This window comes from Triticum aestivum, chromosome 2A (assembly GCF_018294505.1).
Source record: "Triticum aestivum cultivar Chinese Spring chromosome 2A, IWGSC CS RefSeq v2.1, whole genome shotgun sequence".
NCBI lineage: Eukaryota > Viridiplantae > Streptophyta > Magnoliopsida > Poales > Poaceae > Triticum > Triticum aestivum.
In genome coordinates this window covers 770,466,511-770,537,982 of record NC_057797.1, presented here as the reverse complement: position 1 = coordinate 770,537,982, position 71,472 = coordinate 770,466,511, and the positions used below count along the sequence as shown (strand labels likewise).

General features: G+C 44.1%; 4 protein-coding genes across 6 annotated transcripts; 2 read left to right on the top strand and 2 right to left on the bottom strand.

Annotated features, from left to right (window-relative positions):
- Positions 1-32,177: 32,177 nt before the first annotated feature.
- Positions 32,178-36,932, top strand: LOC100682423 (4-hydroxy-7-methoxy-3-oxo-3,4-dihydro-2H-1,4-benzoxazin-2-yl glucoside beta-D-glucosidase 1d, chloroplastic-like). The gene is made up of 12 exons (NM_001425159.1): positions 32,178-32,614; positions 32,905-32,974; positions 33,138-33,196; positions 33,699-33,774; positions 33,918-33,989; positions 34,082-34,169; positions 34,525-34,783; positions 34,887-35,220; positions 35,324-35,358; positions 35,598-35,700; positions 36,054-36,159; positions 36,377-36,932. Exons 1-12 carry the CDS (start codon positions 32,339-32,341, stop codon positions 36,591-36,593), a joined length of 1,695 nt encoding a protein of 564 aa, NP_001412088.1. The 5' UTR covers positions 32,178-32,338; the 3' UTR covers positions 36,594-36,932.
- Positions 36,933-38,839: 1,907 nt separating this feature from the next.
- LOC123191097 (SART-1 family protein DOT2-like) lies at positions 38,840-44,530 on the bottom strand. 2 transcript variants are annotated; one of them, NM_001425158.1, is made up of 13 exons: positions 44,188-44,530; positions 42,989-43,593; positions 42,690-42,855; positions 42,542-42,602; positions 42,282-42,395; positions 42,110-42,203; positions 41,972-42,038; positions 41,835-41,894; positions 41,105-41,711; positions 40,624-40,994; positions 40,136-40,356; positions 39,526-39,607; positions 38,840-39,339 (listed from the first exon to the last, which is right to left on the bottom strand). In NM_001425158.1, the coding sequence occupies exons 2-13, from the start codon at positions 43,549-43,551 to the stop codon at positions 39,259-39,261; spliced, it is 2,487 nt and encodes an 828-aa protein (NP_001412087.1). In that variant the 5' UTR covers positions 43,552-43,593; positions 44,188-44,530; the 3' UTR covers positions 38,840-39,258. The 2 variants fall into 2 exon arrangements, with proteins under 2 accessions (NP_001412087.1, XP_044459808.1); XM_044603873.1 differs by having other exon boundaries at positions 38,873-39,339; positions 42,989-43,588; positions 44,188-44,493.
- A 787-nt stretch (positions 44,531-45,317) lies between these two features.
- LOC123191096 (putative threonine aspartase) lies at positions 45,318-49,840 on the bottom strand. Its single transcript, XM_044603871.1, has 11 exons — positions 49,570-49,840; positions 49,096-49,146; positions 48,670-48,790; positions 48,440-48,524; positions 47,900-47,981; positions 47,684-47,813; positions 46,496-46,662; positions 46,159-46,322; positions 45,829-45,949; positions 45,642-45,743; positions 45,318-45,552 (listed from the first exon to the last, which is right to left on the bottom strand). The coding sequence occupies exons 1-11, from the start codon at positions 49,774-49,776 to the stop codon at positions 45,460-45,462; spliced, it is 1,323 nt and encodes a 440-aa protein (XP_044459806.1). The 5' UTR covers positions 49,777-49,840; the 3' UTR covers positions 45,318-45,459.
- Positions 49,841-52,015: 2,175 nt separating this feature from the next.
- LOC123191095 (mediator of RNA polymerase II transcription subunit 15a) lies at positions 52,016-56,463 on the top strand. 2 transcript variants are annotated; one of them, XM_044603870.1, is made up of 7 exons: positions 52,016-52,270; positions 52,777-52,888; positions 53,196-53,298; positions 53,417-53,597; positions 54,341-54,452; positions 55,013-55,116; positions 56,229-56,463. In XM_044603870.1, exons 1-6 carry the CDS (start codon positions 52,152-52,154, stop codon positions 55,067-55,069), a joined length of 684 nt encoding a protein of 227 aa, XP_044459805.1. In that variant the 5' UTR covers positions 52,016-52,151; the 3' UTR covers positions 55,070-55,116; positions 56,229-56,463. The 2 variants fall into 2 exon arrangements, with proteins under 2 accessions (XP_044459805.1, XP_044459804.1); XM_044603869.1 differs by having other exon boundaries at positions 53,408-53,597.
- The last annotated feature ends 15,009 nt before the right edge of the window (positions 56,464-71,472 follow it).

Sequence of the window (71,472 nt, the reverse complement as noted above, 5' to 3'; positions counted from 1 at the left end):
GCAAAAGATTTATGAGATGATGGCATGATGACATGATGCAATGCATGACACGCAAGCAACAACGACTAACTGGACGACACCTGGCACATCGGTCTCGGGGCGTTACAACACTCCACCACTACGAGAGGATCTCGTCCCGGGATCTAGAATGGCACCGGGGGAAGACGGTAGAGAAAAGAGGAGAGGTAAAACTAAGTTGCTTCTTTGACAAACGAGTGAAACCACGAACCTTGAAGAGGTTGAACAAATTCGAGAAAAGAATACAACGAAGGTGAACAAGGTCGAAAACAGCCATTTAGAAAAGAGGAAGAAAGAACATTGCGAAAAACCTTGAGGTTGAAGGGAAGATATATATTGAAAACACTCCGGTTAAGGAAGGGGATCAAGGAAGACCAAATTCGGGCAGCACTCCGGTTGAAAAGAAAAGGAATTGAATAAGGTCTTGATAAGATGAGAAGATTCTTGATGAAATCACAACACACTGCCACCGGAACTATTGAATGAGTGGAACAAGGGGTAAGAAAGATCTCAGAAAGCACTCCAGTTGAGAAGGGAGTCAAAATTTGATAAGATGAGAGAGCTCAAATGAAAACACGACACTCTGGTTGAGAAAGGGATGCAAGACTTGATAAGGCAAAAAGAACTTGAACAGAATGGCACCACATCCCGGTTAAATGGATAAGCATGACAAGAACATGATCCTGACAAGAACAATAAGAAGGTTTGAAAAGAGCAACATCCCAAAGCCTCCGGAACAAAAGAATAGAAGATAGATAATTGAAATAAGAGAATGGAGAAGAAAATGCCAACTTCTGCCACAAAAGAGTTTGGAAAGGCATCTTTAGGAGAAGGGTTGAACGGAGTTGTTGGAAAAACCACCAACGAAAAGAATAAGGTTGATATGGTCTTATGGAATACATCTCAAATTATGAGGTGACAACCTGCCACTCACGGGAAAAGAATTGGATTGATAGGAACAAGGAGACGAGAAGCTTAATTCACCGGGAGGATAGAAGAAGAGCTTGGATCAATTATAAGCACCATAATTAACAACAATCCTTAGGGAAAGTTTTGGTGAAATATAACCCAAATAATTCCAATGACGAGATTGATGGATTTAAAATATCCCAATCTTGACAACATGTGAATCATGACAATATGAACTCAAATTATCAAGAATGACATAATACCACCTCCAATAATATGGTAGAAAGAATTGCACTCCGGATAGCAAGATGAAGAAGGCTTGAGCTCCTTTGAAAAGAATCTCAGTGAACACTTCAAGAAGGAATTAAATCTCTATATGAACCATCATGTAGAACCTTCATGAAGACTCCGGTAAACACAAGAAAGATCCAAAATAATTGAATGATGTAAAAAAATAAGATTTAAGCCTCGCAATGATTTAGATAGAGAACTCCGTGATAATATAATTGAAAGAGGTTGGGACTCCGGGAAAGAAAGATGAGCACTTGAACCCAAGAATTTAATCATCGAGAACAAACTCCGGTAAACAAAAGGATGAACAAACGGAAGGAAAAAGAAGTTGAAAACACAAGGTGAATCCTTGCAATGATTTAGATGGATCTCCGTGATGATATAATTGAGAGAACTTGGAACTCCAGAAAAGAAAAGATGAACAATTGAGATCAAGAATTTTGATGAACCTTCGGAATAAAGAATAGATCACTTGGATGAAACACGAATAAGAATTACATTATGCTTATCCTTCACCAATTTAAATTGATGACAATCAACAGATTTGGCACATTACTTATTCTCGTAGAAAAAAAATTAAGAGAGATATAACATAAACTCAATGGACCACCGATAAGATTGGAACAACGAATAAATTGATAAGGAAGAGAAATCTTGAACGAACCACCGGAAGAATTGATTATGAACAAAGTAAAGATAAGGAAACACCGGGAGGAATTAGCAAATGGACGAAGATGCTTGAGAGAATTTAGATACAAGTGAATATAATAGATCATGGACCGATTAGAGATCACTTGAACGCTACACCGGTAAGATCGGAGAATGATAAGTGAAAGCTGAGAATGAATAAACCTGACTTGATGGACTCCGGATAACAAACTGAGAAGACTCTTAAATTGCTCCGGAAGGGTGAAAAGAATATCTCACAATCGCAAATAATTATGAGAGGATGGCAACAAGTTAGAATGACGAAACTTGAAGAGAACAGATAGATATGGAGGAAAAGTCTTCTTCGGTCTTCAAATGATGAGAATGGCAACAAGAAGCACCACCAAGAATTATTTAGACACTCCGAAAGAATCAAAACGAAGAGGTAGAGTCAACGATGAAAAGAATCGACAGATCTTGGAGAAAACATTTTGACTGATGATAAATCATTCTTACGTCAAACTTCGAAAATAATTTTGATAGCTCCGGAAAATAAGAAGAGTCAGGTAAGATCCTGGGAATAGACCTGTGGGTTAGGACCCACTCAAAAGAAACACCGTTGGAATGATTAAAAAGAGGGGTTGCACCGGTTGAATTAAATGGCTTGAATGAGATAAACAATCTCGAAATATCTTGAACGAATGCAGAGTGAAAACACGAATCTCCGAGACATCTAGAGCACTCCGGAACAATAGAATAGCGAGAAGTGAATTATTATGAGGTGCACCGGCATGAGAAGGTATTGAAATGACGAAAAGGATATGATCAACAAAACTTGGCTTGAAACCACCGGAGAAGAAAAAGAACGATGAACGATGAACTAGAAGCTCTGTTAAAATCTTCATAAGAAACACCGGATACGAACATTGAAGGAAATAGAACGGAGGGACTTCCATCAATAAAATGGATAGTGAATTAGTGATTAAGAAATCTGAATCCTTGAAGAAAAAGGGTGGGTGGGAGGGAAAAACAAAGGCAACTTGGAGACGGATGAAACAAACACCGTTGAGAAGAAGTGATAATTGATCTTGCGGAAGTTGAAATGATCGGATCCACTTGAAGAGAAACACGCCGGTTTAAAAGAAATTGGCATGACAATCTCGATTATCCAGAAGGATTAGTATTCACATCGGAGTATGAGAACACCATTTAGGAAAGGTATGGGATCAACTCTTGACTTCGAAGCAACTCGAATACCACAACTCAAAATAAAAACAAAGGATTGGCTTGCGAAATAAGCCGGAACAAACATATGATAGAGATTTCGTCCGAAGTTTTCGTGGTGGGACCTACACGGGCTCGATCGTACAGCACCATCATGTACAAGGCAGTGCACATGACATATGAAGCGTCCCCGAGTCAGCATAGCCAAGGACTCTTTAAGACACAACGAGACCACTGTAAAATCGACCATGAATAGGCGAACCACTAGACGTCCCCAATTTCATATCATACATCTGTCGGAAGGATATCCTAAGAACTACTTGAATTCCCACCTATGAAACTCCCGAAACTTTCTGGTTATGCAATCAGGTGTTGGGGATACAGGGGAAGCATAATATCTCACCCAAACTAGCAAATCCTACATCCAGCTGTATCCATCCTTCAACACATAACCAAGAAACCTTCGGAAACCATCTACCTCAACCTTCGAAAAGCATCCATTATACTGTTGGAAATATGCCCTAGAGGCAATAATAAATTGATTATTATTATATTTCCTTGTTCATGATAATCGTTTATTATCCATGCTAGAATTGTATTGATAGGAAACTCAGATACATGTGTGGATACATAGACAACACCATGTCCCTAGTAAAGCCTCTAGTTGACTAGCTCGTTGATCAATAGATGGTTATGGTTTCCTGACCATGGACATTGGATGTCGTTGATAACGGGATCACATCATTAGGAGAATGATGTGATGGACAAGACCCAATCCTAAGCATAGCACTAGATCGTGTAGTTCGTATGCTAAAGCTTTTCTAATGTCAAGTATCATTTCCTTAGACCATGAGATTGTGTAACTCCCGGATACCGTAGGAGTGCTTTGGGTGTGCCAAACGTCACAACGTAACTGGGTGGCTATAAAGGTACACTACGGGTATCTCTGAAAGTGTCTGTTGGGTTGGCACGAATCGAGACTGGGATTTGTCACTCCGTGTGACGGAGAGGTATCTCTGGGCCCACTCGGTAGGACATCATCATAATGTGCACAATGTGATCAAGGAGTTGATCACGGGATGATGTGTTACGGAACGAGTAAAGAGACTTGCCGGTAACGAGATTGAACAAGGTATCGGGATACCGACGATCGAATCTCGGGCAAGTATCGTACCGATAGACAAAGGGAATTGTATACGGGATTGATTAAGTCCTTGACACCGTGGTTCATCCGATGAGATCATCGTGGAACATGTGGGAGCCAACATGGGTATCCAGATCCCGCTGTTGGTTATTGACTGGAGAACGTCTCGGTCATGTCTGCATGTCTCCCGAACCCGTAGGGTCTACACACTTAAGGTTCGATGATGCTAGGGTTATAAAGGAAGTTAGTATGTGGTCACCGAATGTTGTTCGGAGTCCCGGATGAGATCCCGGACGTCACGAGGAGTTCCGGAATGGTTCGGAGGTAAAGATTTATATATGAGAAGTCCTGTTTTGGTCACCGGAAAAGTTTCGGGGTTTATCGGTAACGTACCGGGACCACCGGGAGGGTCCCGGGGTCCACCAAGTGGGGCAACCAACCCCAGAAGGTTGCGTGGGCCAAGAGTGGTGAGGGACCAGCCCCTTAGTGGGCTGATGTGCCTCCCACCAAGGCCCAAGGCGCAGGGGAAGTGGGAAGAGGCAAACCCTAGGTCCAGATGGGCCTTAAGGCCCACCCTAGGGGCGCCTCCCCCTTCTCCCCTCCCTTGGCCGCCACCCCTTGGCCCCATCTAGGGCTGCCGCCCCCCCTAGGGGTGGGAACCCTAGAGGGGGCGCAGCCCTCCCCTTCCCCTATATATATGAGGCCTAGGGCTGCCCCAAAAGACACGCGATTCAATCTCGTTGGTGCAGCCCTGCGTCTCTTCTTCCTCCTCTTCTGTAGTGCTTGGCGAAGCCCTGCAGGATAGCCACGCTCCTCCACCACCACCACGCCGTTGTGCTGCTGTTGGATGAAGTCTTCCTCAACCTCTCCCTCTCTCCTTGCTGGATAAAGGCGTGGGAGACGTCACCGGGCTGTACGTGTGTTGAACGCGGAGGTGCCGTCCGTTCGGCACTTGGTCATCGGTGATTTGAATCACGACGAGTACGAATCCATCAACCCCGTTCACTTGAACGCTTCCGCTTAGAGATCTACAAGGGTATGTAGATGCACTCTCTTTCTACTCGTTGCTAGTCTCTCCATAGATAGATCTTGGTGATACGTAGGAAAATTTTGAATTTCTGCTACGTTCCCCAACAGTGGTATCAGAGCTAGGTCTATTGCGTAGATTCTATGCATGAGTAGAACACAAAGTAGTTGTGGGCGTTGATTATGTTCAATGTGCTTGCCGTTACTAGTCTTATCTTGATTCGGCGGCATCGTGGGATGAAGCGGCCCGGACCGACCTTACACGTACTCTTACGTGAGACTGGTTCCACCGACTGACATGCACTAGTTGCATAAGGTGGCTAGCGGGTGTCTGTCTCTCCCACTTTAGTCGGATCGGATTCGATGAAAAGGGTCCTTATGAAGGGTAAATAGCAATTGGCGTATCACGTTGTGGTCTTTGCGTAGGTAAGAAACGTTCTTGCTAGAAACCCATAGCAGCCACGTAAAACATGCAAACAACAATTAGAGGACGTCTAACTTGTTTTTGCAGGGTATGCCATGTGATGTGATATGGCCAAAGGATGTGATGAATGATATATGTGATGTATGAGATTGATCATGTTCTTGTAATAGGAATCACGACTTGCATGTCGATGAGTATGACAACCGGCAGGAGCCATAGGAGTTGTCTTAATTTATTTATGACCTGCGTGTCAACATAAACGTCATGTAATTACTTTACTTTATTGCTAACCGTTAGCTGTAGTAGTAGAAGTAATAGATGACGTGACAACTTCAAGAAGACACGATGATGGAGATCATGATGATGGAGATCATGGTGTCATGCCGGTGATGATGATGATCATGGAGCCCCGAAGATGGAGATCAAAAGGAGCAAAGTGATGATGGCCATATCATGTCACTATTTGATTGCATGTGATGTTTATCATGTTTATACATCTTATTTGCTTAGAACGACGGTAATAAATAAGATGATCCCTTACAACAATTTCAAGAAGTGTTCTCCCCTAACTGTGCACCGTTGCGACAGTTCGTGTTTCGAAGCACCACGTGATGATCGGGTGTTAGATTCTAATGTTCACATACAACGGGTGTAAGACAGATTTACACACGCGAAACACTTAGGGTTAACTTGACGAGCCTAGCATGTACAGACATGGCCTCGGAACACAGAAGACCGAAAGGTCGAGCATGAGTCGTATAGAAGATACGATCAACATGAAGATGTTCACCAACGTTGACTAGTCCGTCTCACGTGATGATAGGACACGGCCTAGTTGACTCGGATCATGTAATCACTTAGATGACTAGAGGGATGTCTATCTGAGTGGGAGTTCATAAGATGAACTTAATTATCCTGAACATAGTCAAAAGGATTTTGCAAATTATGTCGTAGCTCGCGCTTTAGTTCTACTGTTTAGATATGTTCCTAGAAAAAAAAAATTTAGTTGAAAGTTGATAGTAGCAATTATGCAGACAGTAAAAGGCTTATGTCCTTAATGCACTGCTCAGTGTGCTGAACCTCGAACGTGGTCTGTGGATGTTGCGAACATCTGACATACACATTTTGATGACTACATGATAGTTCGGTGATGTTAAATGGTTTAGAGTCGAGGCACCAAAGACGTGTTTTGAAACGTCGCGAAACATATGAGATGTTTCGAGGGCTGAAATTGGGATTTCAGGCTCGTGCCCACGTCAAGAGGTATAAGACCTCCGACGATTTTCTTAGCCTACATACTAAGGGAGAAAAGCTCAATTGTTGAGCTTGTGCTCAGATTGTCTGAGTACAACAATCATTTGAATCGAGTGGGAGTTGATCTTCCAGATGAGATAGTGATGTTTCTCCGAAGTCATTACCACCAAGCTGCTAGAGCTTCGTGATGAACTATGATATATCAGGGACACATATGATGATCCTTGAGATATTCGCGATGTTTGACACCACAAAGTAGAAATCAAGAAGGAGCATCAATTGTTGATGGTTAGTGAAACCACTAGTTTCAAGAAGGGCAAGGGCACAAAGGGATACTTCATGAAACAGCAATTCAGCTGCTGCTCTAATGAAGAAACCCAAGGTTGAACCCAAACCCGAGACTAAGTGCTTCTGTAATAAGGGGAACAGCCACTGGAGCAGAATTACCCTAGATACTTGGTAGATTAGAAGGCTGGCAAGGTCGATAGAAGTATATTGGATATACATTGTGTTGATGTGTACTTTACTAGTACTCCTAGTAGCACCAGGGTATTAGATACCGGTTCGGTTGCTAAGTGTTAGTAACTCGAAATAAAAGCTACGGAATAAACGGAGACTAGCTAAAGGTGAGCCGACGATACGTGTTGGAAGTGTTTCCAATGTTGATATGATCAAGCATCGCACGCTCCCTCTACCATCGAGATTGGTGTTTGCGTTGAGCATAGACATGATTGGATTATGTCCATCGCAATACGGTTATTCATTTAAGGAGAATAATGGTTACTCTATTTATTTGAATAATGCCTTCAATGGTCTTACACCTAAAATGAATGGTTTATTGAATCTCGATCGTAGTGATACACATGTTCATGCCAAAAGATAGTAATGATAGTACCACCTACTTGTGGCACTGCCACGTAAGTCATATCGGTATAAAACGCATGAGGAAGCTCCATGTTGATGGATCTTTGGGCTCACTCATTTTTGAAAAGTTTGAGACATGCAGACCATGTCTATTGGTGTATATGCATGAAGAAACTCCATGCAAATGGACCGTTTGGACTCACTTGTCTTTGAATCAGTTGAGACATGCAAATCATACCACATGGGCAAGATGACTGAAAGCCTCGTTTTTCTGTAAAATGGAACTAGAAAGCAACTTGTTGGAAGTAATACATTTTGATGTGTGCAGTCCAATGAGTGCTGAGGCATGTAGTGGATATCGTTATGTTCTTACTTCACAGATGATTTGAGTAGATGTTGAGTATATTTACTTGATGAATCACGAGTCTGAATTATTGAAAGGTTCAAGTAATTTCAGGGTGAAGTTGAAAGATCGTCGTGACAAGAGGATAAAAGATCTATGATATGATCATAGAGATGAATATCTGACTTACGAGTTTGGCACGGAATTAAGACATTGTGGAAATTGTTTCACAACTAATACAGCCTGGAACACCACAATGTGATGGTGTGTCCGAACGTCATAACTGCACCCTATTGGATATGATGCATACCATGATGTCTCTTATCGAATTACCACGATAGTTTATGGGTTAGGCATTAGAGACAACCACATTCACTTTAAATAGGGCACCACGTAATTCCGATGAGATGACACCGTATGAACTATGGTTTAAAGAAACCTAAGCTGTCATTTCTTAAAAGTTTGGGGCTGCGACGCTTATGTGAAAAGTTTCAGTCTGATAAGCTCGAACCCAAAGCGGATAAATGCATCTTCATAGGACACCCAAAACAGTTGGGTATACCTCCTGTCTCAGATTCGAAAGCAATAAGGGATTGTTTCTAGAATCGGGTCCTTTCTCGAGGAAAAGTTTCTCTCGAAAGAATTGAGTGGGAGGATGGTGGAGACTTGATGAGGTTATTGAACCGTTACTTCAACTAGTGTATAGTAGGGCACAAAGAGTTGTTCCTGTGGCACCTACACCAATTGAAGTGGAAGCTTATGATATTGATCACGAGACTTCGGATCAAGTCACTCCCAAACCTCGTAGGGTGACAAGGATGCGTACTGCTTCAGAGTGGTACAGTAATCCTGTCTTGGAAGTCATGTTGCTAGACAACAATGAACCTACGAGCTATGGAGAAGCGATGGTGGGCCCGGATTCCGATAAATGGCTCAAGGCCATATAATCCGAGAAAGGATCCATGTATGAAAACAAAGTGTAGACTTTGGAAGAAATACTTGATGGTCGTAAGGCTGTTGAGTACAGATGGATTTTAAAAGGAAGACGGACAATGATGATAAGTATCACCATTAAGAAAGCTCGACTTGTCGTTAAGATGTTTTCTGACAAGTTCAAGGAGTTGACTACGGTGAGACTTTCTCACTCGTAGCGATGCTAAGAGTCTGTTGGAATTATATTAGCAATTACTGCATCATTTATGAAATCTTGCAGATAGGATGTCAAAACATTGTTTCCTCGACGATTTTTGAGGAAAGGTTGTATGTGATACAACCGGAAGGTTTTGTCTATCCTGAAATATGCTAATAAGTATGAAAAGCTCCAGCAGTCCTTCTAAGGACTGGAGTAAGCATCTCGGAGTTGGAATGTATGCTTTGATGAGATGATCAAAGATTTTGGTGTATACAAAGTTTATGAGAAACTTGTATTTCCAAAGAAGTGAGTAGGAGCACTATAGAATTTCTGATGAGTATATGTTGATGACATATTGTTGATCAGAAATGACGTAGAATTTCTGGAAAGCATATAGGGTTATTTGGAAACTGTTTTTCAATGGAAAGCCTGGATTAAGCTACTTGAACATTGAGCATCAAGATCTATATGGATAGATCAAAATGCTTAATGGTACTTTCAAATGAGCACATACCTTGACATGATCTTGAAGGTGTTCAAGATGGATCAGTCAAAGAAGGAGTTCTTGCCTGAGTTGTAAGGTATGAAGTTAAGAGTCAAAGCTCGACCACGGCAGAATAGAGAGAAAGGACGAAGGTCGTCCCCTATGCTTAAGGCGTAGGCTCTACAGTACGCTATGCTGTGTACCGCACCTGAAGTGTGCCTTGCCATGAGTCATTCAAGGGGTACAAGAGTGATCCAAGAATGGATCACAGGACAGCGGTCAAAGTTATCCTTAGTAAGTAGTGGACTAAGGAATTTTTCTCGATTATGGAGGTGGTAAAAGAGTTCGTCGTAAAGGGTTACGTCGATGCAAGCTTAACACCTATCCGGATAGCTCTAAGTAGAGATACCGGATACGTATAATGGAGCAACAATTTAGAATAGCTCCAAGTAGAACAGTTATTTGGAATAGCTCCAAATAGAACATGGTAGCTACATCTAGGAGATGACATAGAGATTTGTAAAGCACACACGGATCTGAAAGGTTCAGACCCGTTGACTCAGACCTCTTTCACAAGCAACATGATCAAACCTAAAACTCTTGGGTGTTAGTCACATGACGATGTGACCTATGAATGTTAATCACATGGCGATGTGAACTAGATTATTGACTCTAGTGCAAGTGGGAGACTGTTGGAAATATGCCCTAGAGGCAATAATAAATTGATTATTATTATATTTCCTTGTTCATGATAATCGTTTATTATCCATGCTAGAATTGTATTGATAGGAAATTCAGATACATGTGTGGATACATAGACAACACCATGTCCCTAGTAAAGCCTCTAGTTGACTAGCTCGTTGATCAATAGATGGTTATGGTTTCCTGACCATGGACATTGGATGTCGTTGATAACGGGATCACATCATTAGGAGAATGATGTGATGGACAAGACCCAATCCTAAGCATAGCACTAGATCGTGTAGTTCGTATGCTAAAGCTTTTCTAATGTCAAGTATCATTTCCTTAGACCATGAGATTGTGTAACTCCCGGATACCGTAGGAGTGCTTTGGGTGTGCCAAACGTCACAACGTAACTGGGTGGCTATAAAGGTACACTACGGGTATCTCTGAAAGTGTCTGTTGGGTTGGCACGAATCCAGACTGGGATTTGTCACTCCGTGTGACGGAGAGGTATCTCTGGGCCCACTCGGTAGGACATCATCATAATGTGCACAATGTGATCAAGGAGTTGATCACGGGATGATGTGTTACGGAACGAGTAAAGAGACTTGCCGGTAACGAGATTGAACAAGGTATCGGGATACCGACGATCGAATCTCGGGCAAGTATCGTACCGATAGACAAAGGGAATTGTATACGGGATTGATTAAGTCCTTGACATCGTGGTTCATCCGATGAGATCATCGTGGAACATGTGGGAGCCAACATGGGTATCCAGATCCCGCTGTTGGTTATTGACTGGAGAACGTCTCGGTCATGTCTGCATGTCTCCCGAACCCGTAGGGTCTACACACTTAAGGTTCGATGACGCTAGGGTTATAAAGGAAGTTAGTATGTGGTCACCGAATGTTGTTCGGAGTCCCGGATGAGATCCCGGACGTCACGAGGAGTTCCGGAATGGTCCGGAGGTAAAGATTTATATATGAGAAGTCCTGTTTTGGTCACCGGAAAAGTTTCGGGGTTTATCGGTAACGTACCGGGACCACCGGGAGGGTCCCGGGGTCCACCAAGTGGGGCCACCAACCCCAGAAGGTTGCGTGGGCCAAGAGTGGTGAGGGACCAGCCCCTTAGTGGGCTGATGTGCCTCCCACCAAGGCCCAAGGCGCAGGGGAAGTGGGAAGAGGCAAACCCTAGGTCCAGATGGGCCTTAAGGCCCACCCTAGGGGCGCCTCCCCCTTCTCCCCTCCCTTGGCCGCCACCCCTTGGCCCCATCTAGGGCTGCCGCCCCCCCTAGGGGTGGGAACCCTAGAGGGGGTGCAGCCCTCCCCTTCCCCTATATATATGAGGCCTAGGGCTGCCCCAAAAGACACGCGATTCAATCTCGTTGGTGCAGCCCTGCGTCTCTTCTTCCTCCTCTTCTGTAGTGCTTGGCGAAGCCCTGCAGGATGGCCACGCTCCTCCACCACCACCACGCCATTGTGCTGCTGTTGGATGAAGTCTTCCTCAACCTCTCCCTCTCTCCTTGCTGGATCAAGGCGTGGGAGACGTCACCGGGCTGTACGTGTGTTGAACGCGGAGGTGCCGTCCGTTCGGCACTTGGTCATCGGTGATTTGAATCACGACGAGTACGACTCCATCAACCCCGTTCACTTGAACGCTTTCGCTTAGCGATCTACAAGGGTATGTAGATGCACTCTCTTTCTACTCGTTGCTAGTCTCTCCATAGATAGATCTTGGTGATACGTAGGAAAATTTTGAATTTCTGCTATGTTCCCCAACATATACAAGTTATGGCGATACTCCCGAACTCCCGCCCCAGTACTGGGTGGCGTCGAGGTTATCTCACCAACGAACTGCATAAAAGAGATTTTCGATGTCGCGAACATATCTCAAGTATACCAGAATTGCAACGATAAAATTATGATGACAACACCTCAGAGCTCAACTCCCCGGGACACTTCCACTAAACCCCTGACAGGAGGCACCAAGACAGTGTTCTCATCATAAGCCATCGGAACAAATCCAAGATACTCGCGTGATCCTAAAATTTTTTTAGTGAAATTTGAGAAGAGAAGAGTCAAAACTCTACGTCAGGATGCCTTACCAGAGCGATGAGGAGACTGGGAAATAAAAAGAATTCCTAAGCTCTCCGATATAGAATTCCTAAAGGACTCAAAACATTTTTCTAGACACAACTCGGCTGCTAAAAACGATCAAGCAATGGGGCTCCTAAGGTCGGGGAAGGCTCTGATACCAACTTGTAACACCCTCGATGCGACTATATCTCCCACGTGTCGAGGCACGACTTAGAGGCATAATCACATTGAAGGCATATGTCACAAGTGAGGTAATCTTCACACAACCCATGTAATATAATAAGGAAAAGGATACATAGTTGGCTTACACTCGCCACTTCACACAATTACATGAATAAAGCATTACAACATCCAAATACACTCAGGGCCCGACTACGGAGCCAAAATAAAAGAAGAACCCCAAATGCGACAAAGGTCCCCGATCGACCCCAATTGGGCTCCACTACTGATCAACTGGAACGAAACAACACAAAGGACAAGATCTTCATCGAGCTCCTCCTGAGCTTGGTTGCGTCATCTACACGGTCTCATCGGCACCTGCAAACTGGTTTTGGAAGTATCTGTGAGCCACGGGGACTTAGCAATCTCGCACCCTCGCGATCAAGACTATTTAAGCTTATGGGTAAGGTAAAAGGTATGAGGTGGAGCTGCAGCAAGCGACTAGCATATATGGTGGCTAACCTATTCGTAAATGAGAGCGAGAAGAGAAGGCAAAGCACAGTCGATAAAAGTATGATCAAGAAGTGATCCTGGACTACCTACGTCAAGCATAACTCCAACAACCGTGTTCACGTCCCGGACTCCGCCGGAAAGAGACCATCACGGTTACACACGCAGTTGATTCATTTTAATTAAGGTCGACTTCAGGTTTTCTACAACCGGACGTTAACAAATTCCCATCTGCCCATAACCGCGGGCACGGCTTTCGAAAGTTCAAATCCCTGCAGGGGTGTCCCAACTTAGCCCATCACAAGCTCTCACGGTCAACTAAGGAATAGACCTCCACCTGAGACATTCCGATCAGACTCGCTATCCCAGTACAACAAGACATTTCGACAGGGTAAAACTAAACCAGCAACACCGCCCGATGCGCCGACATCCTGATGGGAGCTGCACATATCTCGTTCTCAGGGCAACACCGGATTGTCCAAACTTCCGGTAGGCCAGCCCAGAGTTGCCCCTGGTAGCCACCGGCGGCTGACATTTTGGACCAACACTTAGACAAGCACTGGCCCGGGGGGGTTAAAATAAAGATGACCCTCGGGATGCGCGACTCCCAAGGGAAAAAAGGCTAGGTGGCAAATGGTAAAACCAATGTTGGGCATTGCTGGCAAAGCTTTACTTAAGGCGAACTGTCAAGGGGTTCCCATTATAACCCAACCGCGTAAGGGACGCAAAATCCGGGAACATAACACCGATATGACGGAAACTAGGGCGGCAAGAGTGGAACAAAACACCAGGCATAAGGCCGAGCCTTCCACCCTTTACCAAGTATATAGATGCATTAATTAAATAAGATATATATAGTGATATCCCAACAAGTAAACATGTTCCAACAAGGAACAACATCTCCATGTTCCAACACGGAACAAACTTCAATCTTCACCTGCAACTAACAACGCTATAAGAGGGGCTGAGCAAAGCAGTAACATAGCCAATCAACGGTTGCTAGGACATTGGTGGGTTAGAGGCTGAACATGGCAATTTGGGAGGCTGACAAGCAAGTGGTAGGCATCGTAGCAATGGCATAGCAAAAGAGCGAGCATCTAGCAAAGCAAAGATAGAAGTGATTTCGAGGGTATGATCATCTTGCCTGAAATCCCGCAAGGAAGAAGAACGAGTCCATGAAGAAGACAAGCGGACGTAGTCGAACGGATCCTCACAAACTCGACGTTACCGGAACCAACCCGAAGAAGCAATCACCAGAAAAGAAGCACACAACATAGTAAACAACCAACACATCAACATGGCATGATGCACAATCAAGTATGATGCATGTCCGGTTTAAAGAGGCATGGCATGGCAAAATGCACAAGCAATCCTACAATTTAAGTGGAGCTCAATATGCAACGAGATGCATATTGACAAAACACCACATCAATTATTTAGTTCTCTCTCGTTTATGTACCCAACAACATTAAATGTTGATTAACATGGCAAGAGGTGAAGCAAATGAAAACTACCTATCTAGTCAAGTTTAAATGAGGCCGGAAACAACGAAGAACAATTCTGGAAAATCCTCATAGCATATTTTAGATTTGGTACTGTTCTGTCCTAAAACATATTTTAGAGTTGTTAGGCATGCAAAACAATGTCACCATGTTAAACTAGGCAAAATTCTACCCCATTTACATATAAAGTTTATTAAAATCGGAGTTACGGTTATTTAGCTATGAATTAAACCGTTTTAGCATGGCATAGGGGCAAATTAATGCAAACAACATTTTAAATATTTTAATTGTTGTTATCATGATGCGGATGACATGAACAAGTTTATGCAAGTTTTAAGAAAATGTAGATAAGAGCATTATGAAGCATTTGTCACCGTGGTGGAAAGAAGAGGGGTGCCACGGCAACGAATCCGAAAAATGATGCCACGGCAACATATCGGTTCCGGTAACTCGCGGAGATACTGGCGCAAAAGGAAAAGTGACGGGAGCGTGACACGCGATAGGAGGTGGGGTGATCCCGGATACCGGGTTCCCACAAGATGGTGGCAAGGCAAAAGAGGGGCAACGTGCACTGAACAACTCCGACACGGAGCAAACACGAGCATTTCATACATCACACATGCATTCGTTCAATGACGTCGACTCGGGGTTATACCTTCGGAGCGTGCATTTTCGAAGTGAATCGGTTTGGAGGGAAGTAGTCGTTCTCGCGGCGATAGTGGTTCACGTTTCGAAGAGGAAGTAATTGTTCACGGGGTCGTCGTGGGAAGTAGGGGTACATGACGACGTAGAGGTACTCGCGACGGTAGTCGTTCACGTTCACGTTACACGGGTCTTCGGTGACGGTCGTCGTACATGTTTCGTAGTGGTACTTGCGACGGTAGTGGTACACGTTTCGTAGACGTTCGAGCCATATCGGTAGCGGTACTTGATGAATCCCGAAACAGACTTGGCGTCTTCGTGCGTAGGGGTACTTGGCGTTTCCGGAGACGACGGTAGAGGTACTTGACGCGTCGTTGTGGTACTCGGCAAAATCACAGAGAAGATGCTTGGCGGTCCTGGTATGGTCTTGGCGTCCATGTAGTCGATCTTGCAGATCTTGACGGTCCAACACAAAACATCACAAGGGGCCTCGGGGCGGCGACAGCAAGGACACGATGGTGGTGGTGAGCGGCAGAGGCTCGCCAGAGAAGCTGGTGGCGACTCGGCGCGACGCGGTGGAGCATGGGGACGGCGCTGGCCCTCTCCTCCAGCGAAGCAAGACGACGGTGAGCTGGGTTCAGCGATGCCGGGAGTCCTGTTGGCTTGGTGTCGCGATGAACGAACAAGGACGACCAGGGGCGCGATGCACTTGAGGGTGCGGGGGCGCGATGGAGCTCGGTGGGCGTGCTCCTCTGCGCGCGGACAAGGGCGAAGGCGGGCGGCCGAGGGGGACCTCCTGTCCAAGGCGCAGGGTGGAAACTCCGGCCATGCTACGATGTGGCTCCCTGCGTGAAGAAACAGAGAGAGGGATCCGGGTGAGAGAGAGAGGGAGAGCAATGAGGGAGAGGAAAAAAAATGGAGGCGAGGTCGGCCTGAAACGGCAGCACGGCGACGCGGTCCGGCGGCTCGGCAAGAGAAGAAGGCGCGGGCGGCAGGTTTGGGCTCGCCGGCCGGCAGGGCGCCATGGCGAGGAGGAGGCAGCAGGTTAGGGAGGAGGTAGCGAGCAAGAGGAGGAAGGAGCGTGGGGATCTCCTCCCCCTGGTGCGATGCGTGTGCGTGGCGGCACAGGGAGAACGAGGGAGAGGGAGATGGAGATGGGATCGGGCGATGCTGGTCTCTGGCGGCGCGAGCAGGGAGACGAGAGAGATGGGGATCGGGCCAGGGAGAGGGTTAGGTTAGGAATAGGTGGGCCGGCGCGGGAGGCCCAGTTGGGAGGAGGTCTAGCATGCCGGTGGGGATGGAGAGGCCCAGGTGGGCAGGGGCGCGGCTGGGCCTAGAGATGGCCTAAAGGCCGGCCTGCTGTTCTCTCACACTACTACAAGAAAAGAGAAAAAAACAGATATTACGAAAGAAAATAAAGAGGGGTTAGGGAAAGAAGTTGGACACGCGGATAACATACCCGGACTCGCAGAAATGTGCACGATCCAAGGAAAATGGAGTAGCCAAGATCGAATGAAAAGAATTCAAACTCATTTGAATTTAATTCAAATGGGTTTGAACTAGGATAGGTTTTTCGAAGTGCCCAAAAATGTTGAGAATTTAGGTGGAGCTCCGGAAAAATGAAGAAAAGATATATGACAAAGTTAGAGACCAAGAGTTGAGAAGGAAAAAGGCATGAGGGTTATTTTGCACGTGTGTTATGGTGAATATCAAATTAAGAAATATTGAATATAGCTCCCTACTATCGGGAGGATAGGTTATAAAGAGAAACCACCATGTGAGTTCCCTCGATTTAAATGGACCAAAGATCCATGCAATTTATTTAGTTGAGATGCAAAAGATTTATGAGATGATGGCATGATGACATGATGCAATGCATGACACGCAAGCAACAACGACTAACTGGACGACACCTGGCACATCGGTCTCGGGGCGTTACAAGCGTGTGCCAAGGAGTTAGAGGTCAGCTGCAGTGCCAGTACCAGATTCTAGAGCTACATTGTCGGCACCAACAATAGCCTCAGTACCACCTCCAGCACCTGCTCCACCAGCTCCAACATCATAAACTGATGCCTTCATCCTTGGAGTTCTCTCTACACCACCTCCCGAAGACCAAGCCTGCGAGACACATAACACTATGCATTTTTGAACTTTTTGGTAACTTTTTGCTAAAGGGGGAGAAATGTATAGATCATAGGCTTCGAGAGAGAGTGTTTTTGCTTCTTTGTCTCTCTTGCTTTTGGTTGAACTTTATTGTGTGCTTGGTTGATACTCTATGTCTATGTGAGATACTTGTTTGATCAAGTGTTTGATCATATGCTACTTTAATGCTTGACTGGATGATATTATCTCTTATATCCCATATATGATCATTCACTTTGCTTGGTGATGAGTGCATGCTTTTAATTTACATCATTTTGAGTGCTCCACCAAGATGTATGTGACATGGAAGAGTAACCCATGATCCTAATCGATTGTGCATTTGCATTCAAAAGCAAATTTTAAATAATGCACAAATTTAGGGGGAGCTCTTGCTTATCACATACTTCTCAAAGCGACGATGTATTTCAATCTTATGATCATGTGTTGAAGCTTTGATCTATATGTTGTCATCAATTACCAAAAATGGGGAGATTGAAAGTGCAACTATCCCTCGGTGATATTGGTAATTCCTAACAAAATATAGCTCATTGAGCTAATGATATCTCAAGATAAATATTTCAGGAAAGCTCAATGATTGGCATGGCATGGATTAGAAATGTGGATCCCTCAAAATGCTAAGGACAAAATATTGGCTCAAGCTCTAAAGCTCAAGACTCTACATTTTACTTTTAGTGATCCAAGATCACATTGAGTCCATAGGAAAAGCCAATACTATTAAAAGGGGATGAGGTGTTACTTAATGGGTTGCTTGCTCAAAATGCTTTGTGATATGCTCTAGAAACCCTCAACTATTTTCTCATATCCACATATGTCCCAAACCAAAAGTAAAACTCGGCCCCACCGAAATACTCTATCCGGCGCCACCGAGTTCTTTTGACATAGCCACTGCCACAAACCCTAGTCACATCGGTCTTACCGATAGGGATCTCGGTCTCACTGAGATGGGATTCCAAACTCTCTGTTTCCCTTTGTAACATTTCGGTCCAACCGAGATGAGCGATCGGTCCCACTGAGTTCGCAGTGCAAACTCTCTGTTTCCCCTTCGTAACGTTTCGGTCTCACCGAGATGAGCGAATCGGTCCCACCGAGTTTGCCTGACCAACTCTCTGGTTAGCTTATTACCAAAATCGGTCCCATCGAGTTTGTGTAATCGGTCTCACCGAGATTATGTTATGCCCTAACCCTAATGAAATCGGTCACACCGAGTTGACATATCGATCCCATCGAAAAACCTAATGTTCACATGTTGAACTAAATCGGTCTGGCCGAGTTTCATTATTCGGTCCCACCGAGTTTGGTGATTTGCGTGTAACAGTTAGATTTTGTGTGGAGGCTATATATACCCCTCCACCCACTCTTCATTCGTGGAGAGAGCCATCAAAACATGCCTACACTTTCAACATTCATTTTCTGAGAGAGAGAACTACCTACTCATGTGTTGAGACCAACATATTCCATTCCAACCATATGAATCTTGATCTCTAGCCTTCTCCAAGTTGCTTTCCACTCAAATCATCTTTCCACCAAATCCAAATTGGTGAGAGAGAGTTGAGTGTTGGGGAGACTATCATTTGAAGCACAAGAGCAAGGAGTTCATCATCAACACACCGTCTATTACCTTTTGGAGAGTGGTGTCTCCTAGATTGTTTAGGTGTCACTTGGGAGCCTCCGACAAGATTGTGGAGTTGAACCAAGGAGTTTGTACGGGCAAGGAGATCACCTACTTCGCGAAGATCTACCCTAGTGAGGCAAGTCCTTCGTGGGCGATGGACATGGTGGGAGAGACAAGGTTGCTTCTTCGTGGACCCTTCGTGGGTGGAGCCCTCCGTGGACTCGCGCAACCGTTACCCTTCGTGGGTTGAAGTCTTCACCAACGTGGATGTACGATAGCACCACCTATCGGAACCACGCCAAAAATCTCCGTGTCTACATTGCGTTTGCTCCCTCCAAACTCCTCCCTTTACCTTCATGTGCAATGTTTTACATTCCGTTGCTATACTCTTAGACTTGCATGTGTAGGTTGATTGCTTGACTAGTGCTAAGTTGCTAAAATCTGCCAAGACTTAAAATTGGGAAAATGCTAGATTTTTATTTGGTCAAGTAGTCTAATCACCCCCCTCTAGACGTACTTTCGATCCTACATCGGCAAAGAGTAGGTGTGAGACCCCTGGTGCGCCATGACAGAGCGGCAAGGGTTCAATAGCATTTGTTCTCACCCCTGCTTTAGAAGCCCAGACAGACCATCAACTACAAAAAAGAATGAAAATGGAGACAGGGGATCACCCTACTAGAGGCCACACACCAGTGTGAACGATTGTGAGAGGGTTCGATTGAATTTAATATCTCACCGTGGTGACGCATGCCATGATCTATTGCACCCATGGATGAGAAAAACCCATCTTAACCATCATTCGCTCCAAGAATCCCCAATTAACACAATCACGGGCTTTAGAAGCATCCAATTTGTAGGTTATACTAGGCTCTTTAGAAAGGAAAAAACTTTACACCACCCTAGTTTTTTTCCTTTTTTCCATATACTTTTGTTTGTATTACACAAAAAGGTCAACGTCTATTACGAAAATGTTCATCGTATATTAAGGAAATGTTCACCGTGCATTTTAAAAATGTTCATCGTACACCAAGAAAATATTCATCGTATTGTTACAAAAATGTTCAATTTATATTTCAAAAAACTTCAATGTATATTACAAAAAAACTTCTGTAAGTGCATCTAGTGCCCCTTAGTGATTTTGGTGTATTGAAGACTTATAGGTTAAGGGACTAATGCGTGTGTGAGTGTACACAGGTCTATAACTCTATGAGGAGTTTGATATTTACAGGAAAAGTCGACCCCTAAAAATGAATATCTTCGACTAAAGATTTTGGTATTTTTGAAGACTTTCATGAAGACTTTGAAAGTGAAGAAATTGGTGTGTCCGTGAAGACTTGATATTCATGCGAGAAATATGAAGCTTGAAGACTTTCGTGTTCATAGTTTTGTTTTTCTCTTTCTTGAGTCATAGGAAACACCGTACTGTTAAAGGGGGTCGAGGAAATACTAAGGAAAAATTTCCATGTGATGCTCAACTCAAAATCCTACACCTACCAATCCCTTCGAGTGAAGCCATTGGAAATCTCATACAGTTCAGTCAATTTCTTCAGTGACAGAGACGAAGTTCTTATGGTCTCTGAGGAATTTGTCCTGAGTGAGGAGTTAGGGATTCGCCAGTGCGGATTGCCTACACAGTGAGGAACATGATAGCCCTGAGGATTTTGCTACTCAAAATTCTGACAGTTGCTGTGCTATGCGCCAGCTGTCCCAAAATATCTATCCACCTAACGGTCATATCATTGAAAGGCATTTATGTCTTATCATGTCGGGCTGCTCCCTAGGCTATAAATAGCCACCCCCTACAACCACTAGCTGATTGGCTGCTCCAAGAGAAACTGACACTTGTCATTTAAGAGCAACCCATCCTCCGAGGACTTTGAGCGAAAATCATCAAGTGAGGAAAAACCAAAAACCCAAAACCCAAACACCTACAAACCCCAAGTGATTGAGCATCACTGAAGAGATTGATCCTAAGTGGATCCGACGCTTGTTACCTTTGAAGACTGTGCTTCTTCCAGACGGTTAGGCGTCATGCTCTAGAGCATCCAAGAGGAATTGTGGATCGCCGAATGACCAAGTTTGTGAAGGTTTGGAAGTCGCCTGAAGATTTACCACGAGTGATTGGACGAGGTCTGTGTGACCTTAGTTCAAGGAGAATACGGTGAGGACTGGGTGTCTTGGACTAAGTGTCCTTGACTGGGTGTCCGGGACTGTGTGTCCTCGAGTTTAAATACTCAGCCGCTCCAACCAGACATACAACTGAGACAGCAGTTGGAACTGGTCTACCAAATCATTGTCTTCATCGAGCTTACTGGTTCTATTTTCTCAACTCTTTCGTTTCCTCATAACTGTGTTGTATGTTTGTTCTTATCTGTGTTTGAAGACTTTGACTGAAGACTTTCTCAATTTCCTCAGTTTAATTTCTTCAGTCTGTTTGTCTTCATCATGTGTTATCCTGTGATTACGCTTCCTGTACTCTGTGTCTGTCTTTATTTCATCATGATGACTATGCTTGTATTCTGTTGTGTTTACTTTTGAGTACTTATTCCGCTGCTAGTAGTTCTTTGCTAAGGAATTTCCTCATCAGCAAATTCCTCAATGAAGAATTTCATAAAAATCGCCTATTCACCCCCCCCCCTCTAGTCGATATAACGCACTTTCAACTTCACTGTATTAAAAAAAGTTCACCTTATGTTCAATGTGCATTTTTGAAAATGTTCATCGTATATTAAAAAATTAAAAAGTACCCAAAAACTACATAAAAATTAGGAGGTAAAAAAGGGAAACGGGAGGGAAAATGAAAAAAAAACGCTTCACTACAGTGAAACAGTGAACTGACTTTTTATTTTGAGCAACTATGGTGAACTGACTTGAGTAGCGTTGCCGCTACAGAGAATGCTACTGGGCCGGCCTATTGCGCTACCACCCTGTGGCGTCATCTATTTGGCGCGTAGGTCACTACATAAGCTCCCCCCAGCTCTGACCGAAATTGCATTTCGGCAAACCCATTAGCTCTTTTTGGATTTGGGAAGGTTCAAACGGTTTTTTCTTTTTTCTTTTTGCTCTTTCCTGTATTTTTCATTTTATTTTTTTAATTTGTAATTTTATTTTATTTTTCATATTTATCTCTTTATCTTAAATACTGATCATTTTTCGAATACATGAACATTTTTTCAAATCGTGTAAAATTTTAAAATTGCAAACATTTTAATACAAATCCATGAACACTTTTTTAAAACCTGAAAATTCATTAAAAATTTTTATTTTTGTACTTTTTGAAATTGTGAACAGTTTTTATACCACTAAATACTAACATTTATGTTGATGAATATTTTTTGAAAATTACGGAACAATTATTTAAATTCACAAACCTGTTTTTCTTTTGATGAACAGTTTTCAAATGCATAAAATGTTTTTAATACATGAATCATTTTTTAATATATGCAGTTTTTTGTAATTCACGAACATTTTTGAAAATTTCATAAACATTTTTTGAATTCACGAACATTTTATGGGTTTCAGGAACATTTTTTGTGCACGAACATGTTTTCAAAATTATGAATATTTTAAAACTATCGTGTATTTATAGAAAAATGTTTGTGTGAACTGCCGCAGTCACCAACGAGAGCCTAGGACTTGCTCCCCAAGGTATCCCTCACATTGTGAGCCCCGCCGCCGGCGGCCTCAGACCCCTTGGTCCCTCTTCGACGGCCCCGGCGCAAGCACGACAGCCACCCTTGGGCGTGCCCACCCAGTCGCCCGTAGTCTCGCTAGCCATCAGAATGAACACCATATGAAAAAAAAATATCAAACGTGCATTAGATATATCAGCATCAATGATTTGAGTAGTATAGGGAAGTAGTTCACATAATAGAATGGGGACCAAAGGAAGCATTCATGAATGGTTATCACTGGTGCATCAAGGTCATGGTGAATTAAATGAGCAAGATGTGGTAGATTGAGAAGGATTAAGGGCACAGCCAACGCCGACCCTTAAACCGCCTGCATACGTTTGGACTATGAAAGCCATCCAACACGGGTCTGTATCTGTCCACTCGGCGGCCCGGATGTCTATTTTCTCGTAAACCAGGGACAAACATGGGGGGAGGGCTTCCGGACCGCTACATGGCCCACGTCTGACCACCCTAGCCCGCCAAAAAAAACCACCGCCTCTCCCACGCTTTCCATCCAACGCCCCGCGCCACTTGCCGCGCCACATTCATGCCAGCCTAGAGCATGCAGCAGTCGGCATTGATGCCCGTGATTTGCTGCACGGGAGGGCGGCACTGATGGATGCGATCTCTCGAGCGTCGCCGCTTCAATGCGAATGGTGCATCCCGAGAAACAACCTCCGCCGTTGCGCCGCATTGAAGCGGGCTGGCCGCCCATTCAGCTTACTTGCTGCAGCTATTTAAGCCGTGTGTCGGTGACGCACAGAGGCGCACTCCCCTGAGCACCTCCCCTTCCCTTCCCCGTCATCGTGCCGGAGCCCCTCCTCCTCTCCGATAACTGCGGTGATGCCGAAGTCATGGTGATCCGTGCCGGCAGGTGGCGTTGGTAGAAGCTCTTTGTATGGTGGTTCTTGGTGGCGCCGCCCTCGCTCTCCGGCTCCTTCGGCATCCACGCCAGCCGGCTCCTCCGCCAAGTAGGAGATAGTCATCTCCTCTGGTGACGAGGAGGACCATATGCCGCAGCAGCGGCTCCGCTTTCTCTCGGAGGCCGCTATGACGAACAAAGAGTTCGTCCGTTAGATCGATATAATGACGGAGCGTTCGCTCCGACATGAGGCCATCGCCACCATCGCCGACGCGCGTCAAGGTGGAGCCGTTGCCCTTGCCGCGCCACCGTGTGAAGCACGAGCCGCCGTCCCACGCTCTAGCCGGTCAAGGACGAGCCGGCCTCGCCGCAGCTCAACTGCGGCGTCTAGATCGGATGCCGCATGAAGGATAAGCCATCGTCGCCCCCGCACAACCGTGATGTCCAGATGGGATGCCGTGTCAAGGACGAGCCGCGTCACTGCGCAGCTCGTATACCATGCTGCCACACGTTCATCACCGCGACGCCAAAGGTGGAGCTGCCGCCAGGGATCACGAAGGCGCGGGGCCGTATCCTCCACTACCTCAGAGGAGTCGGTTACGGCGGTGCCTCCGGCTTTTGGGCCATGGTTTCCAAGGCAAAGCGTGTGACGTGGCAGCACGCGAGATATGACAGGCACAATCCTGGTCACCGCTCAGTGTTCGCCAAGTCGGACGTGGCGCCGGAATGGGCCCGTAATGACCCTGACCTCGCATCCGTGTAGGCGCTCGATCGCTTTCTCACCACCGTGGACACGGGCGCCAGGCGCCGCCACCGCCTTGACAGCGAGCTTGCCAAGATTGACGAGGAGGGCCTCTTAGCGGCTGCTCCGCCAATGCCGGTCGCAGCAAGGCCGCCGCCAGGGCTCCGAAGGCTACATCGGCAGTGGCCGCGGCAGCCCTCCGCACCACGCAACAGGAGGCGAAGCGGCTCCTCCGAGAGCGGCAAGCAGCCGTTGGACAAGCTGTCGCAACCGTCCTGCGCCGTTCCGCCACTGGAGGGACGACGACAACGGCGACATAGACGGCAATGGCGGTGCAGTAGGGAGGGCGGCCACGCATACGAGGTGGTCGCCCGGTATAGGGTTTAGGTTTTTTTTTGTTAAATGATCGAAATATCGACCTTTTTATGTAAGTTATAATCGAACTTGAATGAAATCCGTCGTGTTTGCACAAATTTCGTCTGACTGGTTTAAAAATTGTTGAAATGCATGCGGACAGTGTTGGATGGCTGCCTCCCGCATACGTGTCCTGGGACGGAGGCGGGAGCATATTTGCGGGTCGGCGTTGGAAATGCCCTAACATATCATGTAGAGTACTATACACATAGGGGATTAGGTAAGAAGAATCGATCAGCCAATGTTGAAGTGGTACGTCAACGAGCTAGCGTTTCATGCATGCAACGAAGGAGCATTGGTGTTGTTGTGGCAAATTGGCAATATAAAAGTTGGAACCACAAATCATATTAAGTATCTGTATGCAATGATCTATTTACGTGTGTGTGAAAGAAAATACAACTTGACGCAAATACCATACATGGACAAGATTAGAAGGTATACAAACTATGATTAGAGCGATGTAGATGTGCGAAAGAAAATACAACTTAACGCAAATACCATGCATGAGCATGATTAGAAGAGATACAAGCTTTGATGAGAGTGATGTAGATAAGATGATCTAGCAAATTTCTATGAGTGTGCCCCGGTGAACACCCTATATATGTTAGATGTGCGGCTATAACCCATGTTAGCTAGAGTGATGATCCTGTGTAGATACTATTATGGTCTTGGTGGCCTTTTGTACTCCTAGTGCAAGATGTTGGAAACCTTATACTCCCTCCATTTCATAATGTAGTATCTATAATTTTTTGCAAAAGTCAAACATTACAAACTTTGACCATATCTATAGAGAAAAATAGATACATCTAGAATACCAAATGCACATCATTGAATATATCGTGAGTTATATTTTCAGAATGTACATGTTTGATATTGTCGATGTAGATAGTTTTCTCTATACATTTAATTAAAGTTGGCAAAGTTTGACTTTCATAAAAATCTATAGACACTACATTATGGAATGGAGGGAGTACTACAATAAGAGAAGGATCGATCCTGCATGGATCCATGCAGAAGCTGCGGTGATTTCATCATCTTTTCGGGAAAGAAAAACAACATTTTTATTGAGGTTCCAGGGTTGATGGGGCGGTGGAGCTGTGATTTAAACAGAATCCAGCTGCTGAGGACATGGTGGTCAACTGTGGCTACTGACTGGGCGGTCGGCTCGATCTGTATCTGCATGGGGGAGCCTGAAGGATCTATCTCCCTAATAAAGGCTTGACACGTACACATCACATGGCCATTTTAAGCATACTGACAAACAGAGCAGGCCCGAGTACGATCGCACGGGGCGCCCAAAAATTTGAGGGCCCAATTTACGTCTTAAATAGTAGCATTTAATAGTGTATTGATCAAGAGAGTGATGAATACTTGATCGCCCATGCAATGTTCCAACTTCCAACACCAACCAGTTCCAAATTCCAAGGACAATCAATACAAACACACACATTTCTTTTGACCTCTCTCTATTTTGAATAACATTAATATTAATAATTAACGCTACTAGTACTTCGTTGGATTAGAAATTCCACATGCATTGAATTCATAACTAGTACTTGAAGTAAATCACTTTGCAAATTTGTTCTTCGGTTGGTCGTAATGGTAGTATCATAGTTATCATGCATGTCAATTAGGAAATTTTGATGAGGTGTCATAGCACTAAATGAAGAAAGAGATGGTGGAGTATCATATCATGATACCGTATCATAATAAATGCTATGTTGCTTTATGTCATGTATGGCAATAAATAGAGTAGTACATGATACTAATATAGAGGAGTACTATGCATTAGGGAAGTAGTATCATACACTAGTATCATATGCATGATACTAGTATATGATACTCCCCATTACAACCAGCCTTCTCCGGTTCTCCATTATCCTTGATGCAAATCCCTTCACAAATTCTTCAAAGAAATTTAAGGGTAACAATGGATTCATATGCTCTGCTCTCATCTATTGTTTTTTCTTGTCATCATATATCACTCTTGCATTCACTAAAAGAATGGCTCTCGCATTGTTATTGAACAGATTATGTTTGTACTAGCAAAAAAATAAAGAATGAATTAATTTCATAATTAATGTTTTCAATATAAAGGGTCTAGTTTCATATTTAGCACCGGGCCCCCGGATTCTCAGGTATGGCCGTGAAGAGAGTAAACTTAGTGAGTCGCGGTCCATGGTCTGTGGCATATGGTGCCATGGATCCATGTACGCATGGACCCGAATAATAGTGGTACTCGGTGCCAGGAAATATGGTAGTATTTACGTGTGGCCTGTGGCGCCATGTATGCATGGACCCGAATAATAGTGATACTTATTTCGCAAAAAGAAAAGAATACTCGGTGAGCGGCTGTTCGTCGTCTGCATGCATGTGGGACGTACGCGCGATTCTCGTCGACGTGTTTCTTATTTGGATCAGCATATTTCCTGGCACCGGCATATCCTCGAGCTGGCCAATCGCATCGCTCGACGTAGCTGCCCTGGATCTGGATGGCATTATATATTGGTGCGTGATGCACACCAGGCCGTCCGTATCAGTGGCGACAATGCGCCACATCGGCGTGCATACTGCCACGTTGCCCTTGCACCGTGCCCACCGCACTTGTATCGTGGCCAGGAGACACCCGCCACGTTCCCTCCGTGGCCAATGGATTCAAACTGCGTGTTCCTTTTTCTTTTTGTTCTTCTGAAAAAGATCCAAATCAATTACAAAAGTTCATCGAAAAGTACAAAGCACTCTAAACATGATAAAAAAAATCACCAAGGACCCTGAACCATCGAACGACTCTGTGTGAATGAGCCGCGCAATGCGCCGCGGTCGCCACTCCTATACCACTGCCAGTGCGAGCATGACCATGCCAAGAACAGTTGGAAAATGAATGGTGGCACTGAGTGAGTAGTTGTCAGTCACATGCATTGATGACACCAGCATGTAGTCAGTCCAGCTAGTGTTTCACATCGGTAAACATAGATGGCTGGACGGTGTACATACACGCTACTCTATGTTGCTCGATCCACCGTCTTGGTCTGTTGTGCCCCTCATATTTTAAGTCAAATTTTGATCATAAGACAATTTATTTGACTAACAGGAAACTTTGATCATAGACGTATAGTATACATTGTATGCCAGTCGACATCATAAAATCTTATTTCTTTTTGGCTGTTTTGGCCTTGTAGTAGCCTTGTGGCCTTTTGTAATCCCGTGTGAGATGTTGGGTTTAAACTTTGCAATAATAAACGGATGTGTGCAATAACCGCACCCTCTTTCTAACCCCAAAATAAACAAAATCACATCCTCTATTGGAAGGGGGAAAGCATCATTTATCGAGGTTCTAGGGTTGATGGGGGCAGTGGAGGTCCTGCAATATTTACAGAATGCGGTGAGAATTTGGTGATCAACAGTGGCTGCGGATTGGGCACTCGGGATGATCTGGATCTGCATGGGAAACATAAAGGATCTTCCATTGATGGTAGGCTTGAACAGATACTATATTTTTGCCAGAAACGGCAGAACACACATCATATCACATGACTATCTTACCCTATCGGTACCCTCCTAAAGACCGTAGCTGCCTGGATGTAGGAGTACATTATTGCTGCGTGATCCACGCTAGTACGTCTGTATCAGTGGTTACAATGCACGGCACTGTGCGCCACATAGTGTGCCCACCGTACTTGTATCTTAGGCTCTTAGCACTTACATGTTTCCTGCGTTGTCTCAAAAAGAAACATGTTTCCTGCGTGCCCAATGCAGATGGTCCCGAATTAACCGTGCGCATGTTCCTTGCTCTACACAATAGACGCTATGCTGATGCACAGGAGCAAGGTAGGACACGCATGCATACTCTTGATGCTCATGCGCCGCAGCTCACATCAAAGGAGACCCGTTCGGAAGCACGGTATGCAAGCAAACCGCCGGCTGCTTTTATAGAACCGAAACTCACATGCCCAGGATAGACCCCATCTGAACGTGCGGCGGCTATGGGCTGCCCTAAGGCCAATTCGTTCGTCCATAAAGCCTCGAGGATCTCTCCCCTTCATCACGAAGAACGAATGAAGAGTGGGAGAGAAAGAATAAGGAAGAGATGAAAAATTAGAGTAAAAAGTAGATGTGTTTTGCGATTGTGTGTTGTTATTTCAATCAGCCGTCAACCCTCATGTATATAAGAGGCGGTTGGACTTTCTGTACAAGAAAAAGGTTTGGATTGACCTCCAAAACCCGGAGTTTGGTTCCAACTCGGATGTTTGCTTCGAACTTTTCAAAACTGTTCAGTTTAAAAGTTGGCTGCGTCTTGCGAGTCACTTTTCAGACAGTATTCGAATTATGATGAAAATGTGCCCAAAAGAAAATTTATTTGTTTCAACGAGACAAACAACTCTCGTGTTGGACAGTTTTGATTCGAGGCCATATTGAGCGCCAAATAGCTGGTGCAAAACAGGCAATAACTCATACTATCCATCAGACATAGTCATGTGAGTGTCGGGTGTTGGACGTCACTTAATGCTCACGGTAGGGTTGTACTGCGCGAGCTCTAACTTTTGTGTACGATCTCGGATTAGGATGATCCAAATGTCAAAATCGATCGACTCGACGAGGCGAAAACAATCTGTATAGAACACTTTTTCATATGAGCTATCTTGGATGCATATTTGACCAACAATACTCTAAATACCAAATAGTATTACTTTGAGCACAACTTTGACCCTTGAGATGAGATCGGATGGCGATGACCCAAACATCAAAATTGTTCATCTCGAACACACAATGATTTTTGATATTGTACACTTTCCCATTTGAGTTCATCTTATATAAGTTTCTTGTCATGGCAAAATTTGGTGTCTACAGTAGGAAGTAATCGCTTTCGCTATAAAAACCGAGCTAACCACCAATGCAGATGGTCGCGTAATTTGCGGAGATTCCCCCTAGAGTGAAAAAGTTCATTAGTAATACAATTAATATAGCACATCTGCCTATGCTCTGATCGGGCCCAACAATATTAATGACATGGCAGATTCTTCTTTCCTAGCCATGTGATACTGACGTGACACATTGATCCTCGCCACTGATAAAGACGTAGTACTCTTTCCGTTTAGGTGTATAAATCATCTTACAAAAACCAAATAATTCCAAAACACTTAGGCGTGATCCATTAAGTCCCATTTCATTTTTTTGTTTCTTGACATAAGTAAAGGAATCAACCAATAAGAGATTGGGGGCGTGTATGCTTTCAATGGCTTGAGACTACCAAACATGACATGCAGTGGTCAGTTCATTGCATGCAATGCTATTAATTAGTAAATAAATATTAAGTTCTCTCGTTTTCCCCTGTCTTGGTCACGGTGTACAACCTAAGATGATTTAAGAGTCATAGTGGGAGTAATTTAGGTAGTAACATAGAACACTTAAAGAAAATTTTGCTTATGTGGCATGTAGTTAATGAGGAGAGAGGTGTTTAGAGTAACATAATATGTTATTGTAACATAGCGCTTTCCGAGAAAGGATGAGTCTATAAACTAATAAATGATGTCATCTATGACACTATAGTACTATGTTACTTTGCACTATGAAGATAGTAATTTAGACTAGTGTCATATGCACGACACTACTATAAGTTACTCCCCACTATGACCAGCTTTATGCACCTGGACGGAGGGAGTAGTACTATCTCCGTCTTGGGTTATTAGTCCTTTTCGTATTTTGTGTCAAATTTTAAGCATAAATTTAACTAATAAATATTAATGCATGTCACTAAAAATAATATCATTGAATTCATATTTAAACATAGTTTTTGATAATACTATTTTTACTATACAGATAACTTATATTTTATTGGTTATAATTATGATTAAAATATGACATTAAATACGAGGGGACTAATAAATTAGGATGGAGTTTTCTTTTTTGGAAAAAAAATTTGGATGGAGTTTATGTGCGGTTCAGGCAGCAATATATTACGTAAAATAAATCAAGCCAGGTACGTTTAGCGATGCGATGCGATGCGATACGCTAGCTGGACTGACAACATGCCGGTGACATCAATATGTAGATTAATAGTGTACTTATAGAGATATGGTACCTACCAATGTGCAAGATAAACCTTCTTTATAGGGATGGTGTAAGATGGCCTTGTCTTGATCTCAACTCACGGCGACGAGAAACGCGGCGAGAATCCTACGTCCCCCACATGCATGTTGAGGACGGACAGCCACTCACTGGATGTGCGGACTGTACTGAAAAATGCAAGAACCACGAGCCACGCGTTGCACGAGCAGTTTATTGTTCCGACCACCAACGGTGAGTTGCAAGAAGGTGAAAAGGCCACTGTTCGGATCCATGCATCTCACCACCGGCATCGTTAGCATCGTCGGCGTATTCCTGGTAGAGATGAGTACATGATTTAGATGCAAATTTAGGGGGCTAGACCATTCTGATGATGTAGTAGGTAGGTGATTTAGATGAGGACTTCGGGAGTTTCTTTCTTCTATAGGGTAGTATTGATGTGATACATACGATTAAGGAGTACTTACTTTAGATAATTTTGAACTGAAAAAGGTGGTTATTTTTCTAGCAAACACAAAAGATCTGATCAAGGGTGGAGCTAGCATTGGTTACGCCGCTAAGTTAAGCTAACTGGATTGACACACTAAAATTTATGAAAAACAAGTTTATGAAATCTTATATTACTTGAGTACTTGCAAGATATATGTCGAGGGACAGCTTTGCTCTAACACTTGCATGTAGAGATGGTTTTCCAGCTGAACATACCTTCCTGGCCGTATGCTCCAGCCGGGTAGACGCCATCATAAAAATATATCTGTCCTCTAGCCTCTGCGGAATATATTATGTACGGAGCCATCTCTTACATGCATAAATAACCTGCAAAGGAGATGAAGCACTTTTATTATTAAAAACCATGCCCTTCCTGATAAGCCACAATGCCTAATATAAGGCAGCTGCCCCAATAAGAATGTGTGTAGAAAATTGTTTGTCGATACCCCGCAATCAATTTCCGAACCTATTACATGCACGGCATGGGGGGTAAAGATTTGAAACTACTGTTAATTAGCTTAAGATAAGAAGAGTTTCAACATGTCGATTAGGGTAGAGAGATTGGTATTTAAAGAGCCCAGTTTGGCCATTTCTCTTTAACTTAGTGTGTTCAAATTTATATGTGTGCCATTTGAATGTCTACAGGTACAACTTTTCAATGTTCTCTTTAATTTATTTAAAAAACACATTTTTTTGTTACATTTGACCCAGAGGGATATGCTCCTCTGCCATACTTGTTTTGGGGTGAGCTGCTGGAATGCACAGTGGTAAGTTACAAAGAGCTCCCACCAGGTTATCCAATTGCCTTGTGTCTTAGCTAGGGTTCCAGCCGCAGCTTCATTCTCATCCCACCACCACCCCCACTTGACAGATTCTCCATCCGCATCTATAAATAGATGCATAAGCATACAAGGGAACTCACTCCTCAAGCTGCTCACAACACTTCAGCCAGCTGCTAGCAAGAGATGGCTCTACTTGCTGCCGCTACCCTGAATCCCACCACCCACCTTAGCCTTAGAAGCCGTGCAGGACGCAACAGTGAGAACCTATGGCTCCGGTCTGCTGCTTCATCACAGAAGAGCAAGGGAAGGTTCTGTAACCTCACCGTCAGGGCAGGCACACCGTCAAAGCCAGCAGAGCCCATTGGGCCTGTGTTCACTAAGCTCAAGCCCTGGCAAATCCCTAAAAGGGACTGGTTCGACAAGGACTTCCTCTTTGGTGCCTCCACTTCAGCGTACCAGGTATTGATTATTTTCTTTCTAGCACAAATGTATATCTGTTAACTTAAAAGAAATGATGGTGTCAACTGTTTCAATGATAACTACTCCCTCCGTTCCAAAATACTTGACTTCCATTTGTCCAAAAATGAATGTACTTATATACCAAAACATGTCTAGATACATCTATATTTTGATAAATGGAGGCATGTATGTGGAACGGAGGGATACCTAAGGGAAAACATGATGTCAAAATGCATGTTTAATGGTTTGTTCAATTGCACAAAATGTTATATATGTCGTCATCTGTGTAGATTGAAGGCGCTTGGAATGAAGATGGCAAGGGGCCAAGCACTTGGGACCACTTCTGCCACAAATATCCTGGTAACATATACCCACAGCCTCAATTTTTGCTCTATCTATGTAACATAAGTTGATATATATGATATATATAGCAACAACAAGATCTACTTTTCAGTGTTACAAACATATGATATTATTCTTTGCTGCATCCTTCTCCTTAATTTCATGTGTATATATATGACAGAGCGCATATCCGACGGGACCAATGGGGACGTTGCAGCAGACTCCTACCATCTGTATGAAGTAAGTACTGAGATGCTCTGTCATATGCACCGCATAACTCATCAGTGGGAATATCCAAGGCACAACTACAATAATCATGCTAAGGGAACAGGAAAATTTTCAACAATTTTATCACAGAAACAAGATATTAGAAAAAAGAAAATACTAAGGAAATTACAAGTGGATATATTAAAATATTGTTAATAAGAACATTAATTATTTTCTACCGCATGAATTGTGTTTTCTGGCCATGATTATACCAAAATCAAAAATTGGGAAGCTGGTCGAAAAAGGTGAGAGTGGTCCTTCCATATTTTTGGGACATGCATGAGTTTTGGGTAACAAGCTAATATATTGGTTACATATGCGAGTTAGCTCTTTACATGTAACAAATGTTATGAGAGGATTGATTTCATGTCGTTGCATTTTTTTTGGAAGGACCATTTTGAATATGCACTTCCAATTAAAATATGCATGATAATATTTTGTCATCATTATTCATGTCATCATTTATGACTGGCAGGAGGATGTCAAAGCGCTGAAGGACATGGGCATGAAAGTGTATAGGTTCTCCATCTCTTGGTCGAGAATACTGCCAAGTAAATACAAAATAACCATATATGTTTTGTACGGTGAATAAGTTACGAACAATATAGATGTCATGTACAAATTAGACGCAACTGATAAGAATTGTTATAATATTGGGGTCCTAATTTCAGCACATGTTTATTATGGCTTTCAGATGGGACGGGAGAAGTAAACCAGGCAGGCATCGACTACTACAATAAGCTGATCAACTCACTGATAAGCCACGGTGAAAACCCTTTTCTTCTTGGTTTGATTAGTGCTTAATGAGTCAGACTCACAAGGGCTTGCACAAATAATTATTTGTTTTTTCAAACTCAGACATAGTGCCATATGTTACAATTTGGCACTGGGACACCCCTCAAGCACTGGAAGACAAGTACGGCGGCTTCTTAGATCCGCAGATTGTGTAAGTATGCAGCAAACAAAAGAAAATTCATTTGTAAGAAGATGGTTCTAAAGAAAGATCAGTAATTGCAATCACGATATGTATAGAAGCTACCAACTATAATATTGTTAAATTTGATTTTAACAAGATTACTTTCTATATGATTTTGCTTATACACGATTTGGTTTCGCGTTTCATGTATAACTATTAGAGGAAGGCCATTCGTGGACCATGATTTAAAAAACGTTTCTTTTCAAATAACAAACAATGTTGTATTGTCATTCGATGATGCATCAGTAAACTAACATTAACTGCTTATTGTTAAGCTAAAAAACAATTTTGTTGAACATCCTTCGGGTTTGATTTTTTTTTTCAGAGATGATTACAAACAATTCGCCAAGTTATGCTTTGAGAGCTTCGGCGACAGGGTGAAGAACTGGTTCACCTTTAACGAGCCACATACGTATTGTTGTTTCTCCTATGGAGAGGGGATTCATGCTCCTGGGAGGTGCTCGCCGGGGATGGATTGTGCCGTCCCAGAAGGAGACTCGCTCAGAGAGCCATACACTGCTGGTCACCACATCCTCTTAGCTCACGCTGAGGCTGTTGAGATGTTCCGAACGCATTACAACATGGTACATAAACAAACAGAGAGATATACATTATCTAGGAAACAAGTAACAACTAGTGGTATGCATTTGTATATTTAATTTATTTATATTGACGAACCAACTGCAGCATGGAGATTCCAAGATAGGGATGGCTTTTGACGTAATGGGTTACGAGCCATACCAAGACTCCTTCCTCGACGATCAGGCCCGGGAAAGATCCATCGACTACAACCTCGGATGGTTCCTGGAGCCAGTGGTTCGTGGTGACTACCCCTTCTCCATGAGATCACTGATCGGAGATCGTCTACCCGTGTTCACTAAGGAGGAGCAAGAGAAGCTAGCCTCGTCATGTGACATCATGGGGCTCAATTATTACACCTCCAGGTTCTCCAAGCATGTTGACATTTCACCGGACGTTACGCCAAAGCTGAACACCGACGACGCTTACGCCAGTTCAGAAAGTAAGAAAATATGGTTGAGGACAAACCTTAGTACTTTACAGATCCTTTGAGAAATTTGATGTTCTCATACTAATCGTGCGCCTTTTTTCTTCTTTTCGAGCAGCTACAGGGAGTGACGGGAATGACATCGGTCCTATAGTATGTATCTTCCTACTACTTGATTGATTTTGCATACAACATATATGATGATAGTGATAATGTAGATTATTTTAACCAAAATCTTATGGTAGAACTAGTCAGCCAGTACTTTAGTTAAAATTTTGAACAAAACAGGTTAAGTGGCATAGACATGACAATGCTTTGTTTCTGCAATAAAGCTTAAACAAATCTGAAGTTTTTTCTCTTTGTTAATTCAAAGTTTGGACATTCATTTGCAGACTGGGACTTATTGGATTTACATGTACCCAAAAGGCCTAACGGACCTCCTTCTGATCATGAAGGAGAAATACGGAAACCCACCCATCTTCATCACTGAGAACGGTAAGTAGTGATATGTGCGTGTATATATAGCATTGGATTTTGTAGTACTCCAATGATCAATCATCGGTTCATATCGAACTTTAGTTAACTTGCAGCAATTATCTTTTCAGTTCTCATCGTGTGGGCCTTTTGTCAAGGGGTTGATTAATTAGGTAGTTTTCAGTTAATAAAAAGTTTGAAAATCTGACATCAAAAGTAACTAGTTAAATTTCCATGATCCTCAAGACTGATACACACTAATCTTTAAACAATCTTTGTGGTCGAGTGGTACTAGTTCCCTATCGATGGACATGATGATGGTTTGTGAGAGGCTTTTTTTAGTGAAGTATGATGGATTTAACTTGTGTGTGCAGGAATCGCTGACGTGGACGGCGACGAAACCATGCCAGATCCGTTGGATGACTGGAAAAGGCTGGACTACCTCCAGCGCCACATCTCAGCCGTCAAGGACGCAATAGAGTAACTACCCACTCTAAAATCCTAGTACCTTTTAATTACTTTGCACTTTGCCTACATATATAAATACAAACATACACACACATACACTAATAATACATTGATTACTCGCTCAGTGGTACTAGTAATGTTTGTACCTTACCATGCATGCATATGTATATGTATACATACACACATGGTTGAATTCAAGCTAAGCTCTTTCATATATTCGTGCCTTCAGCCAAGGCGCAGACGTACGGGGCCACTTCACCTGGGGTTTGATTGACAACTTCGAGTGGGGCAGCGGCTACAGCTCACGTTTCGGCCTCGTCTACATCGACAAAAATGACGGCTTCAAGCGCAAGCTCAAGAAGTCAGCCAAGTGGTTCTCCAAGTTCAACGCCGTTCCAAAACACTTGCTTGGTACTACCAAGCCAACTGGGCAAGCTCCCGTGTGACGGAGAAGCAATGTTATGTTCAAATAAATAATCCAATGCTCAATGCATGGTATGCAGTTTGAAGAATAAGTAATCCAATGGATGCAATAAAATGAAGGAATGTGGCCATTTACTACCGGTGATGTTGAATTAGTAGCATTGACTCCAGAGGGTGTAGCTCTTCAACATCCCGCTCTGGCTTCTGGTTTGTTTTCTTTATGTTGGGCTTACCTGTGTTGCAGCCCAGCCCAAATTATTTCCTTTTTGCTTGGTGAACCTTCGTATTCGATAACTATGTATTTGTGGAACTCGCCGACTTATCTATAAAGTGGGGCTTCATGCCTGTTTTTTTTTTATGTTGAATTAGTATGGACCATGCATGGCCGGTATATTTAAGGGGAATCTCAAGGGAAAAACTATGTGTGTTTACTGTTGGATTCTACCCTCAACAACTCAGCCATCCATAAATCTATTTTAATGATAGCATGTATTTGTAAAGATTAGAATGTTGCCCTCTTAGGGAAATGCTGAAATGGATTTGGAATCTAGAAAATGAGAAAGGAGTTTGGCAGAATATGCTGCATAAAAAATATCTTAGCAAACAAACCCTTTCTCATGCTGGCAATCAAAGAGCTTTTCTACTACTTCTGCAGAAAAGAAGTACATAATGGGAAATCACTAGATTTTGGGAGGGTCCCTAGATTGGTGATGAACCACCCCCATCCGGTTCTCTCTATGAAATTTAGTGGAGTTTACACTATTACCTTCTCCCAAAACATCACTATGTACAAGGTGATCTTGAGTCACTAATGCCTTATTTTAGAAGGCTCTTTGGGGAGAATATTTAGAGCGAATGCTTGTAATTCCAAGGGACATAAGCAAATGTCAAGCGAAAACTCTGTATGTTTGTTGTTTCATTCTGAACTCGATGGCTCACCCATCAATAAATCAATTTTTTCATGATGGGCAGCCTGAAAAAGAGAAGAAAGGGCTATTTGCCGTTGTGTATTTAAAATGGAAATATGATATAATTGATTACATCTCTCTTGATAGTTCCGCTAAAATGTGAATAATTAGGTTGTTTTATACTTCAACTACATAATTCTTTGATAGAGCAAAATCGACATCTTGAGTGCAGTGGTCTAGGCAGGCATCATAGCAATTAATAGTGTAGTCTAGGACATAGAATCCATATTATCAAAAACATATCAAAAGGGAGTTTTCAATTAAAAATCAGGATGTTCTGTTTGACGACGCAATTCTTTCATAGAGCAAATCTAAGATCGTAAGTGTCGAGCTCCGAGATGGCATCATATTTTCTGTTTTGACATTAAAACCCCTTATTATTAACTTGCGATAAGAGTTACGTCATTAAGCGCTAGGGGGGTCCACTGAGAGCTAACTGACCCCCTAGCCATTCTCATGGCGAAATTATTAGCTTTCGTACGTAGAGCATTGTTCAAAGGACTGGAAGTGATTTCACAAGCTAAACGATGGCAATCATCAAAGATCGTTGTTGCTGCTCCTGCCAATCTGCCCCCTCCTTCATCGTATTTATAGATTCAAAGTTATCTGAATTGATGACCACTCTATTGCATCCAGCAGCGAAAGCGGGAGAGAGCCCGGGGTGGAGCACGATGGCGTCTGTCATAAGAACATCTTGGCACCAATCGGTTTTCTTATTGTTGCCTGCCACAATCATTTGGTCAGTGCCTCACGCAGGATACCACTCACTAAGCCTTGGAGAAGCATCAAATACTGCACCAACATTCGATTTAACCTGACCCTATAGGTATGCGTCAAGCTTGCAGTACATATACAAGTGTTGTACTCCCTCCGTTCCTAAATATAAGTCTTTGTAGAGATTCCACTATGAACCACATACGGATGTATATAGATGCATTTTAAGTATAGATTCACTCATTTTGTTCCGTATGTGGTCCATAGTGGAATTACTCCAAAGACTTATATTTAGGAACGGAGGGAGTATATGTTTGTTCCTTTTTTTCTAGCGACATTCTGGTTGCTCCCTAAAAAAAGGCAATGCTTGCAAATATTGGTGAGTTGAGGAAAGAGAACATGAATTAATGAGCCTGTGGGTAGGCATCCTACACCGGGGGCAGAGGCAAGGATGCGGCGCCCGGCGAAGAAGGGAGTAAGTGTTGATGGGTGGACATGACTTTGGTTCACCCACTACTGGAGAAGGGAAGGCAGCTACGGATTTCAGCCAGGAAACAAGACACGGAGATGGCCCACGCAGCACAAAACCCGCTCCACACCAACTGACAGCCATAGCACCATAAAAAAAACATTAAGCATGCTATTGTAGTGTCTGTCATGGAAAAGAAATCCTAAGAACTGAGTGCGTAGCTACAACTTGCATCATTTTCCACATAAAGGTTAGCAAGCATGCTTCTCTCTGCAACTTTTAGAGCGTGCATGGATAGAAACATCGTTGCGTTACAAGTTACACCATCTCTGTGTGTGTGTCACCATCAAAACAATCGGTTTAGGGTGCAAATTTACAGGTTATTAGTACATTTCAGTGCATCTGAGGACGGGTGCTCCTGCATGTGGCAGGCGTTTGGCGCCTTCCGTCCATGTCCGTGACTCATAATCTGCTCCAAGATTGCATACTCGCTATAGAGCTGCCGCTGGTTCCTGTTCACTCCACTCCGCTGCAACCTCAGTTCTTAGGCTTCTTTGGCGGCAGAGGCGGCATGCCTCCGAACTGGGCGCTTCGTTTGATGCCCAGAAAGTGCTCCACCTGATGAAGAATTAGGTCAGTAACAAGTACGTACATCTGGATATGGCAAAACACTAAATGCCCAATTCAGTAAATGCTACTCCCTCTGATCCAAAATAACTGTAGTTCAAATTTGGTCCAAGGCTACTGCCACTTAGTTTGGATCGGAGTACAGAACAGGAGAGGCAACATCATATGCCAACCTACCTTTTTGTCGCCGAGCATGGGCGTCAGACTCCCGGGATGCGCCTTCTCCACGCTGGCAAAGCCACTAGCGTCGCCTGTCGGGCTACATCACAAACAAGAACTTGATCAACAACCTCGGCAAGAAAGGAACTTGCAGGAAGACAGAAAACTAGGAGAACATTGCAGGTTAGTTAGTATTCAAGCAGGACCAACGCATTTCAGATAGCATTTGCAATATTCAGACGAGACGTTTTATGAGATGATCGATATGTAGTTGACATTAGAGTCGTTTGGAATCTTTAACATATTCAGTTATTCACATCTCAATCAGAGTCGCAAAACAAAAATCATCAGTATGGCCCTCGAGCCCTTATAATCTCTACTAAATTTAAATCACCCAAACCTTATCCAAAGGTCTGGATCAGGAAGTCGCGTAGCACCCCAAACTCACTAGAGTAGATATCCTAGATTATAATCATTAATTAATATACATTAATTACCTGTACTCATGAGTCATGATTTATAATAAGTTAACCAAACGAAAGAAAGTTTTGTCAAGAAGAAAGCATAGTAGCATCAACAGGACCAACAAACATGGACTATACAAATTAGAAGCAAGTCATGAACATACCCTGATTTTGCATTGCCACTTAAAACAAGGTATGGTGTTTGGCCACGAGCTTGAGCGTCTCTCATCTTTTCCGCGGACATCAAAGGCGTGTCAGAAGATTTCATTTGCTTAGCTTTCATATCATCCTGGTACTTCTTCTGCCGTTTTTCCAGCTTCATTTTACCTGGTCCCTTGCCATGGAATTTGTGCGAAAGATCCCTAAATGCCTCCTTGGGTGTCATCTGGAGGAAAAACACAAAGTTATGGTAAATAGCATATCATTGTTTTGTGGCCAGTGCACATGTTCTTCGAAAGGCTAAACAAATACACATGGAAAAAGATGGTGTCAAAAATGCGTATATCAAGTGGTATGCAAAGATAAAAAATGATAACCAATGCTGCATAAATCATAGCTACCACACCAAGATGCACCTCAGTACTATAAGATTTCATAGAAAGGAGACCCGAGTATGAGGGTGGGTAGGACAGCATGCAAGATGATTACTTACCACTCGACCGAATTCATCCATTCTTTCTATGCGGATCTCTTTTTTCCCGTCCTGGGCCTCTTCCTCAATACCAACAAGCTTGCTTTTCTTCTTGTCCGTGGTTCTGCCTCCCCAATTTGTGCCCTCATTGAGGGTCCCTCGCTCCTTTAGAAACTTCAAAGCTCCACCCAAACCTTTGCCAACTGCAGCTTCATGCACAACCTCATCCGGTGTGACTTCTTGCTCCTCTACATCCTTTCTTGGGTCTTCAATGACAGCTTCCTCTTTGATCACTCCCAATCTGCTTGTGTCATCTTTTGCTGTAGTACCTGAAGGCATATCATCATCGTCTTCATCCATAAACACATCTTCTGCTTCTGGCTTGCGTGTTTCTGCAACAAGATAGTAGCAACAGTCAATATCAATACTCAATACAATTGATTCATTAGTCAGCTCTGTACAATTGTTACAAATTTATCAGAAAGTACTTCAAGTAGGTTACCTTCATTCAATTGCAGACCCCACACAAACTCTTCCATCTCAGTGATAACAACCTTATTCTGTTGTGCATCTCCCTCTGCAGCATCTACATCTCCTTGTCCCTTGTTTGCAGCAGCCATTTCTGCTACAGACAGAGGACCAGAACCTGCAGCCTCTTCCTGCTTCCTTAGAGATAGCTTCCTTGCTTGCTCCAGAGATTTCTGCAGATCTTCATAATCGTCACCAAAAACAAGTTCTTCCTCTTCAGCCGGTTTACTGGGCATTTTCTCCTGACGCAATGCTTTGGATGCCTCTTCAGCCTTTGTAATGGCTACTTGGTATGCATTGCTTCTCTTTTCAGCATCAGCCTTTTGCTCTACCTCCCTAGCAGACTGTCGTTTACCATTATTCCTGGACCCAAGATCAGCTGCTCCCAATCCAGAAGCAATTGCTTCTGCTTCAAGTGCATCCAGATCTAGCTTTTCTTTCTTCCTATGGGATTTCTTTTTCTTTGGTTTCTTAAACTGCAGCATTTCATCAGCGGTATAGTAATCTGATGCCATCTTTGCTGCGGAAGTAAGGTCTTCTGTCTTTTTCAGAACAGAGCCACCTTCAATCCTTTTGCGGAGCTGTCAACGGGAAAATGTAAATTAGTAAATCTACGCAGAGCACCGGCTTTGGCATTTCCAGGTTATCGTAGAAAACTACAGTACCAATAGCATATCAGAATTTCTAGGGAAAATATAAATTACCTCTTCCAACTTCTTCTCTGCTTCACCAGTGAAGCGCCCACCTTCATCAAGTGTCACTCCCTGTCAAGTGAAAAGCCCAAAAGATTAAAGAAATATCAATAGAGTATCTACCAATTGAAGCAGAACAGCATGTTTACCTCATCTTCCATTGGGTCATCATAATGTGAGAGCATAGGTTTCTTTGACATCGGGTCATCATTGAACCTACCAACATATTCAAGAAACAAGGATTATGATGAGAAAATTCATCTAAGAAACACAACTAGTGAACTTACTTGTCATCATATGTTCCTTTCTTCTGCGCAGCCTTGTAAGCTTCGTTTCTTTGCTTCTGCTCACCAATCTCAATGTTCTCAAGCATATCAGCCTCTATAAATTTTAATTTTTACATAAGTCAGAAAAGGTCAGAGGGAACAAGTAATAACAAGTAAAACAACAACACATTACCTTCATTGATATCCCCATCAGCCAGAATACTCTGATCTTTGAGAGTCATGACAACTGCTCCACCTTCTATGACTTTGTCAAGCCCGTGAAGAACCTTCACTCCAGATAAGTGGTCTTTTTTCAAAACAATGTGGGGAAACAAGAAACATGTTAGCCTGACTTCCATTGAAAGAAAACTACGACTAAAATAACTCATTACAGCAATAAATATAGTGGTTGACAAAATAAACTTTGATAATTCAGGATTTGTGGGTGATTACCTCCACCAAGTTTATCAGCCTCGTCATAGTCATCATCACTATTTTCTGCTAACATATCATCCTGAAAATTTTAAACCATGAAAGTTATTAGTAAATAACATGGAGTCATGCTGGATAACATATCCAAAACAAATCACTAAATCATCACCTGTTCCTCAAATACTCGTGCAAGACGTAACGCCTTCTCCTTTTCAGCTTGTCTTTTCTCATCAAGTTTGCGACTCTTGCCTACCCAGGATAGTATCTCTGAAGCATCATCTTTATCATCCAGAATTCCTCCTTCCTTTTTATCCTTCAACCTTTCTTCCTTGGCCCTAAAGCAGATAGCCTAATTAGAAATTATTTGTATTCTTAATTGTTCAACAAATTAAGAGATTGACAGTGTGCAAATTCATGACTGAAGAAAAGGCTAGTGAATCGAACAGAAACAATTACTCAAGGGCATACCTCGCAATGCGGTCCCGGAGGGCAGATGTGGAGGCCTGGTCAGGCTCTCCTGGGAGGTCACCTCCCTTCTTCTGGTCTCCCTCATCACCCTTAGGCAAATCTGCGTCTTCTCCACGGTCCTTTCCCCTCAACTTCTCCCGTTCCCTATCCTCCTTGTCCTTGTTCTTATCTCTGTTACGGCTCCTGTCCTTGTCCCTATCCCTCCGTTCCTTTTCTCTTTCCCGCTCCCTCTCTGTATCCCTTTCCCGATCCTTCCCGCGATCACGGTCACGGCCTCGGTCACGCTCTGAATCCCTATCCCTGTGCTTGCTGCTATCCCTGTCTCTGTCCCTATCTCTTTCCCTCTCCCTATCCCTGTCCCTATGCTTGGTATCATCCTTGTCCCTCCTCCTCTCATCCTTATCTTTCTCCTTCTCCTTCTCCCTCCTCCCACTGCCATGGTGATCCTTCTCCTCCCTCCTGTGTCTATCCCTCCTGTCCTTGTCCTTGCCACGGTGCCTGTCGCCACCATCAACATCCATCTCTTCCACTGCCGCATCCCTAGCATCGTCAGCCTCCCCCATTACCACAGTCCAAGATTAACCAACAAGCAGCAGCCCCCTGCCCTGGAAAATATCAGTTAAGAGCACATTAAACAGTGGGGAAATGGAATGTTTGCCTCAAATTCAGTGGCATTGTATCGCATATTCGCATGCACTTCAGTTGATTGCAATGGATGTTTTAAGTTTTTCTTGATGTGTCGCATTGCCCCACCCCTCTAATTAAACATGTTTCTATTCATAACAACAAATAGCCCATTTGAGAATTTGAGGAAACATAAATGCCCATCTCTGTTCTTTTCTGTCCTCCAAACAAATGCACTTATATCACTAGACTCAAACCTGCAATGATAGATATCTCTACCTGACACAAAACTGGACGAATTGACCCAAACACAACAAGATTATGCAGCCCATGGACAACATAACTACGAACTATTCACACATCAATCACATTCCCAGACATGGATTCCTCTTAGGGAGACCGCTGCACCAAGTCCGCAAGCCAACTAGTTCACATCTCACAGTGAGGTCCACGACTAATCGCCAGTCACAAGCAAGGCAACGCCCCGTCCCTCCCACCCTCCGTAGCAAGACCTAGCTAGGGTTTAATGGACCGCACGAATCACGCAAGGGGGGTGGAGAGCACACAGGCCATACCTCGTGGAGGCGGCGCTGGCCGCAGGAGAGGGCGGCGCCCGAGCCCGAGGGGCGCGCGGCGGGGTAGGGGCCGACGGGTCGCGCTGGGACCGAGCGCACCGCCCACCAGCTCCGCGGACGAGGTAGGGCTTCCTCCTGGCCCAGCGAAAGGGGTCGCGTCCGGGACGGGCGCCGGTGCCGGCGGAGGCTGCGGCAGATCACGGTCTGCGGGCGGGGCGCGCGGGCTCTCCGGCGGGAGGAGGCGGCGGCGGCGGAGGAAGCCGATGCGCGAGAACGAGACGAGACACCGGCCGCCAAATCCGAACCCACGCGAGCAGCGGCGGCGTAACCCAGAGCAGAGCTTTCTTTGGGCCTGATGGCGGTCGGTGGTGAACTGGTGACATCGGGCCAGGCTGGCCCGTAGTCCAGCGATAGATGGGCCGCGCAACACGTTGCATCATATTTGATTGAGCCCGGAGAGCTGATTCTCAAAAAAGAAAAAGATTGAGCCAGGAGAATGCCTGATTTTTTTTTCTTTTCAGACAAACCGTATTAAAAAAACATAAGTACTTATAGCATTCTAAAAAAAATACTCCCTCATCCATTTCTCCGACAAGTATTTCAGGTTTGACAAACTGTCAAATCATGTCCCGAAGTCGAGCTAGTTCAGGTTTGACCAAGTTCACCAGGCTTACTAAATTTCTTGCGTTGATCATATAGATTATCAACATATACAAAACCAAATACCCCCTCCGTCCAAAATTACTTGTTGCAAAAATGGATGTATCTAGACATAGTTACATCCATTTATGCGACAAGTAATTCCGGATAGAGGATGTATTATCTAGTACTAGTATTGATTTGGTAGTGTAGATATAAAATTGGTTTCTACAAATTTGGTCGAACTTAGAACGAGTTATGTAAGATTCTTCGTGCAACGTTCTTTTAATAATCCATGCAACAATCAACACTGTGCAACGTTCTTTTAATAATCCATGCAACAATTAACGTGTGCAACATTCTTTTAATAATCCATGCAACAATCAACGCTGTGCAACGTTCTTTTAATAATCCATGCAACAATCAACGTGTGCAACGTTCTTTTAATAATCCATGCAACAATCAACGCTGAATAAACCGACCACCGCGAGTGTTCAAACAAACAATTTCAGTTACGAGTACGACGTATATTCAAAGTTTGGATCTATGGCACACACAGAATCTGTTCACCCCTCAACACAACAGAAAAGTTTCCCAGGAAAAGAAAAAGGGAACCACAGGGGCAGCTGATCGTCATCCTTCGCTCGACGGTGCACCGAAATTCACACGGGTAGCGAAATGCTGGACGGAGCTGGATGGTGCTCTTGAATCCCTAAGCATTGAAACCTACAAAACATTATCCAGCGTGAGAAGACTGATCCAAACAATCAATCAGTTGAGATGAGTTTTTAGCAGAGACTACAACATATACCTACCTTTGGGCTGTTCATATTGCTCCCGAAATACCCGATGCCAAACGATGGGGATGAGTAGGCGGCAACGAGCTCGACGGCTTCGAGTAGAGGCAATTCCCCTCTCTGCGAACATGCATTGTTAGACCATGAATGGAGGAGGTCGCTCATCCAAAGTCGAAGGAAAGGAAATGGTTTTGCAGATGATAACCTTTGTAAGGTCAGACTGAACTAGCAATAGCCCAGCACCCGTGTCATGAGACATCTCGCTGCTGCTCTGCACCACCGAGCGCAGAACTTTGGTGCACGAGGAAGCAGGGCCAGACTGTGACCTGAAAAGATACATATTGAGTTGCAAATGTAATGCTGATTCTTTTTCTAAAATAGATGTGATGCAAAAGATACATGTTTTTCATGTTCGTCAGTCCGTTGAGGTTAGCAAAAGGTCTTGTGTACGAGATGATCATTTTAAACACAAGACAAATAACTGATTTTCCAATCCAAATAATATATGGAGGAAGTCGGTTGAAGAAAAACCTACAGTGATGCTGAGATACAACATTCACGGGAAGCAAATCCTCTAATTAAGTGTTCGCCAGCTCCGGTTGCACAACACCCAATTACGAATGGTGTGCCAAATGGTCCTTTGGATGAAGCCCAGCACCCAGAGCCATACATAGCAGCTAATCCAACACGGCCATCTACCTGCAAGAACATCATGCTTATCAGCGTCTATAGGCATAAAAATCATGCTTAATTTGCCCAACAGAGATCTTCTTTGAAACAAACAAAGGGCTTATATGAAGGAACGACAATTCCAAGTACACTCCTAGAGCTCAACTGCTCAAAGTGAGTGATGAATAAAATGACCAAATGACCTTTAGCGCAATGCCACCACTAGATGCCCCAGATGCTACATTTCCATATCCATCAACACATACAGCGCCAACAGTATCCATTACACAATCTTGATCATCTTCCATGATTGATCTACTGAATTCTTTCTTGATCTTTTTTGCATTGTTCAAATTCTCAGCTTGAGCTCCTAAAATAAAGTGGGACAGGTGAGGTGGACTGGTGGAATACAAATACTGTATGCCAAAAGCAGAGTTGAATCACCAGTGCACACAACAAGCACAAGCCAAATATTTGGGTGTTGAAAATTGAAATTTATTCTCTGGAAAGAGATCTATAAATACATAAAAGCAGCTACATGACCATTTATGGAGACCAAAAATAACTAAACAGATGAATCAAGATAACATGCAGCAGAAGATATTAAGCCAAAATGCATGAAGTTTAAGCAAAAAAATCAATGATCTGAGTATCTAATATAAGCACAACGAGACTTGGTCAAATCATTATTCTTGCCCTACATTGTGCAACATCGATTGATTTGACGATATATGTTGGACATTGTGCTGTTCGTGGAATAGATTTTCTCCCTTCTTTTCATTTTGTAAATTACCTATGCAGCATGCAAAACTATCGGCAGAATATAACATCAATACAAGAATAAACTGAAGCATGGTTGGGTTACAGGTGGATCTTCTAATTTTGCTCAAAATCATATTGTTAAGAGAGCATATTGGGTACTGCCTGAGACAGAATGGCATCCAGGATACTGAATGGAAGAAATACCTCCTAAAATAACATCGAGCTCTAACATAAGAGGCTGTCGCAGTGGCACATATAGCTATATAGGGTGATATGTATGTCAGACATATTAAACTAAGCATCGTACAATAGGTCACATTGTACAATTGTAACTAAATCTTCTGTACACAGGTGCAAAGCATCGTGCAACAGCTAATAGTAAACTTTTTTTCTTTCAAAAATAGGCCTGAGCCCAGCTTCTTATTGAAAGCTTAAAATAATACGTATAATCCTTAAGCTCATGGTAAACTTCCTATTCTAACTTTAATATTTGTATGTAAAGACCAATGCTAATCATACAAGTGCAGTCAAGTTTCAGAAGATAAACCAACCAAAGGAAGCATATGGATGCCAGAATCTTTGGTTACAATGAAAGCACAAGTGAGATATAAACAAGCAGAGGAAGGAACCTGATGGGTCCAACTGTATTGAAATAGATTCTGAAGCAGAAGCAGTGGAGCGATTAACAGATTCCTTGGCACTAGCAAGCAACGCACTGTATTTTACCCACTGTGCTTTGGCATTCTCAGTCACTAACCACTGTGTGAGAATGAGAGAGAGATAGTAAATTACCAGCGATTAGGATTGAAGAATTGGATGAAAGAATTCTACAGAAGATGGTTTACATTATTATCCTCCAATGTGGCATCGATTATGTCAATCCCTTTACATTTTGCCCATTGGCATGCTCCCTCGCCGACCAAAAACCTAAGAAAGATAGAATAACTCAGCAACTCAGGATTACTGGTAGGATGGATAGGTGCATGATAGATTGCCATCCTTGGATAGGTTCAATTCCTCAATGCATATCTAATATGTTCAATGAATATAAGCCGTCATTTGCATTACTTATTTCAGCATGAGCCAGGATTAATTCCAAATTACTCCCTCCGTTCCTAAATATAAGTCTTTGTAGAGATTTCACTACGGACTACATACGGAGCAAAATGAGTGAATCTACACTCTAAAATGCATCTACATACATCCGTATGTGGTCCATAGTGAAATCTCTACAAAGACTTATATTTAGGAATGGAGGGAGTAGAAGATAACACAACGGAATCGGTCATGTGGCGGAAAATGACTAAGGACAGGAAACTACTGAAAAAGAAAAGGCTACGGTAATGAAAACGTGGAGAAGAAGCTTGAATTTTGTGATTACATACATGGGGGGTATCCGACCAAGCAGTGAAGGACCTGACATTTGTTCCTTTGTCAAGTGCAATGCAACTTGGATGGGGTTCTTTACACCTGATCTACAAGAAACAGAAAGTATGGTCAGAGCTTTAAGGTTCTCTGATTGTAAACATTCATATCAGCAGTAAATTCTCTGATGTACTCTCATTTAAGCTTCTACTCTGTAGGATCAAATTTTTAGTAAATTTGTGACAACTACCTTGCACAGCTCCAACAGCTCCGTAAGAACCTGTAGTTCCATCCATGATACTCGCATCGCATTCGACCTGACCACTCTCGGTCAAACTTGAACCTCGGCCAGCGTTTGTGATGGGGTCATCCTAGTCAGGCACGGATGAGAATCAAAACTTATATTCAGCTTTTGAAAGAAGCAAGTACCAATAAGGCTATCATGCACCTGAACTAAAACACCAGAGACTTGCTTAAATCTAGGAGGGTCGTAAACCTTGATTATACAACTAATGCTTCTACTTTCCCATTTTGACATTAATAATTTGGGACTAAATCGGCTAAACACACACCAGACGATTGTTTAGTCATACAACCTGTAACTGCCGCAGATGTTAACAAAACAAACTATATAGATAGACACTACATCTGTCTGCAGGGAATGATATGTGCATACCTCCAGCACTCGAATGGCAGCTGCGGCGGCATCAAGACTCGTGCCACTGCCCTGCAGATACACAAGGAGCATTAGGGATTATCATTCACAAGAGCAGAGCTACATGGATGCTTCTCGAGCTCGCAATTGTCACATCAAAGTATGGCACACGCCATGGGAGGTAGACAGAGATACTTCTGACACCAGTAACCACAGTGGAAATGCAGGCCCCTTCCAAAATCTAGTAGTACACCAAAGTAATTAGGCCACTGTAACTTCTGAGGGTACATCAAAGTGTGGTGCTCGTCGGTTCAATCATGCCCAGTGACTCTATTGCTGTTCTAATCTAGGGGTAAAATCCTAAAATCCCCCAGGCTACATATGCTTGACGAGAGAGCACGGATGAATCCGAGCTGACACAGGCAGCACGGCGAAACCAACGCGCTACAGCATGCACGGGAGGAGGAGGGGAGTTCTGGGGTTCAAGGAACGGACCTCGCGGAGGACGGCGGCGGCGGCGAGGCAGGCGCGCCTGATGACCCGGCGGTAGGCCCGCTCGTTGGCCGGAGCGTGGAAGCCCGCGCCCACGTGCACCGCCACGAAGAGCCTGCGTCCGGGCCCACGGACAGACCCCGCCCCCGCTCCCTCGCCGCCTCCATCCGCCGCGGCCGAGCTGCCCTCCCCGCCGCCGCCGGTGGCCATGTCTGCGCCCCTGACAGGGCGAGGAGATTTCGGAAATTACGAGTCGGACCCCTGCAGAGTTGGCAATTTGCGCCGGGGTACTAAATGCAAGGTGAAAGCATGATTTTAACAGTAAAATAATGCACAGGAAATCCTGAAAATTACGGTGATGATTTGTCATTATCTCTAGGATTACTGTAATTTATTCTACTCTATTCTTTTCTAAATTTTGCGAATACCAGAATTACTTTTTATAATTATGCTTTTGTTTATTTTGATAGATTCTTGTGCAACTTGTATGCTTACTATACTACTGCATAGTTTTTGGTTTGTCCTTGATCAAGAGAGCCTATGATAGTGTTCCTTACTGTAGCTAATGTTATACTACCATGTTTTCATGATGTATACTCCCTCCGTTCCCAAATATAAATCTTTCTAAAGATTCCAACAAATGACTACATACAGAGCAAAATGAATGAACCTACGCTCTAAAATATGCCTACATATATATTCATATGTTGTAGTCCATTTTAAATGTCTAAAAGGACTTATATTTAGGAACGAAGAGAGTATACAACAAGTAGAGCTATCGGTAATTGTTTATGGACTAACCGAACTCACATCTTTGTGTTAAGTTTTGTTTGGCTTTAAATTTTGCTTCATTTGGGGTGCCATGACAATTAACTTGTTTTCAAGAAGACTCACAAAACTAAGCTTGGGAATGCCCAAGGCTTCATTTATGAAGACCTTTCTATTCCTCAATATCTAGATATTCCAAGGCGCATTGAAACCCACTCCAGTAAACAAAGGTTGATCAAGCCACTATGCACGTGCTTTTTCTTCTTGCTTTGCAGGAAGCCACGTGCCTCCCCCAAGTGAACGTGATGAGGTCGGTCGCTACCCTATTGCAAACCAGAGTCCCAATGATGCAATGCAGCCGCGTGTTGTTGTGAGTGAAGTGGAGAGATGTGTGTCGCTGCGAATGCGGGTGGCGCTGCTACAAGCAAATGTTTTTGTTGTGATGTAGCATATAGTGTTTGTCAAAGGAGTTGAGCAGCGAGAGGGACGACATAGCACAATCCAGGGGCAAGCCGATGGTTGACGCATAACACGCATCGTCCCGGTCTTTACAAATGCATGATAGATGGCCTACGAAGACTGCAACGGTCAGAGTAACCTAAAACCGAGCACAGGTAGCCTGGGCCGGGTGGCTCAGCCTGAAGCCCGGCGTCTGGGCTAGTCTCGGGCCTCGCTTTATAGCCTGCAAACTAGGCCAAAAGCCCATGGCGCGTGTATTTAGGGATTTCGTTTAAAAAATAAGTATGCTATTGTATTATTCAACCCCGAAAAAAGGTATGCATTACTTGAAAAATGCAAAAATAGATTTTTCCTAAGTTGCGGGCTTGGCATTCAAGGTCGGGCTTTTCAAAGCCCAGCCAAAAACCTGGCCCGACCCGGTCAATGCCTAGGTCATTAATAAAGCGGCCTGAGTTGGATATTTGCTATGATGAGAGTTTATCACATAAAAAACTGACGGAGTTGGTTGTCACCCTTTGGGCAATCTAAACGGCAAGGCGGAAGGCAATTCATGAAGGTGTTCTGCAGAGTCCACATGCAACCCACTCTTTCGTGATCAGCTTCATCGCTGAACTGGAATCCTTACAGAGTCCAGAGAGAGCTCAAGGGCACGTGGGTCTTGCGCCCATGGTCGGGGCTCTCTCTCGCCAAAGTTGGAGACCTCTAGGAAAAGGCTTTGTAAAGATTAATGTTGATGGCGGGTTTTTGAGGACAGCAACAATGGTCATGGAGTGTATTTGGGTTCATCGATGATGGTCTTCACAGAGAATAATGATGCGACCACACTTGAAACCTTGGCATGCAGAAAAGCTGCATCTTTTTTTTAAAGGAGGATTTTCCCTAGCCTCTGCATCAATGGTGGACATAATCGTTGTTGCTTGTGTTTCAAAAATGGTGGTAGCGGACATTAGCAGGGGGCACAGAAGGAAGATATCCAACCATTGTCAAAGAAATTGCTTTACGATTGAGGGAGTTTTCCACATGTGACATCAAATTCGAAGGCCGATCTTCGAACTGGGAAGCATATAATTTAGCTAGATTTTCTAGTTCTCTAGATGTTGTAGGCCATGTGTGGCGATCCCCTAATTAGTCCTGTAAACTTTGACACTATTTAATAAAGCGTGTTTTTTTTTAAAAAAGCGGCTGGCTTTGTGATCTTTAAAAAAAAGAGACACCACTAAGGTGGGCACCCCGCGAGCGTCTTTCCCTCCTCGTCGCCGTCGTCTCGTTTTGTATATACAAAAGGCAGAGGCGGGGCACCTCCACCTCCATCCCCTCGAGGCCTCACCAGCCAGCATACTACACACGAATCACCAGCTATGGACGCCAACTGGGGCGTCGGCGTCGGCGTTGACCTGAACGCCCCACCGCCCACCGGAGGCGACGACTGGCGCGCCCAGCTCCTGCCCGAGGCGCGCAGCAGGGTCGTCAACAAGATGTACGTAGGGACTCTGCTCGATCTGCTCTGCTCTGCTTTCCCCTCCCTCTAAAGTTCTAACCCATATTCATTCGATCCTTCCTCCGCGTTTTCTTGTCGATCTTGTCATCGATCCATCCGACAGAGCTTCGATCTAGCCATGTCCTTAGCGGCGGCGGCAGATTCGTTCGTCGTCGATCTATGCACAAGCTCCCCTCCAGTTTCTGCGCCTCTGTACTCTATACTATACTCAGGTCAAAATTGACTGACTGATCAACTTCCTAATCAGTCCAGCCTAATCACTTCATTTAACTTAACTAGGATCAAATTACATCGTCCCACCTTAATTACCAAAATTACTCCTTGCTTATAGAACTTCAGAATTGGGGATCTACCTCAGTTGGCTGCTCTGCCTACTCGTTCCACCTCACATCTCAGATGCCGCCCACATACAGTATTTTATTGCACACAACCGTTGAAAGCTATGCATCCCCTGATTTATTCACATTTTTGCAATATACGTGCAGAATGGAATGTCTGAAGAAGCATCTGCCAGTATCAGTGCCAGAGGGACTGAACGAACTTCAAATCATCGCTGTGCGGTTCGAAGACAAGATCTATGCTGCAGCGACCAGCCAGGTAATTTAATCCATCTTGGCAGCTACTCGAAGCAGAGCACAGTCTATTTTATTTTTAGTTATGGGGGTCAAACGAGGTTTATGTGCTAATAAAGTAATAATAGAGCAGAACTGTCTCCAAATGTTGTAGAGGATATTTTTGAAGTCATGTTAAGTACCATCCTCCTATAACTATGATTCAAATGTTAAAAGCTGAAGCACCTTCTCGAGCACGCTAAACTGCTGCTAATTAACCAGAACTGTTGGTTGCAAGCCACTATTAGTAATTTGGTACAAAACTTTACATTGTTTCCCTTTGTATTACCCAGTCTGATTATTTGCGCAAGATCTCTCTGAAAATGCTATCTATGGAGACGAAGACACAACCTGGGAATGCTCAAGTGATTCCAAATCAAATGAACCTCGGTCAAGGTATCATATACAGTAAACTGAGTGTTGCACATTTTATCATTTTCGCTTGGATATCGTATTGCATCAAGCGCTGAGATTGTGTGTTTTAATGCATTAAATCAACCTCCACCCTCTCCAGCATCATGTTTAAGAATGCCCGATGGAACCCCCTGGCGGCCCACCCAGGGGCCAGACCCCGCTGCAGTTGCCGCAGCCGTCGCCGCCGGCGGCGGCGTTGACCCGAACGCCTCGGCCCCCACCGGAGGCGATTGGCGCCCCCAGCTTCAGCCCGAGGCGCGCGGCAGGATCGTCAATAACATGTAGGGACTGCAATTGATTTGCTTTGCTTTACTTTCCCCTCCCTCCAATCATATTAATTTGATCCTTCTCCACTTTTTTGGTTTCTCACGTACAAAAAAGAGAAATTTCCTGTGTGTTTTCGGGTCAATGATCATCGATCCATCTGATATATCTTTGATTCAGCCATATTCATAGTGGCAGCAACAGATTTGTCGTCAATCTACACACAAGCTCCCAGTTTCTGTGCCTCTATTCTTATGTCAATAATTCATGCTGGGGGATTGACTAATGAACTCTGTATTGCACCTGCTTTGAATCCAGCCTAATTACTTCATTTAACTATAATTAAATTATATCTAAACAGTTTAACACAAGTTCATTGACAAAGAGGTGCAAATTTGTCAAGGCATACACCAATACAGTATAACACAGATATCACAACGTTTGATCTCATAGGGGAAACCATGCTATTAGTACTGTGCAGGGATGTAATTTTGTTCTGAAACTAGAGTTTCTCGTATGCTGATATTTCTCACATGATCACAAGTCATGACTCATGACTAAATCAACCCGCACAGCCCCTCCTTGGTCTTATCAAAGCGAAAATTACGCCTTACCTATAGGAATGGACGGTGTATATGATTGAGAATTGGCTGCTCTGCCTTCTCGTTCCACCTTACACAAATGCCAGATATTTCCTTGCACACAACCATTGAAAGCAATTCATCTTCCAATTTATTCACATTTTGCATTATACGTGTAGAATGGAATCTCTGAAGAAGCATCTGCCAGTATCAAGGCCAGAGGGACTGAACGAACTTGAAAAAATTGCTGTGCGATTTGAAGAGAAGATCTATAATGCAGCGACCAGCCAGGTAATTTAACCTATCTTGGTGGCTACTCGGAGCAGAGCACATTTTTGTAGTTATGGATGTCAAACAAGGTTTATGGGCTAATAATAGAGCAGAACTGTCTCCAAATGTTGTAGAAGATTCTTTACATCATGTTTAAGTACCTTTAGCAGTTTCTCTTTTTTGGGATACCTTGGGTGACTTTTTTGCTCTCCAGCTGCCAACGTTTTCTTTACCTGCTCTTGGGAACATATCCTGGTTTTTCTCATGCTTGGAAACACATACAAAATTTTCTGTGGTTGCCGGGACTTGAACTGGGGCCATGGGTGTGTCAACGCCCACACTCAACCATTTGGAGCATATCTGAGTTATTTTAGCATTTTCACACTTAGTACACATACAAATAGTAAGTTAATAAGCTACTATATTTTAAATCATTTTAATTATGTTACATAAATGATAGACCAAAACGCTGATCATGATCTTGGTTATTATCGATCACATGTTGGGTGGAACTGTTGGTTGCAAGCCACTATTAGTAATTTGGTATAAAGCTTTACATTGTTTTCTTTTGTATTACCCAGTCTGATTATTTGCGGAAGGTTTCTCTGAAAATGCTATCTATGGAGACGAAAACATAACAGGCTCCTGAAAATGCTCAAGTGATTCCAAAACAACCCCGGTCAAGGTATCATATACAGAAACTGAGTACTGCACATTTTATCATCTCCGCTTGGATGTCGATTCTTTTTATTGCATCATGTGCTGAGATTATGTGCTTTATTGCATTAAATCAACATCCACCCTGTCCAGCATCATGCATAAGAATTTTGCATCTAACTTGTGTGTCATGTGTCCATAGTTATTGAACCCGGAGCGATGATCGACATGGTAAGTGCGTCTGTTCACTGTTCAGACCGCCGGATCAGCAGTCCAACCTGTTGGTTAAATAAAATATTACTGCACGGTTTTTGTCTGTTAGTACATGGTAGAAACAATGTTTTTTTAGATGATATGGTAGAAACAATGTTAAGTACGAAGATAACAAATGAACACAGCCTAGTTAGTTATCGGCTGGTGTAGCCTACCTTCATCCTATCTTAAAGACGGTTCAATTGCTCCCACCTACAGAATATTTTACTGACCCCTGGTTCAGCGCCCAATTGGGTGGTTTAACCGGGTTTTTGCGGAAGATCACAACAGGTTGATTGGATCAACCTTCACTGCAAACCAGATTGGAACAGGGCTTGGTACCGCTTTGTTCTGGTCGGTTTTAATAACTATGCATGTGTCAGCTGAGACAAGTCCACTTTCTAGGTTGAATTATTGCAGAAGTTCACTTTTCAACTTTGAACTCGGAATCTGGTTGTTTTTAACCTTGAATTACTAAATTGTTTTACTTTACTCCCTTGGCCCTATCCAAAGTGGTTCCCTGGTGATATGGCATCAGCTTATACAAGCCAACAGCAATTTAAGTGACAAAAAAAATAGAAAACCAGAAAATATATAAATATATATCATAATGTTTTTTTTGGGGGGGGGGGGGGGGTGTTTTTAAAGGAAATTTATCACGCTACACTTTATATCATTCATCAGCTAATATTTACTTGCTTGTTCTTGCATGTTACTTGTACTCCCATTTACTGTAAGTGCGATGCCTATGGCATGTCGATGCTGAAATTTATTGTTGAGCAGATTGTATGTCATAAGCATCTAGATCAGCATGCATTCATTTTATCCTCTGATCTTGAATGTCTTGCGATCATTCAACGTGCTCACTTGACTTGTTCATTTGGCCAGATGCATAAGCTGACGATTATCATGATACTAAGTTCGCTAGCGGGTATGATGACTAGGTGTATTCTCAATTGCTTGTTCGCGTGGGGATGGCGTCTCTCCATGTTTGAGTGTGATGTATGTTTCCACTGCCAAATGAGGAAGTTGTGCTTGTGCCCTTAGTGCCATTGAGGTGCCATGTAATAAGTTAGACATTGTGTAAGACTATGTTGTTTAATGTATGGAATTTCTGTATCAACCATGCTTCCTAGCTTCATGATCCTGGGGCGTGAGCCGACTAGATAGGAAAGCGAGGCTGGATTAACAATTTGAAGCTAATAATGTTTCAGAAATGTTAACGCCCACACGCGTGGATCCGCGTCCGTTCGTGAGCGCACGAATCTTGGCATGTTTCTAGTGCCACGTAGGACTGGTCTGGTGTGTGGGCGTTCAGCCGGTCGCCCACACGGCCGTTTCACCACACAGGAGGGGCTGGTGTGTGGGCGTTCAGCAGTTCGCCCACACGCCACTTTGCACGCACACACAATGACTAGTGTGTGGGCATTTGCCATCTCACCCGCACGCCCGTCTCCTCTCCCACACCCAAACTGTTAGTTGCCATGTGTTTTGCAGTGCACATGGCAACTGCCCTTAGTGTGCTTTATAAGCAGGTGGCAACTCTCTTTTTTTACCTGAGTTTGCCATGTGTTTTGCAGGGTACACGGCAACTGCCTAGTGTGCACGTAAGCAGATGGCAACTCTCTTTTATCGAGTTGCCATATGTTTCTGCATGGTACATGGCAACTGCCCTAACGTGCATGTACATGGCAACTGCCCTAATGTGCACGCAAGCAGATGGCAACTCTTCCTTTTTACATGGCAACTGCCCTAGCATGCTTGTGAACACATGGCAACTCTCTCAATTGCCTAGTGTTAGTATGTGGCAACTCCTAAAGTTATGAAATCATGGCAACTACATTAGATCAGACCATGCATGGCAACTGCAGTTGAGCAACCATGACAACTGCAGTTGTCCGACATGGCAACTGCAGTTCAGCGACATGGCAACTGCAGTTAAACGAACATGGACGAGGGTCTGAACCATGGCAACTGCGGGCGCGTGGCGACCGTCACGCGTGGCGTGCGGGGCCAGGAGGTACGAGGCCTGACATACGGACGTGTGGGCGTTATCAACTTCGCCCACACACACGCGTGTGAGAGGGATCGGGAGGGGAAAAAAAGAGACGTGTGTGCGCTAGTTGTTTTGCTCACACGTAGGTGTGTGGGCTGTTCCTCTTATACACCACATAAAATGTGTGGACGGACTCCCTAACGCCCACACGTGTGACACTTATCGGCGTCCTAATGTTTAAACAGTGTAATGACTAGTTTTGTATATACAAACAAAGATAAGGATGTAATGTCTATGCTCAGGTCAGGGAAAGTTATTGCCCTTTGGACATGGTTGGACATCTCCGTTATTACCCTAGTTTGATTTGGAAACTTCACAGCACACATTAATATAATGACAATACAAGTGTCAAAGAAGAAAATAAGGGAATACTCCATTCATGTCCTTAGTTTTTTTTAAAAAAGAGGTCAGGCCCTCGCCTCTGCATCAGAACGATGCATACGACCATATTATTAATAATAATCAAAATGTTCAACAAAAGTCTTCAGGTCTCAAAAGTAAAGAAGCTCACAAAATTCATGCCCTTAGAGCAACTCCAATGGGGCGACCCATTTCGTCCGCGGCCGTCCATTTGGGTCGGCGCGGACAGAAAAGGTGGTTCAACGCGCCGACCCAAATGGACGCGTGTCCGTTTTTCATCAACGGGCGACCCATTTTTGAGTCTGATTTGCGTCGGCGCGGACACGCGACGGACGCGCGCGTGCTCGCCTACTCCTGTCCCCGGGTCCGCTGGTCTGTGGCACATTGACCTTCCCTCTCACCCCCCTCGGCCAACAAGCAACCCTCGCCCCGCCTCCTCCGTCACCAACGCCGCCGCCCATTTTTGCCGGCGACTCTTCCAGCTGCCGCCGCCTCCACATCCGCCCAGCACGCCGCCCCTGCCCCCAGTCGCCCGTCGCCGCCGTTTTGCCGCCGGGGTGCAAACTGGTTCCCGCCGCCGCTTCCCCCGCCGCACAGCCGCCCGCGACCAAGAAGACGCCTCGCCGCCCCTGCCACATCCGACCAGCACGCTCGTCGGACGCCGTCACACTCATCGGACGCCGGCAGGGCAGCTAGCTGGTCTGTGGGTGCCGCGTCTCCCCTCGCCGGCAGTCTCCTTCTTCGACGCCCGCAAGCTGTTCGACAGTTTGCCAAGGTACGAAAATGGACTCCGCCGACGAGTTCTTTTTCCACAATTTCCTTTGAGACTCCGACGATTCGTCGTCCGACGACGAGGAGGAGATATTGGCTGCCGTGTTGGTCCATCACCACCTCAACAACCAGCGACCGTTGTTCCGTGGCTCCATTCCAGGCCACCTTCCGGCGTTGAATCGTAACCGAGAGAGCGGGCATTTCCTTCTCTGGAAGGACTACTTTGATACAACAAACTTGTTGTTCAAACATCACAAATTCCGCCGCCGGTTCCGTATGAGTAGGCATGTTTTCAACTGTATTACAGAGGGAGTGGTCGGCTATGATGACTACTTCGAGTGCAAAGAGGATGCCGTCGGCAATATTGGTTTCTCCTCTTATCAGAAATGCACTGCCGCCATCCGAATGCTTGCATACGGAGTGCCCGGTGTTCTCATTGACGAGTACGTCCGTATGGGCGAGTCTACATGCCTAGAGTCCCTCTATAAGTTCTGCAAGGCCTTGATTGCTGTGTTTGGCCCTGAGTACTTGAGAGAGCCGACAGCTGAAGATACAGCCCGTTTGTTGGCGATGAATGTCAGCAGGGGCTTCTCGGGGATGCTTGGCAGCATAGACTGCATGCACTGGGAGTGGAAGAACTGCCCTTCTGCTTGGCAAGGGCAGTATAAGGGACATGTCAGGGCTTGCACTGTCATACTAGAGGCCGTGGCGTCTGATACGTCTCCAACGTATCTATAATTTTTGATTGTTTCATGCTATTATATTATCAACCTTGAATGTTTTATATGCATTTGTATGATATTTTATATGATTTTTGGGACTAACTTATTAACCTAGAGCCCAGTGTCAGTTCCTGTTTTTTCCTTATTTTAGAGTATCACGGAAAAGGAAAATCAAACGGAGTCCAATTGACCTGAAACTTCATGGAACTTATTTTTGAAAGGAAAGCAACCTGGGAGACTTGGAGTCCACGTAAGGGAAGCAACAAGGAAGCCACGAGGCAGGGGGCGCGCCCACCCCCTGGACGCGCCCTCCACCCTCGTGGGCCCCTCGTGGCTCCCCTGACGTACTTCTTCTTCCTCCGCTTCGTCGCGTCGCTCTTCCTATACTCTCACATCTCTGAGTACTGTTTATTCCATTACTGTCCTGTGTCCACCTTGCGCTAATACAAATGCACTAACAATCCATCTTAGTTTCCACTTGCCATTAGCTTATACACAAATCACATTTTCTGACAATAAATTGGAGCAACTTTGCCTAGCCTAAGAAACTACACAAAAAGCTAGAAACTTGTAAGAAAGTAACACCAATGGAAAAAGAAAAGGTACTCATTTGTAGTAGAAGGTGATATTACGGAACTAAGCGTGCCTTGCCGCCGGTCGGCAGATTTGCCTTGATGAGCTCAGAAGTTCCTGAATAAGATTGTTAGGAATCTGTTGGTCTGTTGACCATAATGCGAGTTCGGGTGAGGTCTGATCTTATACTGGCAGGCAGAAGTCATCTAGTGGCCGTCGTCATTAATTCAGACATAGTTCCTGATAGGTTTGCGCTCGCAGAAGAGCTAACACTTTGAGTTCCCTTCACAACAGAGCTCTCTCGAATCGCTGCAGAACCATCGGTGGGATGCCAACAATAGTTTTGGCGATCAAACAGAACTGCTGTCGCTCTTCTGGAGCCGTGCGGCCAGAAGTGTGACGCCGTCAGAGTGATGCTCCGGCGATTTAAGCCATCGTCAGAGGTCTGAGGTCTATGGATCGTCAGGATTGCCGTCCCGACAGAGTACAGACTTGCTTGCCGTCAGGGTGATGCCCCGGTATCTGCTGTTCTGCCAGGGGTCCGTTCCTTTTAATTCCAGAGCCATCAGGGGACTACGAATAGCGGGCTTGGGCCGCCCCGTGCCTGCTGGGCCTCTTCTGTCCTCCGTGGATACAACATCTGCCTGCCAGGTTGGGCTACAGGTGGATCTTCTAGTTTTGCTCAAAATAATAGTATTGCTGAGAGAGCATATTGGGTACTGCCTGAGGCAGAATGGCATCCATGATAGTAATAAATGGAAGAAATACCTACTAAAATAACATCGAGCTTTAACATAAGAGGCCGTAATATACGTTACGATTATTCTGCTCCGATGTGGCGCCAATGATGTCGATTCCTTTACATTGTGCCCATGGCATGCTCCCTCACCGACCAAAAGCCTAAGAAACATTGAGTAAGTTAGCAACTCAGGATTACATGTAAAATGGGCAGGTGACAGAAAAATGACACAAAGGCTTTACATCTGCATTACATATTTCAGCATGAGACAGGACTAGAAGATAACACAAGGCGGATCAGTTATGTGACAGAAATTGACACAAGGGCAGAGAAGTTGCTGAAAATAAAAGGTTGTGGGTAACCAAAACGTGTGGAAGATGCTTCGATTGTGTGATTACATAGATGGGGGGTATCTGACCAATGAGTGAAGAGCCTGACATTTGTTCCTTTGCCAAGTGCAATGCAACTTGGATGGGATTCTTTACGCCTGATCTACAAGAAACAGAGAGTATGGTCAGAGCTCTAAGCTTGTCTGATTGTCAATATACTACATATGAACAGTATCTCATTTAAGCTTCTACTTTGGAGGATCAAGTTTTAGTAGTAAATTTGGCACAAGTACCTTGCAAAAGACGCAAGGAGCATTAGGAATTATTCACCCAGAGCAGAGCTAGCTAAATGGATGCTTCTATCAAGTCAAGTGTGCCATCGTCGCATCACAGTATGACACACAGACACTACGGGGGGTAGACAGTCGACATACTTGAGATTCAGATAACAGTAACTCAGGCAGCGGAAATGCAGACCCACAGATAGCAAACCAGGGGCCCTTCCTAAAATCCACATCAAACTAGGCCACCAGTACAATTTTACGAAGGGATGATCTGGTTGATGGCGTAATGCTCATTGATTCATCGCCGGTAGGCTACTCTACGTCGCTGCTCTAATCTACGGGTTAAATGAAATCCCGGCGCTGGAACAGTCGGCGAGACCGCGTGGAGAAATCAAGCAGCTACTACAACATGGAAGTTTTGCGGTTTGCGCCCCGAGGAAGGCCGTATTTGCGTCCACTTTTCGCGGGAAGGAAAGAAAGAGGGGGTGTTTGTTTCTAGGAACTTTTTTGTGTAGGGACTAGAAAAAGTCCCCCTTAGAGACTTTTTTACCAAACGGGAGGGACTTTTTAAGGACTAAACTAGTCATTTGGGACTAAATGAAGAAGACTCTCAAGGAGAGTCTTTTTGGGACTTTTCCAACAATGCCCCTCCATGCATTTAATGGCCCGCCATCCCATGGTGTTGTTTGATTGATATTTTTCTATATATTAGGGACAATATGGTCATTTAATAACCTCTAGGAAGGGACTAGAGACTTTTTAGTCTCTACAAACAAACAGAGAGGGACTTTTTAGGGTAGAGACTTTTTAGTTGGGACTAGAAAAAGTCCTAGAACTTATGAATCAAGACGGGCGGCGGGATGAGATGCTTTCTATTCTCGTCCGAGCTTATCTTTATCTGCTGAGGTTGCGTGTCTTGAACCCCGCCTGCGCGTCTTCAGTGCGAGACAGACAGACAGACACACATACAGGTCTGACGGTAGACTGATTTGATCTGATCTGAATTTGACTGCACCATGCGAACCCAGGAGGCTTGTTTTGAATCTTAATTTGATTGGGCCGTGCGAGTTGATAGGAAAATCGATTGCTTAGATAGAACAAAACAAATCATTCGTTCATGCACGTTTTAATTTCCTATACCGTACCTGGACTGTATACCGTACCTTGATCCATGGCATTCATGTTGTTAGTTGTTATCGTTGTTGGTCCAAAGTGCATGTGTTTCATGGTACTCCCTCCGTAAAGAAATATAAAAGAGTTTAGATCATTAAAATAATGATATAAATGTTCTTGTATTTTTTTTTACAGAGGGAGTACTTGTATTATGTTGGTTCGTTGGTGGGTTAGTTAGTTTCATCATAATACCTCCGTCTCGGTGAATAAGTCATTCGCGTAGTTCGGGAGCAACTAGTTAACGAGCGCTTCTTCGGGAGCCTCGCAACGATCAGCGCCACTTGGCACGCTCTTAGCCATTTGCCATGTGTCGTGCTCTGGACGTTCCCTTCGGATTTTATTTTTTTTTATTTTTCCGCATGTGTTTTCGGCTTTTTAAACGGTTTTTTCCGGTTTGGTTTTCCCCCAGTCTTTCTTAGCTTTTTGATCAAAAAAAAATTTTACGTGAAAAAACGCGTTTTGTTTTTTTTCCTTTCGCGAAAGTCACGGTTTTTCTTTCACGAGAGGCACGGTTGTGCTTTAGCGAGAGTCATGGCCGTGCCTTTCAGAAACGAAAAAAAACGCGTTTTCTGTTTTTTCTTTCGCGAGAGTCACGGTTTTGCTTCCGCGAGAGGCACGGTTGTGTTTTCGCGAGAGTCACGGCCGTGCCTCTCGGAAAGGGAAAAACAAAACGTGTTTTCTGTTTTTTTTTTCTTTCGGGAGAGTCACGATTTTGCTTCCGCAAAAGACATGGTTGTGCTTTCACGAAAGTCACGGCTGTGCCTCTTGGAAAGGGAAAAAAATACGCATTTTCTGTTTTCTTTTCTTTCACGAGAGTCACGGTTTTGCTTTCGCGAGAGGCACGATTGTGCTTTCGCGAGAGTCACGGCCGTGCCTCTTGGACACGAAAAAAAAACGTGTTTTCTGTTTTTTTCCTTTCACGAGAGTCACGATTTTGCTTCCACGAGAGGCACGGACGTGCCTCTTTCGGAAAGGGAAAAATAACATGCTCCCGGTCCGGTTTTTTCGCTTATTTTTTTCGTCCGATTTTTTTCGTGAAAAAAAGTTCGTCAAAACCTATCAACATGGGATCTAGTTTTGAAGATCTCGACGCGAGGAATCCAACGGTGAAAATGGTTCGAGATTTGGACGCACGGTTTAAGAGATAAAACGTTTTGAATAAACGGATCTACGAAAAAAGGAAAAACTCCCAGGTTGCGACAAGTGGCGCGCTGCATGGGCGCCACTTGTCGCGACCTGGGAAAGTGGAGTGCTCTTTGCAACGAATACTCCTTAATTAGTAATTTCGGCCTAGTCCTAAGTCGATGATTTAACTATCTAAATATATATTATATGTGACAAAAAATATATATTTAGAAACTACATTCGTGTAGAAATCTAGTGATATATTTTTCATAATACATAATACATATTTAATTCCTTAAATCAATGACCTAAAAATACACCAGTGACTTATTCATCTAGATGAAGGTAGTAGTCTCTTTTTCTTCTTCTAATAAAAGTCGTCTCCCTCTCCACGAACCATAGCCGGCACATTTGTTTTGTGTCTTGATCCCCTAGCTCCTTCTCTAACCGGCGAGACCAACTTCGGTATGGGGAGTCTGTGAGGTTTTCTTTTGTGTGGCCGGATTAGGTGGTCTGCCATCTTCATCACGTTTTTATAGCATCCAAAGCCAGACCCTCAACCCCTCTATACATCCGGGTGGACGGCCTGGTTAGTGACTGGTCGTAAAAATGCAACCCAACCGTCCCTCTCAAACCGGCCCTATACTTATGGGCTGTTTGCCACCCCTCAAACCCAGCACATATCTGGGGCGGACATGGGGATGCCCAGGTGCACCGGGACGCATCCGCCATGTCGGATCCGACAAACCGGACCCACGTCAAATCTCTTCAAATTGACCTAGTCCACCAAATTGGACAGACCTCCTCCACGTTCATCCTCCATTTCTTGCGCCCGAACCGTCGCCACCGTCCACCTTTGATGCCCGTCCGCGCCACTGCCCGCATTCGAGCCGTCGCAGATGTCGTCGCCAAGTACACTGGCCCCCATGATGCCTCAATGGAGTTGGTGGGGTCCCGTCTATGGCGGTCAATTGCAAGGCGGAGAACGTCGCCCGAAGGGAGCGATGAAGGAAGTTGCGCCCAAGGAAGCCGCAAACAAGGAGGTGGTCGACATCAACATGGACCCCGATGCTTTGGCGGGGCCGTCCTGTCCGTCCACACTTGCCTCGCTGTCGAGAAGGAAGGTGTCACCCCCCCCCCCCCGATTGAGAGTGAGTCCGGACGATTGGACGATTCCAGATGGCTTGATGCAGCATGACGCGCCATAGACGGTGTGTGACTCATTGCAACTCCAACAGGAAGGGGTAGCACTCGGAATCGCCGGAGCCGGGTATGCCTAGTTCCTGTTCAAAAAAATGGTAGACCATGACATGGTATAATTTTCCCCCTCTTCTGTTTGTTTCGTATGCCATTCGATTAAATTAGGGATGCATGTGCCATTGAATCAATTAGGGATGCATTGTTGGGGAACATAGTAATTTAAAAAAAATTCCTACGCACACGTAAGATCATGGTGATGCATAGCAACGAGAGGGGAGAGTGTGATCTACGTACCCTTGTAAATCGACAACGGAAGCGTTTGGTTGATGTAGTCGTACGTCTCCACGACCCGACCGATCAAGCACCGAAATTACGGCACCTCCGAGTTCTAGCACATGTTCAGCTCGATGACGATCCCCGGACTCCGATCCAGCAAAGTGTCGGGGAAGAGTTCCGTCAGCACGACGGCGTGGTGACGATCTTGATGTACTACTGTCGCAGGGCTTCGCCTAAGCACCGCTACAATATTATCGAGGACTATGGTGGAAGGGGGCGCCGCACACGGCTAAGATTATGATCACGTGGATCAACTTGTGTCTCTTGGGGTGCCCCTGCCTCCGTATATAAAGGTTCAAGAGGGGGAGGCCGGCCACCATAGGGGGCGCTAGGAGGAGTCCTACTCCCTCCGGGAGTAGGACTCCTCCCCCAATCCTAGTTGGAATAGGATTCGCGAGGTGGGAACGGAGAGAGAGAGAAGGAAGGGGCGCCGGCCCCCTCTCTCCTTGTCCTATTCGGACTAGGGGGGAGGGGCGCGCGGCCCAGCCCTGGCCGCCTCTCCTCTTCTTCCACTAAGGCCCATTAAGGCCCATGTACCTCCCGGGGGCTTCCGGTAACCTCCCGGTACTCTGGTAAAATCCCGATTTCACCCGGAACACTTCCGATATCCAAATATAGGCTTCCAATCTTTATGTCTCGACCATTTCGCGACTCCTCGTCATGTCCGTGATCACATCCGGGACTTCGAACAACCTTCGGTACATCAAAATGCATAAACTCATAATATAACTGTCATCGTAACCTTAAGCGTGCGGACCCTACGGGTTCGAGAACAATGTAGACATGACCGAGACATGTCTCCGGTCAATAACCAATAGCGGGACCTGGATGCCCATATTGGCTCCTACATATTCTACGAAGATCTTTATCGGTCAGAGCGCATAACAACATACGTTGTTCCCTTTGTCATCGGTATGTTACTTGCCCGAGATTCGATCGTCGGTATCCAATACCTAGTTTAATCTCGTTACCGACAAGTCTCTTTACTCGTTCCGTAATACATCATCTTGCAACTAACTCATTAGTTGCATTGCTTGCAAGGCTTAAGTGATGTGCATTACCGAGAGGGCCCAGAGATACCTCTCCGACGATCGGAGTGACAAATCCTAATCTCGAAATACGTCAACCCAACATGTACCTTTGGAGACACCTGTAGAGCACCTTTATAATCACCCAGTTACGTTGTGACGTTTGGTAGCACACAAAGTGTTCCTCCGGCACACGGGAGTTACATAATCTCATAGTCATAGGAACATGTATAAATCATGAAGAAAGCAATAGCAACATACTAAACGATCGGGTGGTAAGCTAATGGAATGGGTCATGTCAATCGGATCATTCAACTAATGATGTGATCCCGTTTAATCAAATGACAACTCTTTGTCTATGGTTAGGAAACATAACCATCTTTGATTAACGAGCTAGTCAAGTAGAGGCATACTAGTGACACTCTGTTTGTCTATGTATTCACACATGTATTATGTTTCCGGTTAATACAATTCTAGCATGAATAATAAACCTTTATCATGATATAAGGAAATAAATAATAACTTTATTATTGCCTCTAGGGAATATTTCCTTCAGTCTCCCACTTGCACTAGAGTCAATAATATAGATTTACACAGTAATGATTCTAACACCCATGGAGCTTTGGTGCTGATCATGTTTTGCTCGTGGAAGAGGCTTAGTCAACGGGTCTGCTACATTCAGCTCCGTATGTATCTTGCAAATCTCTATGTCTCCCACATGGACTAGATCCCGGATGGAATTGAAGCGTCTCTTGATGTGTTTGGTTCTCTTGTGAAATCTGGATTCCTTTGCCAAGGCAATTGCACCAGTATTGTTAGAAAAGATTTTCATTGGACCCGATGCACTAGGTATGACACCTAGATCGGATATGAACTCCTTCATCCAGACTCCTTCGTTTGCTGCTTCCGAAGCAGCTATGTACTCTGCTTCACATGTAGATCCCGCCACGACGCTTTGTTTAGAACTGCACCAACTGACAGCTCCACCGTTTAATGTAAACACATATCCGGTTTGCGATTTAGAATCGTCCGGATCAGTGTCAAAGCTTGCATCAACGTAACCGTTTACGATGAGCTCTTTGTCACCTCCATATACGAGAAACATATCCTTCGTCCTTTTTAGGTACTTCAGGATGTTCTTGACCGCTGTTCAGTGATCCACTCCTGGATTACTTTGGTACCTCCCTGCTAGACTTATAGCAAGGCACACATCAGGTCTGGTACACAACATTGCATACATGATAGAGCCTATGGTTGAAGCATAGGGAACATCTTTCATTTTCTCTCTATCTTCTGCAGTGGTCGGGCATTGAGTCTGACTGAACTTCACACCTTGTAAGACAGGCAAGAACCCTCTCTTTGCTTGATCCATTTTGAACTTCTTCAAAATCTTGTCAAGGTATGTGCTTTGTGAAAGTCCAATTAAGCGTTTTGACCTATCTCTATAGATCTTTATGCCTAATATGTAAGCAGCTTCACCGAGGTCTTTCATTGAAAAACTCTTATTCAAGTATCCCTTTATGCTATCCAGAAATTCTATATCATTTCCAATGAGTAATATGTCATCCACATATAATATCAGAAATGCTACAGAGCTCCCACTCACTTTCTTGTAAATACAGGCTTCTCCGAAAGTCTGTATAAAACCAAATGCTTTGATCACACTATCAAAGCGTTTATTCCAACTCCGAGAGGCTTGCACCAGTCCATAAATGGATCGCTGGAGCTTGCACACTTTGTTAGCTCCCTTTGGATCGAAAAAACCTTCCGGTTGCATCATATACAACTCTTCTTCCAGAAATCCATTCAGGAATGCAGTTTTGACATCCATCTGCCAAATTTCATAATCATAAAATGCAGCAATTGCTAACATGATTCGGACAGACTTAAGCATCGCTACGGGTGAGAAGGTCTCATCGTAGTCAACCCCTTGAACTTGTCGAAAACCTTTTGCGACAAGTCGAGCTTTGTAGACAGTAACATTACCGTCAGCGTCAGTCTTCTTCTTGAAGATCCATTTATTCTCAATTGCTTGCCGATCATTGGGCAAGTCAACCAAAGTCCATACTTTGTTCTCATACATGGATCCCATCTCAGATTTCATGGCTTCAAGCCATTTTGCGGAATCTGGGCTCACCATCGCTTCTTCATAGTTCGTAGGTTCATCATGATCTAGTAGCATGATTTCCAGAACAGGATTATCGTACCACTCTGGCGCGGATCTCACTCTGGTTGATCTACGAGGTTCAGTAGTATCTTGTCCTGAAGTTTCATGACCATTATCATTAGCTTCCTCATTAATTGGTGTAGGTGTCGCAGAAACAGTTTTCTGTGATGTACTACTTTCCAATAAGGGAGCAAGTACAGTTACCTCATCAAGTTCTACTTTCCTCCCACTCACATCTTTCGTGAGAGACTCCTTCTCCAGAAAGTTTCTGAATTTAGCAACAAAAGTCTTGCCTTCGGATCTGTGATAGAAGGTGTATACAATAGTTTCCTTTGGATATCCTATGAAGACACATTTTTCCGATTTGGGTTCGAGCTTATCCGGTTGAAGCTTTTTCACATAAGCATCGCAGCCCCAAACTTTCAGAAACGACAACTTTGGTTTCTTGCCAAACCATAGTTCATAAGGCGTCGTCTCAACGGATTTCAATGGTGCCCTATTTAACGTGAATGCGGCCGTCTCTAAGGCATAAGCCCAAAACGATAGCGGTAAATCAGTAAGAGACATCATAGATCGCACCATATCTAGTAAAGTACGATTACGACGTTCGGACACACCATTATGCTGTGGTGTTCCGGGTGGCGTAAGTTGCGAAACTATTCCACATTGTTTCAAATGTACACCAAACTCATAACTGAAATATTCTCCTCCACGATCAGATCGTAGAAACTTTATTTTCTTGTTACGATGATTTTCAACTTCACTCTGAAATTCCTTGAATTTTTCAAATGTTTTAGACTTATGTTTCATTAAGTAGATATACCCATATCTGCTTAAGTCATCTGTGAAGGTGAGAAAATAACGATATCCGCCACGAGCCTCAATATTCATCGGACCACATACATCTGTATGTATGATTTCCAACAAATCTGTTGCTCTCTCCATAGTACCGGAGAACGGTGTTTTAGTCATCTTGCCCACGAGGCATGGTTCGCAAGTACCAAGTGATTCATAATCAAGTGGTTCCAAAAGTCCATCAGTATGGAGTTTCTTCATGCGCGTTACACCGATATGACCTAAACGGCAGTGCCACAAATAAGTTACACCATCATTATCAACTCTGCATCTTTTGGCTTCAACATTATGAATATGTGTGTCACTACTATCGAGATTCAATAAGAATAGACCATTCTTCAAGGGTGCATGACCATAAAAGATATTACTCATATAAATAGAACAACCATTATTCTCTGATTTAAATGAATAACCGTCTCGCATCAAACAAGATCCAGATATAATGTTCATGCTCAACGTTGGCACCAAATAACAATTATTTAGGTCTAATACTAATCCCGAAGGTAGATGTAGAGGTAGCGTGCCGACCACGATCACATCGACTTTGGAACCGTTTCTCACGCGCATCGTCACCTCGTCCTTAGCTAATCCGTAGTCCCTGTTTCGAGTTGCAAATATTAGCTACAGAACTAGTATCAAATACCCAGGTGCTACTGCGAGCATTAGTAAGGTACACATCAATAACATGTATATCACATATACCTTTGTTCACCTTGCCATCCTTCTTATCCGCCAAATACTTGGGGCAGTTCCGCTTCTAGTGACCAGTCTACTTGTAGTAGAAGCATTCAGTTTCAGGCTTAGGTCCATACTTGGGTTTCTTCTCTTGAGCAACAACTTGCTTGCTGTTCTTCTTGAAGTTCCCCTTCTTTTTCCCTTTGCCCTTTCTCTTGAAACTAGTGGTCTTGTTGACCATCAACACTTGATGCTCCTTTTTGATTTCTACCTCCGCAACTTTCAGCATTGCGAAGAGCTCGGGAATAATCTTATTCATCCCTTGCATATTATAGTTCATCACGAAGCTCTTGTAGCTTGGTGGCAGTGATTGGAGAATTCTATCAATGACGCAATCATCTGGAAGATTAACTCCCATCTGAATCAAGTGATTATTATACCCAGACATTTTGAGTATATGCTCACTGACAGAACTGTTCTCCTCCATCTTGCAGCTATAGAACTTATTGGAGACTTCATATCTCTCAATCCGGGCATTTGCTTGAAATATTAACTTCAACTCCTAGAACATCTCATGTGCTCCATGATGTTCAAAACGTCGTTGAAGTCCCGATTCTAAGCCGTAAAGCATGGCACACTGAACTATCGAGTAGTCACCAGCTTTGCTCTGCCAGACGTTCATAACATCTGGTGTTGCTCCTGCAGCAGGCCTGTCACCTAGCGGTGCTTCCAGGACGTAATTCTTCTGTGCAGCAATGAGGATAATCCTCAGGTTACGGACCCAGTCCGTGTAATTGCTACCATCATCTTTCAACTTTGCTTTCTCAAGGAGCGCATTAAAATTCAACGGAACAACAGCACGGGCCATCTATCTACAATCAAACATACATAAGCAAGATACTATCAGGTACTAAGTTCATGATAAATTTAAGTTCAATTAATCAAATTACTTAAAGAACTCCCACTTAGATAGACATCCCTCTAATCCTCTAAGTGATCACGTGATCCAAATCAACTAAACCATGTCCGATCATCACGTGAGATGAAGTAGTTTCATTGGTGAACATCACTATGTTGATCGTATCTACTATATGATTCACGCTCGACCTTTCAGACTCCGTGTTCCGAGGCCATATCTGTATATGCTTGGCTCGTCAAGTATAACCTGAGTATTCTGCGTGTGCAACTGTTTTGCACCCGTTGTATTTGAACGTAGAGCCTTTCACACCCGATCATCACGTGGTGTCTCAGCACGAAGAACTTTCGCAACGGTGCATACTCAGGGAGAACACTTCTTGATAATTTAGTGAGAGATCATCTTATAATGCTACCGTCAATCAAAGCAAGATAAGATGCATAAAAGATAAACATCACATGCAATCAATATAAGTGATATGATATGGCCATCATCATCTTGTGCCTGTGATCTCCATCTCCGAAGCACCGTCATGATCACCATCGTCACCTGTCGTGGTTCTAAGTCTGACAGTGAGGTAGGGGGGTGTGTATGAAGAGGCTAGACCTTAGCTATTGGGAAGTTGTAAGCACGCAAGGTTTACGAGTTCAGGCCCTTCTTGGAGGAAGTAACAACCCTACGTCTCGGTGCCCGGAGGCGGTCGACTGGATTATGCGTGTGTAAAATGACAGGGGTGCGAACCCTTGATACCGAGGAGGGGGTGGCTTATATAGAGTTCGCCAGTCCTCTCCTACCCTAAGTAATGCAGGGTTTAAGGTACATT

Bases quoted from the DNA above. Each gene is read 5' to 3' on its own strand.
- LOC100682423 (NM_001425159.1), top strand. From the start codon at position 32,339: ATGGCTCTACTTGCTGCCGCTACCCTGAATCCCACCACCCACCTTAGC. The intron at 32,975-33,137 runs GTAACATATACC...TATATATGACAG, and splicing joins CTTCTGCCACAAATATCCTG to AGCGCATATCCGACGGGACC. The intron at 33,197-33,698 runs GTAAGTACTGAG...TATGACTGGCAG, and splicing joins ACTCCTACCATCTGTATGAA to GAGGATGTCAAAGCGCTGAA.
- LOC123191097 (NM_001425158.1), bottom strand. From the start codon at position 43,551: ATGGGGGAGGCTGACGATGCTAGGGATGCGGCAGTGGAAGAGATGGAT. The intron at 42,204-42,281 runs GTAATGTGTTGT...TAAAATTTATAG, and splicing joins TGATGGGGATATCAATGAAG to AGGCTGATATGCTTGAGAAC. The intron at 40,357-40,623 runs GTAAGTAATCAT...TTTTTCCTCCAG, and splicing joins TGGATGAATTCGGTCGAGTG to ATGACACCCAAGGAGGCATT.
- LOC123191096 (XM_044603871.1), bottom strand. From the start codon at position 49,776: ATGGCCACCGGCGGCGGCGGGGAGGGCAGCTCGGCCGCGGCGGATGGA. The intron at 49,147-49,569 runs GTCCGTTCCTTG...GTGTATCTGCAG, and splicing joins CCGCCGCCGTCCTCCGCGAG to GGCAGTGGCACGAGTCTTGA. The intron at 47,814-47,899 runs GTAAACCATCTT...ATTCTCACACAG, and splicing joins CCACATTGGAGGATAATAAT to TGGTTAGTGACTGAGAATGC.
- LOC123191095 (XM_044603869.1), top strand. From the start codon at position 52,152: ATGGACGCCAACTGGGGCGTCGGCGTCGGCGTTGACCTGAACGCCCCA. The intron at 53,299-53,407 runs GTATCATATACA...ATCAACCTCCAC, and splicing joins TCAAATGAACCTCGGTCAAG to CCTCTCCAGCATCATGTTTA. The intron at 53,598-54,340 runs GTAGGGACTGCA...TTATACGTGTAG, and splicing joins GGCAGGATCGTCAATAACAT to AATGGAATCTCTGAAGAAGC.